The sequence below is a fragment of the Cibotium barometz genome, chromosome 59 (genome assembly GCF_041138505.1).
Source record: "Cibotium barometz isolate CiBa-2024 chromosome 59, ASM4113850v1, whole genome shotgun sequence".
Classification (NCBI taxonomy): domain Eukaryota; kingdom Viridiplantae; phylum Streptophyta; class Polypodiopsida; order Cyatheales; family Cibotiaceae; genus Cibotium; species Cibotium barometz.
Window position 1 is genome coordinate 22,606,598 of NC_141104.1, and position 52,718 is coordinate 22,659,315.

The following is a 52,718-nucleotide window of genomic DNA, read 5'->3' on the forward strand; positions in this document are numbered from 1 at the left end:
TCTCCAACCTACAGTTAACAAAAAGAAAAAGCAACATCTCTCCAAGAAGCACATAACAGCAACAAGCAGCGTCATCAACAAGGCATTAAGCAGCATCCAAGTCGATACACAGTAGTAGACGCCGGCAATGGACACTGTGGGTAGTGCTGTGAATGGAAGAGAGCAGAGGAGGCATTGATATGCATGGAGAGAGAAGGTCGAGAGACACTGCAGTAGAAGACGTCTACAACTCGAACTCATCAAGCTCGTATTCAAAGCAGTTGCACAGCGATGGTGAGCATCATTTAAAAAAAACGCCCACCCAACCATATTTCCATTTTCATTTTTTTAGAGATAAGGTTATCTTTTGGCTTAAAAGAGATAAGGTTATCTTTTGGCTTAAAAGAGCCCTTTTTAAGGGCTTGTTCACATGGGCATGCCATGTGTGGCTCATTGGCATCAAAGATCTCATTGACAAAGTCTTCACCAACACAAACATGATTAATCTCATTAAAAGCTTTAACAATCTTCATCAAAAGCGGTTATACAACCCAACTTGAATAAAAAATTTCTCTTGATAAAAATCTTTGTAAAAGCAGCCAAATGAGCATGCTAGTGTGTGTGAAAATGAAGAGGAAATCCCTTGTAAAAATGCCGCAACACCAAATGAGTATGCAAGTGTATGTGTGCATAAACAAAGAAAGAGTGCATTTACATCAAATGTAAACATGATCAAACATCAACATGTGCAACAAAAGAGCTACTAGTCACTACCCAAGCCAATATTATAAAAGCCACTAAATGAGTAGGCCAAAAATCATTTGAAATGTTGTAACACTCGACCACCTGAGAGTAGCCAAAGATGCACCCAGGGGGAGTGAAAGATAAACCACCTCAAAGTAACCTCTGAGCTAGAGAGTATCCAAGCCAAATAAGAGCCTCTGAGTCACCCAACCAAGTTACAATTAAGGGGGGGAAATGAAATTTGTAAACCTCACATCCAACCACCTTGAGTAGCCCAAAGATTTGGCACCAAGGGGGGGTGTTGAGATATGTGGTGCCAAAGAGCACAAGGAAGAGGTAGGGAGTGAGTCACATGAATAAGAGAAGAAGCATGCACATTAGAAAAAGGAATAGACTAAGGGTCTAATATCAAAGGTTGATTTGTATAGTCACTTGTAAAAGGTGAAGTCAATGGTCAAAAGGTGAAACATGGAAAGCACAAGGTTGCACATGTAATGTGAGCATTAATAAACATATGGTTGGCACTAGGGTGCACAAAAAGCATGGATTGGAGTCCTTCCCAAGACTATAAATATGGGTGTATGGAACTTGATTATTGCAATGAGATTATGTGACATTTTGTGAGCATACCATTTTGTTAACATCTTGTTTACTTTTTTAATCACCTTATTATTCTCCTTAATTATGTCTTTGATCACTTGCTTTGAGCCTCCTTAGATCCATGCTTTTTAACAACGTTTACGATTTTTATACTTCATGTACTTTTCTTAAAGCTTTTTAAATGTTTAATTTCACTAACTCATGAATTTGGTCAAAGTCTCAAAAGAATATGTAGCCTTAATAGAATGTGAAAGACAAGTCATGTGGGGATTAAAAAAGCCTTACCATAGACTATCTCACATGGTGCTTTCTCAATAGCAGTGTGAGGGCAGTTATTATACGTAAATTGTAAAATGTGTAAAAACTTATCCCACTGCTCAGATTGAGATGAAACATAAGATTTAAGTAAATCAAGAATTATACTATTTGTTACTTCAATTTTCCCATTTGATTCAGGATGAAAAGTAGTAGAGAAATCAAGTTTTGTTCCAAGATTATCAAACAAAGTAGTCAAAAAATCACTATAAAACTTTCTATCTCTATAAAAAACAATGATCTTTGGTAAACCATAATGCACAAACACTTGTTTGAAAACATGTGCAGCTTGATAAGCAATCAATGTCTTTTTATAAGCAATAAAATAAGCAAGTTTGCTAAATCTATCTATAATAGTCTAAATCATATCATTCTTGTTAAATAGTCAAAGGAAAATCAGTAATGAAATAAATCATATCATTCTTGTTAGCAGTCAAAGAAAAATCAATAATGAAATAGTTCATACTTATTTGTTCTCATGGTTCATTAGGAATATGTAATAGCATACAAAAACCAAATTTCTTCCCTTACGGCTCTTAATATTTTGCCAAGTAACATATTAAAACACAAATTTTACAACTTCTCAATGCATATTAGGCCAAGAGAAATATTTGGCAACAATTTGCAAAGTAGATGAAACTCCTCTATGACCAACAAAAGGTGCGGTAGATGAGAATCTTCAATAGTAGCTTGCTTAAATGGCCTAGTAATGCATAGCTTCTTTTGAAAGAAAAGAAAACCATCATCATAAGAATAATGCAAATGAGATAACCAATCATTGTCTTTCATCTTGTTATATGCGGAAGAGCTTGTATACTCAAAAACTCAAGAATCTCTTAAGCTTTATTCTTGGAGTTGTCTTTTTGAAAAGAAAGATTTAACACATATCAAGTCTTGGACCTACCAAAAGTAGAAATACTAATTGGTATGTACAAAAGTTTGAGGCCTTAGCCTTCCAAAAATATAAATGCCAAAATATGTAACCATAATAGATGTTCACATGTCTTCCAAGATATCTCATTATGGTTTAACAAATGTTCCACCCACTAACAAATAGTCTGCCACTCAATCATTACCTACATCCAAAATAATATTAGTCAATGCACAAAGTTGATTAAACACATTAATCTTAACTATATTATACCAACATACATAGCTAATTAAACACATTAATCTTGGAAAACAATAAATATAAAAGGTGCATCCCACATATAAAATATCCTCGAAACATACACCATGCATAAGTAATGATCGCATAGGCATGCCCACTTGACCATAGAGGTTATGTGACTAACAATCTTATGGCTCCGTTTCTTACAAATAAACATGATTTTGGCTCTGTCTTCTTGCAATGAACATGTTTTTGGCTACTTGATGTCAATGTTAATGAAGAGGCTTCATCATCTGTGTGCCAGATTTCAATCCTCCACTTGAACTCATCTTTGGCGAAAGATCCCTACCCCCTCCGCGCAACGAATTCGGGGTTGCTAGCAGCGGAAGTAGCACTTCTTGCGCAGGGCAGAGCCTCTTACTCGGGGCCTCGCCCACGGATATCCGGACAAGAGACTAATCCCTTGGTTCTTCCAAAACGGAACCCGGAAAAACTTCCCTCGCCTGAAACGCACGGGTGATTCCTGTAGGATGTTTTTATTCTAACATAGTCAAGAGCCTTAACTAACCGAACTGATCCGACCGAACCCGTAAGTCACATGGTCAGATCAAGGAAAAGACTTGCACTTGGATCATAGAGACCAACGCTTTTTTCCTCATCGAGAGGCATAGCCGTTGATTCATTTCCATAGAACAAGAACTGTCCGGGATTTACTTCATCTATCGTACCATAACAGAATTGAGTCTCATTTTAGGGATCCATCAGTCTAGCCTAATGCCATCTAGTCCCATGGGTTAGCCAACCACCCAACCACTGTAGTGATAGAATCCGTTTAGGAATTTGGTTATGTTTTGTCCCGGGTACCAGGGAAAAGAGTTCCCAGGCCCCCTAGCCGGTGCTTCATGCAAACTTCAAGATAGTCACACCACTTACACACCTAATATGAAATTGCCTGTTTCACAGATTCAGCTAGCTTTAAAAAAATCTTTTAATGAAATCATAGTATCACTGATCATAATCCTCCAACATATCCAGTTGAATTCTGATTCCCATTCATTCCTTCATCGGTGTACCTATGGCATCATTGGAAACTAGAACGCTCACTACCTGTCCACTCAGGGGTCTTTTCATAGCTCATAGTACCTGCAAATATATTCACTTATAAAAATCCAAATGGACTCTCCGTTGAAGATCAGCAAGATCAACCAACAGATCCATATAAAAGAGCCATGGACTCATCCATTGAGGACCAGCAAGGTCAATCAACCAGATCCATATAAAAGAGCCATGGACTCATCCATTGAGGACCAGCAAGGTCAATCAACCAGATCCATGCCCGAATTCAGAAAACAACTCTTACTCCTTGTTCCAATATCTTCCTCGACGCATGCGTGGGTATCTTCGGTGACCCAGAGCTTGAGCACCATATGGTCAGCACCATCTAGGATCCTTCGCAGGTCACCTAGCGCTTCACTCATAGGCCACTTCTTGGTCCCTCATCCATCGTACCGAAAGCTCACCATCATTTAAATCAAACCGAGATTGGTCAAGACCTCGGCCGACCGTGCTACTACGTGAGACATCCTCCGTTGACTCTCTGTCAGTTGTTGCAACTTTATCCCTTAGGTCTCTATGACCTCATTCACAAGACGATCAAAATGCTTCCCCAGCATTCTTGACATAAAACAGTCATTTAAAAACAGGTCATAAATACAGTTTCTATAACGAACTCTCGTCTTTCCACATTGTTCCACATCAATCCACATTACTTAATCCAAGTCCAATCATATGTATTCCCATCGTCCTTCATCCATTCTCATCTAATCACATCATTTTCCATCTCATCACATCTTTCCACATTTATACTCATCACATCTCATCCACTCGCATCTACCCATATCCACATCTCATCACATCACATCACATTCAATCACATCTCATCCATTTATATCTACTCCGATCCACATCACATCACATCCATTTCACCTCACATCTCATTCATTCACATCTATCCCGATTCACATCCCATTACATCTCATCACATCCATTTCACCTCACATCTCATTCATTCACATCTATCCCGATTCACATCCCATCACATCTTATCCATTCACATCACATTTCATTCATTCACATCTATCCCGATTCACATCACATCACATCACATCCATTCACATCACATATCATCCATTCACATCTATCCCAATTTACATCCATTTCACATCACATCTCATTCATTCACATCTATCCTGATTCACATCACATCACATCCATTCACATCACATATCATCCATTCACATCTATCCCAATTTACATCATATCACATCGCATCCATTTCACATCACATCTCACCCATTCACACTTATCCCGACTCACATCACATCACATCCATTCACATTCATCACATTTATTGTATCCCCATTCCATCACATACATTCTATCCACATTACATCACGTCCACATCTATCCACATCATATCTCATTCATTCCATCCACCACTTTACATCACATCCACATCATATCTCATTCATACACATCCCATCTCATTCATGCACATCCATCCAATCATTCACATGTATGACTATCCACATCTATCCATACATTCACATCTATCACTTCACATCCACATATATTCACATCACATCACATTTCATCCACATCTCTTTACATCACATCACATCTCATCCACATCCACATCACATCCACATCCACATCCACATCTCTTTACATTACATCACATCTTATCCACATCCACATCCACATCACATTCACATCCACATCCACATCTCTTTACATTACATCACATCTCATCCACATCCACACCCACATCCCCTTACAGCACATCACATCTCATCCACATCCACATCACTTTCACATCCATATCCCTTTACATTTCTTTCACATACACATCCACATCCATTTACATCCCATCTTACCCTTTCACATATCCTCTCATCTCATTCTCATCTCATCATTCACATCCATATCCATTTACTTCACATCTCATCCACATTCATTTTCATCACACCACATCCTATCACATCCCATTCACATCCTATCACATCCCATTTACATCTTATGACATCTACTACATCCTATCACATCCCATTTACATCTTATCACATCTACTACATCCTATCACATCCCATTTACATCTTATCAAATCTATTCACATCCTATCACATCCCATTTACACCTTATCACATCTATTCACATCCTATCACATCCCATTCACATCATATCGCATTTAATAGCTTCTCCTACTTCAATACAATTCATCTTTTTTCCATTTAATTTCTTGGATCTCAAATATCATGGGAATTCCTCTTTTTACATTTAATTGCTTGGATTCTAAATGTCATGGGAATTCCTCTTTTATCATTAAATAAATTTATTTAAAATTTCTCTTTTATCATTAAATAAATTTATCTAAAATTTCTCTTTTCTTTAATAAAAATATCCATTAATTCAATATGCCAATAATTTCACTTTTACTATTTAAATTATTGAATTCCAAATGTCATGGGAATTCCTCTTTTATCATTTAAATATTTCTCATAAAATAAATTTATCTAAAATAAAATATCCATTAATTCTAATATGCTAAGAATTTCACTTTTACTATTTAAATTATTGAATTCCAAATGTCATGGGAATTCCTCTTTTATCATTTAAATATTTCTCATGCATAAAATAAATTTATCTAAAATTTCTCTTTGAATTTAAATAAAATATCCATTAATTTTAATATTCTAAGAATTCCACTCTTCCTATTTAAATGATTGAGTTCCAAATATCATGGGAATTCCTCTTTTATCATTAAAATAAAATTACCATAATTTTCTCTCTTCTTAAGTATTTAATTATACATAAACCTTAAAAATTAGTTTTCCATTGAATGTGATGAAAATCATTCTTTTAGCCTAGGATATTCAATCCTAGAATATGGTAGGAAGTCCTCTTTTCATGTTATGCATAAGAATGAATTATGTATCAATTTCCTAAAAATTTTACCATAGTTCTGTTGCTATTATTGATAATTTTTAATATTTTTGAAAAGAATAAGACTTAGTAATGTAATTATGATAGTATAACTATCTTTTAACCTTAAATATAATTTATGGATTTAACTCATAAGATTATCATAATTTACTAGCATATAAGTATAAAAAACCATTTTCTTAACCTCTAGCTTCACAAGCCTAGAGTTTGATTTGTGAATTGAGAATTTCTCCATGAGAAGCATCAATTGAATAGAGAATTGGTCATAGGAATGACCATTCTTTGGGGGAGAGAGAGAGATAAACATAAAAAGCATCCTAATTAAGCATAAATGTAAACTTTTCTTAATTATTCATTACAACTCTTAAGAAAAGCTTGATTTGCATTATAAACACTTAATTTAGAAACTTCTCAAGCTTGAGAGGGGTTGAGAAGTGAAAACATTGAGAATAGTAGAGAAAAACCAAAAAATTACACTTTATCTCTTGTTTTTGCTTGCTTCTCTATCTTAGAAGAAGCCCCCAACCAATCAATTGGTTAGTGTGTTGAGAGGAAAGCTCCAAGGAAGGTTGAAGAGAGAGAGAAGCTCCAATCTCTTCAAAATGTAGAGGATTTTTAAAGGATAATAGAAAATATCATTATTTTAATGTAATACTGGTATGGTATAGTTCACATATTTTTTTACAAAAGACTAAGGATCTATTTATAGGTGAGGGAGGCCTCTAACCAAGTCCATTTAGGTTCTAGAATTTTCCAGGTTCAGTTTGGGTGAATTTGGACAAGATTTGGACCTAGTTTGGCTCCCTTTTGATTTGGTTTGATCCGAGAGAGGAGAGATAAGAATGTCACAATTTTTTTGAGTTAAAAACTCCACCACATGTGTGAAACAAGCGCCTCCTTAAAGTCTCTCTCCCCCCTCCTTACCAAGGTGTCAAAAATGTATCATTATACCAAAATATCTCATTTTTTTAGTAATATCTCATAGTTTTTAACTAATAAAACCTTGTACTCAGTCAACTCTTCATCTTATGTGGGCATTTACTCAATTTTGGGTATTTTCTTTTATTCATTGGATTTATCTCCTCCCCACACTTGGATTGATCCTATTGGTCCATAGGAACCTTAAATGGACCATAATCCAAATTTTTTTGAAAATCTAGACCCTTAGGCTAAGGTCCTTTATACACATTTTCAATTAATTCCAATTGCACATTGGAAAGTTCTTTTTGAAATTTTGTTTCAGGGGAAACCTTTTTAGACACTAGGAGGATTTTTATATCCAAAAAATATCTCAATTTTGGATTACCTCTCTCTAGACATTTTCGCTCTCTAGGCCAAAGCAGGGTAAAACATGATATTTCTTCTATTCCAGAGAGGGGAATAATTACAAGATCAAAAGGGAAGGTTCTTGCACCTGTACACCTCAAAAGCTACAGGGAGGAATCTTACATCTTACCCCACTTAAAAAACGCGAGATGTCCTCATCTCACAGTTCGAGGACAAACTCTTTCCCTTAAAATCCAACTGATTCTAGGGTTCCTTATAGTCTAGTCAACCCAACAGAATCCTGGGATAAAGATCCCTTCATATAGAACTCATTATCAGATAACAATTCATTCAGAACATATCATTTATATCCTTAACACGATAATGGTCCATTAGACCGAAAATTCCATCTGAGCATTCCTCCATGGGAATTTCAGTTATGCAAGTTTTTAATTTGTCATCCCTTAACTTGATCCACTTGGTCAAGTGTTAACAGTAGCAATCTATCAAGCACAATCCACTAATCTCATAGGGATTTGCTGAAGTCACAACAATCAGCATTCTAGTTATTATCATCATCACTGGGATTCGTCCCCTTCATCCTCATTGTGGCTTTGTTAAACTTATCTTCTTTCAACTAGAATTCAGGAATCATTATCTTTCAATCAGAATCCGAATCATTATCTTTCAATCATTATCTTTCATTCAGAGTCCGAATCAACTCATCAATTCTCAACCAAAATTCTAAAATCATATCAACCAACATTCGAATTCATCATCTGGATGGCATTTTTGCTTATAATTTCAAGGTCTTAGATTTACTCGTATATACTGCAAGTAAAGAGCTCTAGTTATACCCTCGGTATATATGGGTAGTCACGGTCCTTGGAATTATAAGGTAAATACTATCCTGTCTAGGCCTCAAGCAAGTCAGGGATTCCATACAATTGTGGTACTTCCATCTGAAGACCCAATTACCTATTTATGAATCTTCATTTTGAATATCAATTTGTATGAATTTCATCACACAATTACAATCTTTTACTGGTACTTCATAAAATTTTGACATTTCTGGCTTCTCGGTTGTTCCACTTTAGCCAATGCGCTCTGATACCAGCTAAAAGATCCCCGCCCCCTCCGCGCAACAAATTCTAGGTTGCTAGCAGCTGAAGTAGCACTTCTTGCGCAGGGCAGAGCCTCTCACTCGGGGCCTTGCCCACGGATATCCGGACAAGAGACTAATCCCTCGATTCTTCCAAAACCGAACCCAGAAAAACTTCCCTTGCCCGGAAAGCACGGGTGATTCCTCCAGGATATTTTTATTCTAACGTAGTCAAGAGCCTTAACTAACCAAACTGATCCAACCGAACTTGTAAGTCACATGGTCAGATCAAGGAAAAAACTTGCACTTGGATCATAATCCTCCAAAATATCCGGTTGAATTCCAATTTCCATATTCATTCCTTCATCGGTGTACCTATGGCATCATTGGCAACCAGAACGCTCACCACCTGTCCACTCAGGGGCCTTTTCAATAGTTCCTAGCTCATAGTACCTGGAAATATATTCACTTATAAAAATCTAGATGGACTCTCCGTTAAAGATCAGCAAGATCAACCAACAGGTCCATATAAAAGAGCCATGGACTCATCCGTTTGAGGACCAGCAAGGTCAATCAACCAGATCCATGCCCGAATTCAGAAAACAACTCTTACTCCTTGTTCCAATAGCTTCCTCGATGCACGCGGGGGTATCTTCAACGACCCAGAGCCCGAGCACCGTATGGTCAGCACCCTCTAGAATCCTTCGCAGGTCACCTAGCGCTTCACTCATAGGCCACTTCCTTGGTCCCTCATCCACCGTACCGGAAGCTCACCATTTAAATCAAACCGAGGCTGGTCAAGACCTCTGCCGACCGTGCTACGCGAGACGCCCTCTGTTGACTATCCGTCAGCTGTTGCAACTTTATCACTTAGGTCTCCACAACCTCATTCACAAGACGGTCAAAATGCTTCCCCAGCATTCTTGACATAAAAGAGTCATTTAAAAACAGGTCATAAATACAGTTTCTATAACGAACTCTTGTCTTTCCACATTGTTTCACATCAATCCACATTACTTAATCCAAGTCCAGTCATATGTATTCCCATCGTCCTTCATCCATTCTCATCCAATCACATCATTTTCCATCTCATCACATCTTTCCACACTTATACTCATCACATCTCATCCACTCGCATGTACCCATACCCACATCTCATCCACTCGCATGTACCCATACACACATCCACTCGCATGTATCCATATCCACATCTCATCCATTCATATCTACTCCGATCCACATCACATCACATCCATTTCACCTCACATCTCATTCATTCACATCTATCCCGATTCACATCTCATCACATCCATTTCACCTCACATCTCATTCATTCACATCTATCTCGATTCACATCTCATCCATTCACATCACATCTCATTCATTCACATCTATCCCGATTCACATCACATCCATTCACATCACATATCATCCATTCACATCTATCCCAATTTACATCATATCACATCACATCTCATTCATTCACATCTATCCCGATTCACATCACATCACATCCATTCACATCACATATCATCCATTCACATTTATCCCAATTTACATCATATCACATCACATCCATTTCACATCACATCTCACCCATTCACACTTATCTCAACTCACATCACATCACATCCATTCACATTCATCACATTCATTGTATCCCCATTCCATCACATACATTCTATCCACATTACATCACGTCCACATCTATCCACATCATATCTCATTCATTCCATCCACTTTACATTACATCCACATCATATCTTATTCATATACATCCCATCTCATTCATCCACATCCATCCAATCATTCACATGCATGACTATCCACATCTATACATTCACATCTATCACTTCACATCCACATATATTCACATCACATCACATTTCATCCACGTCTCTTTACATCACATCACATCCACATTCACATTCACATCTACATCTCTTTACATTACATCACATCTCATCCACATCCACATCTCTTTACATTACATCACATCTCATCCACATTCACATCCATATCTCTTTACATTACATCACATCTCACCCACATCCACATCACATTCACATCCACATCCCCTTACATCACATCACATCTCATCCACATCCACATCACTTTCACATCCACATCCTTTTACATTACATTCTTTCACATACACATCCACATCCTTTTACATTACATTCTTTCACATACACATCCACATTCATTTACATCACATTCTTTCACATACACGTCCACATCCATTTACATCCCATCTCACCCTTTCACATATCCTCTCATCTCATTATTCACATCCATATCCATTTACTTCACATCTCATCCATATTTATTTTCATCACACCACATCCTATCACATCCCATTCACATCTTATCACATCCATTCACATCCTATCACATCCCATTTATATCTTATCACATCTATTCAAATCCCATTTACATCTTATCACATCCCATTTACATCTTATCACATCTATTCACATCCTATCACATCCCATTTACATCTTATCACATCTATTCATATCCTATCACATCCCATTTACATCTTATCACATCTATTCACATCCTATCACATCCCATTCACATCTTATCGCATTTAGTAGCTTTTCTTACTTCGATACCAATAATGGGACTTTTTCTAAATTTTTGCCAATTGTTTGACTTAGATAAAGGTTCTTTTCTTGACGACTATTTCCATATTCTTTCTCAATTTCTCAAATGAATTATATTCAATATTCCTCTTTTAAATAAAAGAATTCAAGGGATTTTCAAAAATTAATTTCCATATTTTCACTTTTGATAAATATTCATAAATTGAATTATACTAAAAATTCCTCTTTTTTTCATTTAATTTCTTGGATCTCAAATATCATGAGAATTTCTCTTTTTACATTTAATTGTTTGAATTCTAAATGTCATGGGAATTCCTCTTTCATTATCAAATAAATTTATCTAAAATTTCTCTTTTTTAAAATAAAAATATCCATTAATTCAATATGCCAAGAATTTCACTTTTACTATTTAAATGATTGAATTCCAAATGTCATGGGAATTCCTCTTTTATCATTTAAATATCTCTCATAAAATAAATTTATCTAAAATAAAATATCCATTAATATGCTAAGAATTTTACTTTTATTATTTAAATGATTGAATTTCAAATATCATGAAAATTTCTCTTTTATCATTTGAATATTTCTCATGCATAAAATAAATTTATCTAAAATTCCTCTTTGAATTTAAATAAAATATCCATTAATTTCAATATCCTAAGAATTCCACTCTTCCTATTTAAATGATTGAATTCCAAATATCATGGGTATTCCTCTTTTATCATTTAAATAAAATTACCATAATTTTATCTTTTCTTAAGTATTTAATTATACATAAACCTTAAAAATTAGTTTTCCATTGAATGTGATGAAAATCATTCTTTTAGCCTAGGATATTCAATCCTAGAATATGGTAGGAAGTCCTCTTTTCACGTTATGCATAAGAATGAATTATGCATCAATTTTTTAAAAATTTTACCATAGTTCCGATGCTATTACTGACAATTCTCAATATTTTTGAAAAGAATAAGACTTAGTAATGTAATTATCTTAAAAATTTTACCATAGTTCCAATGCTATTACTGACAATTCTCAATATTTTTGAAAAGAATAAGACTTAGTAATGTAATTATGATAGTATAACTATCTTTTAACCTTAAATCTAATTTATGAATTTAACTCATAAGATTACCATAATTTACTAGCATATAAGTATAAAAAACCATTTTCTTAACCTCTAGCTTCACAAGCCTAGAGTTTGATTTGTGAATTGAGAATTTCTCCATGAGAAGCATCAATTAAATAGAGAATTGGTCATAGAAATGACCATTCTTTGGGGGAGAGAGAGATAAACATAAAAAAGCATCCTAAAATTAAGCATAAATGTAAACTTTTCTTAATTATTCATTACAACTCTTAAGAAAAGCTTGATTTGCATTATAAACACTTAATTTAGAAACTTCTCAAGCTTGAGAGGGGTTGAGAAGTGAAAACATTGAGAATAGTAGAGAAAAACCATAAAATTACACTTTACCTCTTGTTTTTGCTTGCTTCTCTATCTTAGAAGAAGCCCCCAACCAATCAATTGGTTAGTGTGTTGAGAGGAAAGCTCCAAGGAAGGTTGAAGAGAGAGAGAAGCTCCAATCTCTCTAAAATGTAAAGGATTTTTAAAGGATAATAGAAAATATCATTATTTTAATGTAATACTGGCATGGTATAGTTCACACATTTTTTTATAAAAGACTAAGAATCTATTGATAGGTGAGGGCTCTAACCAAGTCCAACTAGGTTCTAGAAATTTTTTGAATTTGGACAAGATTTGAACCTAGTTTGGCTTCCTTTTGATTTGGTTTGGTTTGATCCAAGAGAGAGGAGAGATAAAAATATCACAATTTTTTTGAGTTAAAAACTCCACCACATGTGTGAAATAGGCGCGCCTCCTTGAAGTCTCCCCCCTCCTTACCAAGGTGTCAAAAATGTATCATTATACCAAAATATCTAATTTTTTTAGTAATATCTCATAGTTTTTAACTAATAAACCTTATATTTAGTCAACTCTTCATCTTATGTGGGCATTTACTCATTTTTGGGTATTTTCTTTTATTCATTGGATTTATCTCCTCCCCACACTTGGATTGATTCTATTGGCCCCCCATAGGAACCTTAATTGGACCATAATCCAAATTTTTTTGAAAATCTAGACCCTTAGGCTAAGGTCCTTTATACACATTTTCAATTAATTCCAATTGCACATTGGAAAGTTCTTTTTGAATTTCTGTTTCAGGGGAAACCATTTTAGACACTAGGAGGATTTTTATATCAAAAAATATCTCAATTTTGGATTACCTCTCTCTAGTCGTTGGAATCAGGAAAGCCTTACCATAGACTATCTCAATGGTGCTTTCTAAGTAGTAGTGTGAGGACATTTATTATACACAAATTGCAAAATGCGTAAATACTTATCCCACTGCTTAGGCTAAGATAAAACATAAGATCTAAGCAAATCAAGAATTGTACTATTTGTTACTTCAGTTTTTCCATTTGATTTAGAATGAAGTAGTAGAAAAATCAAGTTTTTGTTCCAAGAATTTTACTATTTGTTACTTGAGTTTTTCCATTTAATTTAGAATGAAGTAGAAGAAAAATCAAGTTTTGTTCCAAGATTATCAAACAAAGTAGTCCAAAAATAACTATACAAAACTCTATATCTCTATCAGAAACATGATGCATGATAATCATTTATCTTTGGTATGATGCACAAACACTTGTTTGATGAAATCATGTGCATCTTAATAAGCAGTTAATGTCTTTTTATACAAGCAATAAAATAAGCATGTTTGCTAAATGTATCTATCTACAATAGTCCAAAGTAGTCAAAGGAAAACCGGTAATGAAATCCATACTTATTTGTTCCCATGGTTCATTACCGAGATAGGTAATGGCATAAGCAAACCAAATTTCATTCCCTTATGACTCTTAATCTTTTGACAAGTAACACATTCAGACATAAATTTTAAAACATCTCGATGTATATTAATCTTTCCTTTGATAAGTAACACATTCAGACACAAATTTGCAACATCTCGATGCATGTTAGGCTAAAAGAAATATTTGAAAACAATTTGAAAAGTAGATAAAACTCCTCTATGACCAACAAAAGGTGATTGATGAGATTCTTCAATAATAGCTCGCCTAAATGGTCTAGTAATACACAAATTCTTTTGAAAGAAAAGAAAACCATAATTATAAGAATAATCTAAATGATGTAACCAATCATTGTCTTTCATCTTGTTGTGTGCATTGAAAAAATCAAAATCACTTTCATAAGTTTCTTTCATGTTATGAAAAGAAATCTCCTCAATAACAAACATATTATTAATGTTAGGTCTCCTACTCAAAGCATCAACAACAACATAGGCTCACGACCAAGTGTATATTGAATAGCTCGATGAAAACTTTGATTAAAATATGCCCACTTAATATATCTATCCGATATTAAAGATTGTAAAAACAAATGTTTAATACTTTGTTGAGATTAGTTTTAATGTAATAAACTAAGGACCCCCTAAGATAATGCTAAACAATTTTTGTACAAGTTTGAAACTACCCCACGCATGTACTCCATTACCTCTTTTCCCCTCGCATCCATCACTACCCTGCCCCTATCCGTCACATCATAGTAAATCACTCCCTCCACCTCTCTCACCTCCTCCTCATCCTCATTGTCTCCTCTAACTCTTCTCCCTCTATCTCCTCTCTCACCGCGTGCCCTACTACCTCCCCCACCAAAGCACCCGCCGCATCCTCCACTCCCACTCTTCCTACTGCGGCGTTTGCTCTCCTCTGTACTGCGGGTGGAGTCATGACTGGGGGGATTGTGTACGTGACTGTGTACGTGATTGTGTACGTGACTGGGGGATTGTGTACGTGACTGTGGCTCTGAGGGAGTACGTGATGGTGGCTGTGAGCCTTGACGTGACGGTGCCTGGGAGGGTGTGTGTGAGTGTCTCTTGGACGGGGTATGTCTCCTCAGTGGGCGTGGTTGCATGCCGTCTCGCCGGACTCACAGGCATAGATGGCAGTGGAGTGACATGGATACTCGGGGGCGGGGGTGACCATACCAGGGAGTCTAGGAGGGGATGGGCATACATGTACTCTGTAATCTCCATCATCCAAGTATCGTACGCAAATGGATCGGATGAAGAACCTGGATCCATGAAGAATCTGCAAAAACAAAAGTATATACATGAAGGATCCATGAAGGGGATGGCGATAAGAGCTACTATGAGAGGTGATAAAGGGGATGGCGATGCCGGGAAACACTCTATGTATCAAAGCACAGTCGCCATAAAGGGAATCACTCTATGTATCAAAGCACAAAGATGAAGATTGAAAGCACAAACTTTATGCAGCATCTTGATCAAGGTTGTTCCTATACATGCTTGATGATTCCCCATGATAACAACATGCAAACTAGCACATATGATTTTGTGAAGGCAAGCCATATGTAGATGGGATCATCTCTCTCTTGAGCTGGATCGACAAGCAAGACACGCAAGCATGGGTGAACTTTAAGGACAAACACAGTCGCGTGTAAAAACCCATCCAAAAACGCGTGTATCTGCGCGCGTGAACAATCTGTGCAAACAGGGTACACGCAGACATACACGCGCTCGTACACGCGGCCTGCACAAAAACTTTTTCGAAACAGACCACCGACAAATCTTTCTTATAAAGAAAGCCCAGACTGTCACTATCGTTCACAAAAATACTAAAGCAGGCACGACCAGAGAAGGACGGAGACAATCGCATAAGGAAAAGAGACAATCGCATAAACAAATGGAAGGAAAGAGACAGGACAAAGGACAAACTGACTCACCTCTGGAAAAGTGAGTCTTCTTTTTGGCTGGTTTCCTTCACCCGTGTCTGCTCCTTGCACCCATGTCTGCTCCTTGCACTTGGCTTTAGTTCTCTGTTGGAAGAGGGAAGATCTGGCGGACGAAGGAGAGGAAAGATGGAGTTTGAAAATGGTTTTTGGAGAAGGCGGCAGGTTATGTGTTAGGTATAGACAGGTGGTCGCATGTAGGAGTGCGTGTATATTCGCATGTATAATAAACAACCGCGTTCATACACGCAATTTTACACATCTAGATGCGCTGTTACACGCGATTTAAAACAGTGAGACGTGCTATTACACGGATCAACATGAGATATAGAGACTTTTTATACTTTCATTAAAAACTGATTATGATTATGTGTTTGCTCTTTTGTACATAGGATGTCATCAACCTCCTCAAGCAGTTCTGGTGAGGATGAGACAATGCGTCATCGTAATCGCGATGTGTGGTTGGGACAAAGGATCAAGTGTATGTGTAATCGATGTAAAGGATGCATTGTACGAGCGTGTCGAATTACCTTGAATCACATCTCCATGTATGGAGAATGGAATCAAACAGGTTTAGAGGTGAGTAGATGTAAATTGATAGTATTCAAATGACTCATGGTGTCCAAATTAATGGAGTTGTAATATATATACTCTAATTGAAGCAGGATGCAGTACCACACCCTAACATGGTGCCCTACGCGTGGCGAGAGCACGCAAAGTGTCGACGAGATGATGCTGGAGCTTCGGGATCTATCGTCAGAGACGAGTGGGAAAGGGATGACAATAGCCCTGCACCCCACGAAGTTGTGGAAGAGGAAGTGTTTGATGATATGGTGCGCTATCTTTTTAGGGATGATCCCAAAGGTATGGACGATGATGATAGAGCATCTTTACAAGACTTCATCGACACCGGTTTTTGAAGGGTGCACATTCTCTATTTTACGTGCTTCACTTGAACTACTCAATATACAAACAGTTTATGGATGGAGCAATGCAAGTCTTGACGCATTATTGAAGTAAGCATTCTAACTTGCAAATTTGAATTAGTGGTTAAGGGTTTAGGGTTTAGGGCTAATTGATGATATTGGATGCAGGCTATTATCAAACATGCTTCCAAAGGGGAATAGACTACCCACCTCAAGAGACATAGTGAGACGCTATGTGACATCTCTTGGAGGATTGGATTATGATCGCATATATTCATGCGTCAATGATTGCAGTCTCTTTCGTGGGACGCATAAGGAGGCTCGACATTGTCCCACTTGTGGTGAAGCAAGGTATAGAACAGATGTGAAGAGTTTTGATGTACCTCGTAAAGTCTTGCGACACTTTCCTATAATTCCTTGCATCAAACACATGTTCAAGTGCAAATCCATAGCAGAGCTCATGTCATGGCATTCCTCACATCAATCGGATGATGGCATGTGGAGAATTCCCGCAGACACTCTTGCTTGGAAGCATATTGAAGATGAGTGGCTCGGCTTTAAAACAGAGCCCAGAAACTTGAGACTTATGGATGGAGTGAATCCATTTGGTTAAGCACCGCATACAGCGTGTGGCCAGTTGTGTTGGTGAATTACAACCTTCCACCATCAATGGCGATCAAGAAGGGACATCTTATGTTATCCCTTCTAATTCTAGGGAAACATAAAGTCAAGCATATGGATGTTTATCTCGAACCGTTGATTGATGAGTTGGAGGAACTATGGAGAGGTGTTGCGGTGGTGGACATTAGTAGGCCTCCCTCCTCTCGACACTTCGACTTAAAAGCAGTGTTGATGTGGACAATGCATGACTTTCCAGGATACAGCGATTGTTTTGGTAAGAATTCTAATTACCTCCCTACTCTAATACTATTGGCTATATTAATTATAACTATTGACTTTATTATTCTAACTTTTATTTATATTTTAACAGGTTTGAAAACATCGGGTAAACATGCATGTCCTGTTTGTGGCCCTTCGTTAGTACATGAGTATGCTGACGGTTTGTGTAAGACCATATTCGATAATCATCATCGATTTCTCCCATCAGATCATCCTAAATATGTTGCTAGTAAGAGTAACATTCCTCCACAAACACTTCGTGCAAAAGATTGGAAGCGTATTTGGGAGTCTACAAATGTTCTTCCTCCAGATGGCATGAACAGGTACAGTAATGTTTTTCAATCTTGTTTTGTGTAGTCTCTAATTGGATTAAAGATCACATAGAGCAATCCCTTGTGTAGGTACTCCATTTTTTTCCGGCTACCATATTGGACCCATCTTAAGATCAACCATCTTCTTGATCCCATGCACATCTTCAAGAATGTGGGATCTGGTATTTGGGAACATGTTATTGGTAAACGAGACAATGTTAGCGTATGGGAGGACTTGCGGGTCGCAGGACGTATGCATCAAGCTTGGCCACGAGAGGAGGGTGGGCACGTTCGTCTTCCGCCTGCACCATGGATTATATCAAAGAAAGAGGAGAAGCAGGTAAAGCAGGCCATCACCACTTTGCGTACTCCCACTGGATGCATGAGATCATTGAAGGGAGCCTTTACAACCACTAAGAAAAGAGGCGTTGAGCAACTATATGGGTTGAAGTCCCGCGATTGGCACAAGATGCTCCAAGTAAGTGTTTTCCAAGTCTTGTACGTTGAAATTAAATTTTGTAATGCCATAAACCATACATACATGTGCTCTTATGTGCGCAGTTCATACTACCTACTAGCATTGACCATTGTGCAAACAAGAGTTTGAAAAAATGTATTTATAAGATGGGCGAGCTTGTGAGGTATGTAAAACCCATGTAGATTACCCTTCATTATACCTTGCAAAATGAATGTGCATGAGGTATAACGTACTATTCATTTATTTTTCAGATATGTTAGTTCCAAAGCAATTGATCCAGCCACGTTGGATGATGCGCGTGTTATGGCAGTGGAGGTGGTTTGTTTGGTAGAGGAGACTTTTCCGCGAACCATTCTCACAAGTCTACATCTCATTGTGCATTTAGTGGATGAAATTGCTTTATGTGGCACTGTGCATGCACGTTGGATGTTCTTCCTAGAGCGCGTCATGAAGACCTTAAAAGACTTTGTGAGGCAAAGTGCAAGGCCTGAAGGAAGCATGGCCGAGGGTTCGTTGATACAAGAGTCTCTTGTATATATTTTAGAATTTCTTGGTCAGGTGGACAGCTCTTTGCCGCGACTACGGAGCAATGAAGAGGACTTGAGGATGACCTCTATTGTGCCCAAGGAAAAGGACAGAGTAAAGTAATTGACAGAACATTGATTGATGATCTCAATTTCACTTGCATCCTTAATAGTGATGTGATGAGCAGATGGGTTATAAGATATGAGGATGCAAAGATAAAAAGGCAAGCAGAAAGAGCTCTCTTTCGGAGGCAACATGGCTCTCGTAAGGCGTACCCTAAGCATCTAGCAACACTTCCGAATGATATCCATGTTGATTGGTTACATGAGAAAATGGAGAGAGCAGAGAGCGGCGAGGGGCTGCATATCACGGCGGAAGAATGGGAGTATGCACGAGGATGCATGTTAAAGGTACATAGAACTAATGTTTTACATTAGTTGTAAGTGATTTGCTTTTAATATTTATTCACATTGCTTACACAAATATTGCTTCTATTTTGGTCCAGTGCACTATGTTCAATGCTATATGGTGTGAAGGCAAGCATTTTCGAACACAAAGAATTGATGAAAAGAGGAATACACAAGATTGCGGTGTCATTAGTAGCTTTGAGGGAGCCAATGGAAAAATGGATGATTATTGTGGCACAATCCAAGACATATTTAGGCTTGACTTTCGTTGCTTCTTTGTGTATGTTTTGGATGTCAAATGGCAAATGAACGTGGTGGAAAAAGGGCCTAATGCAACGATACGCCATGAAAGTGGCTATGTAACTATTGACTCTACAAAGTTTTGGCAAACAAAGAAAGATAGGCTCGTATTGCCACAACAATGTGAGAAGGTATGCATTTTTTTACTAATGTATTTCATGTACATATATATCTAAGCTCGCGTACTCCTTGACTTTTGATATGCTAATTAATTATTGCAGTATGTGTATTTGAGTAGGTTATCTATCTGCCAATGGTGCATGACATTAAATGGTGGTACGTCATCCCTATTGCACCACGTTCCAAAGTGATGTATAATACATTCACTGATATGGAGCATATGGAGGATGTAGCAAGCCGCTGATGTCGAACATTCCAATGAAGATGTTGTGATCAATGATCAAGAAATAAGAGATGATCATGATAATGAGGATTGAGCGTGCCATTTCTCATGATCATGAGGATGACCCTACCATTGAGGATGATGGTGATGTTGATGAGGATGATCAGGGCATCGGTACCATTATCAATGGACACAATATCGATAGTGGAATAAATTTAATCGTAGCCTTACAAATTGATCAAATGGATATTGATGTTGATCGTTTGGCAAGGATGGATCTTATTGAAGATGAGATCGGACCCTAACCAATTCATCACTGTATCGTTCTAAATTGATGACATTTCTATTGTATATGTTGTCTTTTAATTATCATCTCATGATTTATTTTTGAATATATTACATTGTTGTAAATGCATGTAGTGGGATTGTGTAATAATATATACTGTAATGTACTATGAGATGGTTTAAAGAAAATGGTTTTTAATTTTGTAAAGAAATGGAGTTTTTCTTAATAAAGTTCTATGTTATCACGTGTAATAAAGCGTGTATAATTGCGCGTATATACACGCGCTGGTACACGCGTTTCTAAAACCAGTATACACACGAATGTAGATGCCAATATACATGCGTTGGTACACGCATTTCTGAAACCAGTATACGCGTGAATGTAGATGCCAATATACACGCGCCCAATACTACTCATATACACGCGCGACCATACACGCGCCCGTAACTTATCGCGTGTATCGAACGCGTGTATGGCAGCAGTGTCTTGTAGTGGTTGTCCATAATTCTGATTTCCTCGTCGGCCACCACCTTGGCCTCGACCACGGCCTTTACCTCTACCTCTACCTGAATTAGAGTAGAAGGATTGTTTCGATGTGTTCTTGCTTTGTGAAGAAGGATCCTCGCCTAAAGCCTTTTCGTCTATGATCAGCATAGATATCAAGTCCTGAAAGTGGGGAATATTCTCCCTAACTGCAATGGAGGTCTTGAATGGCTTGTACTCTCTTTGCCAAGCCCATTCAGACAGACACTCACCAAATCGTCATCCTCCACCACTAATACATTGATAGACCCAAGGGATTCAACAATGCCCTTGATCTTTAAGGCATATTCATTGATGGACATGCTTTTCTTTTCCACAGTATGCAACTCTTGCTTTAACTGCAACTTCCTTACCTTTGTGTTAATCTAGAACATCTGAACCAGATTCTGCCATGCAACTGTTGGAGTGTTTGCATCCTGCATGTGTCCTATCATAGTGTTTGTGACACTAATTGAAAGCCAGTACATGACTTTTCTTGCACCCTGATTCCAATCCTTGAATGCTTTTATATCTGCAGGAGTGGCCTTCTCCTCAGATAACTCTGCAGGTTCCTCATTGTCTCCTTCTACATAATCCCAAAATCCTTTACCCATTAGGAAATTGGTCATTCTGAACTTCTAAGCATGGAAGTTATTCTTATCCAGCTTCTCACTAACAATTTGATTAATTCTGTTAGACATGTTTTCCTGCACAATCAAATAACCTGCAAATATACAACTTCTATATGTAACCTGTAATACAGCAGTATCTCCTGTAACTATTGCAGAACGGTACTTCAACACAGCCTGTGTGTCACCAAATGTGACCAGAGTACATGTACTTACATCGAGTATCAACAATACATGTACAAACCCTATCTGCACTTCCAAAATGCACTGCTACACTGTAATAACCAGATTTCAAGCAAAAACAATTCTCTACCAGAACTTTCAGTGACGAAAATACCCTGTAGTGACGAAACGGGGCCCGTAACACGATCGAAACGCGAATCTGGTTGAAAAAAACCTATCCAATAGAATAATATACTTGCCCTGTAGCTCCTCTCCTGTGGAGACAGCTCCTCAATCGGAGATGTGTAGCTCCCAGAGCTACTGAGGGGGTGTTGTACCTAAACCAAGAAGGGGAAAGAGATGATGGTGCTCTTACCCGTGTAGTACCGCTTCCTTTCTTGGTTGTTCTTGCCTCTTGCTTGCCTCCTTAGCTCTCACACGAACTAGGCTCTGATACCATAAAGAGAATGTGGGGGAGAGGGAGAGCTTCAAACCCTAGCAAGCAAACACACACACAAAAGAGAGAGCAAGACACAAGAGAGAGATGGATAGCTGAATTTTCTTATATCTTCTTCTTCTCTACTCAACCAACATAACATAAAGATAAGAGTACACACTATATGGGTTAGTACTCAACTATTCTACAACATACAAGGGTCGGTCCATAATGTGAACCCGACTAAATGAGCTGGCGCTATAACTATGCCAGTCTAGTAATCCAAAATGCCTGTCACACAGCCTGTGATCCCACTGGCTGCATACTACCCATAATCTCACCAACCATGCCGGTGGTGTAGATGCGGAAGCTATCACCCAGGTGGGCCATCAATGTCCGCTGTAGCACAAGTTGAGTTTGATATCTCAACATCCAAGGGTAATGTCTATCCCCTATGGTCCTCTGATCTAGAATTAGGCAATCCAGGAGGTAACTCATTCATAAAACAATCTAAAATTTATAAAATGAATGGCTCATGCGATGTTATTGAAATATATGATGTACAAGTGGTAAAGGGTGAGAGAAAGAGGTCATGTAGGTGTGAAAACACTCCAAATAAAGTGGGCATATGGGTGGAAAAGGGATCTAGGGTTGGCCCAACCCTAGCTCTTGGTGGTGAACCCTATATAAAGGGCAGGAGGCCTCACTTTTTGTAACACAACACAACATAACCAGCACATGAAGGTAAAGGTTAAGCCAACTTTGGAGTGGCTAAAATAGAAGGTAATATAGAAGTTTTCTATACATCTTGTGTTCTTGCTCTCTCTCATATATGTTCCTCTATCTTGCCATCAACTATTGCTTTTGTTGTGTATACTCCCCATAATTTTGACATGGTATCAGAGCCTTGCAAAGGCTAAGTTTCCCTTCAATTCCCTTATTCACATCCTCATCAAGAAGGATGGTGGTAGAAGAAGGTGAGAAGCAAAAAGAAATTAAGAAGGAAGGCAACAAAAGAGCTTCAACAAGAGGAGATTTTGTCACATCAACAAGTTCTTGAAGCTTGGAAGAAGAAGAAGAAGACGATCCTCATCATCACTGAGACAAGAAGAAGAAGAAGAAGGAAAAACACATCATAGTTCTGTCCTAGTTTTATGTTGAAAACGTCCGTCAGTGTTTTTTCGTCCTCGATGCTTCTCTTTGAAGCTTTGGAGCCGTGTGAATAAGAAGAGGTAGGAGAGTTTCTATTTGAACTTCTGAAGTTGCTAAGTGCATTCTCTTAGCCCCATAACAAAGGTTGTAGCAGCACATCAATGCAGCATCCAAAAACGTAGATAGACTCTGGATGGAGTATGTATGAAGTGTAGAAGGGGGTGGATACTCACAAGCATTGGATACCTTAGCTCATGGTAACCATGTCCATATATAGTACTATAGGTGGTGTGGTAGACATGTATACAACAAGGGTGGTTACACTGCATAGACACGGTCACCGCCCATGTATCAAGAACACGGCCCACCAACCACCGCCCACTAATGATGGAACTAGTATCTGAGGGAATATTCTAAGGAATACTCCTCATACCATGGACCCCAGCTAACGCTTGTACCCCTGACCATCTCCTAACCATCATCAATGGTTACAATAATGACCCCATCGGCATCTAAGCCACGGTTCCCACTAAAGACATATGCACCCTGGCTAATCCTCATAATGGGGGCCTAACAAATGTGCATTATACATCAAAGTGAGATACATGCTGAGAGGCAGGCATTGAGTGTATACTAACAATCATACATTTTCTTTATCCTTGTAAATTAAATTTGTGCATTGCTTCTCCAATGCTAACTGATTCTCAAGGTTTTAAACCCTTGTCTAATTAGTGGTCTCGTACTAATTTCTTAGAACTAGCCAAGTTTATGCACCTATATTGGAGTCCTAATAGAATCATTTGACATTTGTAATGATAGGACACCAAGAATAAGCATCCCTTCTCCTCTATGCCAAAACAAGAGCAAGATTTGGTAGAATTGTTCGAGTTGCATCTATAAGATCCGATATAGCATCCAACATCCCATCCACCCAAGATTTGGATATAGCAACTGACATCCCATCCACCCAAGAATTTTCTCCCACAACACATCTAAAGGAAAAATTATCTTCATTCCAAAAGAACGTAATTGGTGTCATTTAAGTTTCCTTCTCATTGCCAAATAATGATGGTTGTGCTAAAGGGGCACTTCCTATAGGTTGATAATTTCTTTAAATCTGCTTTACAGAGGAAACTTTCCTTCTCATTGGCTAAACAATGATGGTTGTACTAAAGGGGCATTTCCTACAGGGCTGAGAGTTTTCTCCAAATCTGCTTTACACAAGAGGCAAGTTTCCTGCTTTACACAGGAAACTTACCACATAACCTTGTCACACAGACCTTAAGCTCTGATACCATGTAAGAAAATATAATTTGTGTGTTACCTCAAATATCAAGACCTTGATAGAATAAGAACTCAAAAAATAAAAATTATCTTCATTCCAAAGAACGTAACTAGCACCATCTAACTTTCCTTCTCATTGCCAAACAATGATGGTTGTGCTAAAGGGGTGTTTCCTACAGGCTGAGAATTTTCTCCAAATCTGCTTCACACGGCATTATCACAGAGCCTAAGCTTAGATACCATGTAAGAAAATATGATTTGCGTGTTACCTCAAATATCGAGACATTGATAGAATAAGAACTCAGCAAGAAGAGATAAATCTTACATTATTAATTCAAACTTATATTACATGGCAACTAGCTTTTCACCTATGGTGCTATGGTTCTCTACGAAGATACTAAGCATAGGACTCATATACGATGTGTAAAAGAAGGGCACACAAAGCAATGAAGGTAGATCTTAAAACTAAATAGATGGAAGCTACCAAACTTGTATATATATAGTACTAGGGGTAGCCATAAGCTATCGTACTAGGGACAATCATATGCTATCCTACTAGAGGAAGCTATATGCTACATTGGCCACCCTAATATGGGGCAATAATAGACTAAACATAGACATATAGCTGAGACACAGCTTCCATACCCATCCAAGGTCACCTAGGCACCCGTTTGGGCACTGTAACCAGAGGAGAGCAATGTGTCCCGAGAAGAATTTCTCCCATCCTTAGTGCGGTTTGATATGGGTATTATCATCCCCCACACCTACATGTAGCTTAGCATGATGCCAACATACCTAAGTTGCCTCTTAACCATCTAGACACATATGGCCTCACCCCAATGTTTGAACCAGGCCACATATAAGATCTATATTTTCATGAGATTGAATGTGTTTTTGTTTTTGTTAACCAAACCAATAAGATCAATAATATATGTTCAAGGCTAAAAAATAAAATATTTTATGACGTTTTTTTTATAGCAATTGTATGCATCCACAAATTCATGTACTAATTCAAGCTTGTGTCACTTGGGAAAAAAGTTGTATCCTCTAATAAATAATGAAGTTCAAAAATTTAAAGCATCATTGTCATGAAGTATTATTAAGTAAGTTTTTGGACTTTGTGCTTGTTTGATTACTTAGTGGGGTATATCAATGGATATTTGTGTGGAACTTTTGAGCTATGATTTATTCCTCACATCAAATCTTTTAATACAAAAGTGCTATCCTAGTTGTAATTTTGAACATGACATTTTACAATAAAAGGATAAATGTTTTACATTAGCCCTTATAAAAAGATAAGTGTTTACATTAGCCTTTATAAAACCAAGTGATCATTACTATTGTATTTGTAATATTGAAGATGGAATTTTAGAGTCTTGTTGAGGTGTTGGATGTTGAAAAATCGAATTTCTTCATGAGCCCTGATATGAAGGGGTTGCATAAATTTCTTTATTTGTCCATGTTCATCAAAAACATACTCAGAAATTAAACTCGTAAAAATTCTTATATGTTTTTTTTAAAGTATTACTCTTTTTTGTTTTGAAATTGGAAATGAGAACCTTGCGTGTCCGTTGTAGATAGATTCTGTGGACGCACGCTGCAACTAAGAAATGGAACGTGGGGCTGTATGATTGGCTGAGGGGATAGTTTTTTTTGAAGCGTTGGTTGTGGACAGCTGGCGGTTGTAAGCTTTTGAAAGTCTAGTGCGACAAGCAAAACAAGCTTTAGCAGGTAAGGCCGTATGGGACTCTGGCTCTGAAATGCGTGCGGAGACTTCAAAAAGATGATCATCATCGACACAGCTGCATGCTCTCAGCTTCTTTCAAGTTTCAACTGCTCTCCTTGCGCGCCTGCATTTTGAAATTCTGCCTAGAGCCCCAAGCCCACCAAGGTCCAAGGACCAACAGTCACCCCCCCACTGTCTCCTCTCTTGTCTCCAGTGCCCACCACGTTCTCGTCCCAAGTTTCAATTCAAAAACAGACCACAGGTACTCAGCCAAGACAAAGAAAGATGCCATGCTCAGATTCAAAGGGGCCACGGCCTTTTCTCTCTGTGTTAACTATGTGGGGACCATTAATTGTAGCCCAACAAAAAGAAAGCAAAAATGTACACTTCCCATAAGTCTCCAAAAATGCAGCCCAGTGCCCACCCCACCCACCCACCACTCTTCCCCATTTGGCCTTCTGTCGGCCGCCTCCCTCATTCTGCCCTAACTGTTGATCGCTGAACCAGTCTTTGTGTGTGTGTGTGAGAGAGAGAGAGAGAGATTGTGTGTGAAACCTAGAGTTTTTGATTCATAGTTTGCTTTTGCCAGGCTGCTTGCTGTTCACCTCTTTTCTCCCCTCTCATTTGACTGTTCGCTTCCAAGTTAACACTTGATCATTGCTGTTTCGCCATGCTGCTTCTAATAGCCCTCTTTTCTGCTCCTTGCCCCATGGCGCTATGTGCACTCCCTCCCCAACCTCTTCAATACCTCAGGACGAGTGATTAACAACTCTCGGGAGACGAGTTACAGTGGCCAAAATGGCTCCATCGAAGCAATTGTCTCCCCTCTCAGCACTCTGTGTGATTTGTGCACTAGGAGCTACAGCATCAGGGCAGAGCTTAAGCTCTGAAGTCTCTACCCTTCTCCAGATTAAGGCCATTTTGGGCAACTCCGACGGTGCTATCCTCTCCACATGGAGCAGCAGCAACGCCCTCTGCTCTTGGAGAAGCATCCAGTGGACCTTCACCAACGGAACCCTGCTAAATTGCTCCTCTTCTGCCCTGAGAAAAAACCTCTCCCTATCCGATGATTCTGCCGTAGCCGCCTACAGCATCTCTCTGTCAGCTGCCGGACTCAACGGTAGCGTCCCCACCGAACTCTCCAAGCTATCCTCCCTCCGTACGCTGTACCTCAACTCGAACACCCTCACGGGCGGTATCCCACTCGACCTCGGCAACAGTGCTTCCATTGAAATCCTCTCTCTCAGCGCTAATGAGCTCTCCGGTGCCATTCCGGCATCTCTTTGGAACCTCTGCGGCCAGCTTCAGGAGCTCCACCTAGACAACAACGCCCTCTCCGGCAATATCCCTTCTCCCGCATCTGCCGGAACTGACCAGTGCCCGTTCCTTCGCAAGCTCGATCTCAACGACAACCTGCTCTCCGGCTCTATTCCGTCGTTTCTGGGGAGCTTCAGCAACCTAACGGAGCTAAATCTGAGCAACAATAATCTGTCGGGGCAGATACCGGAAGCCCTAACTGAGCTGGGGAACCTGACGGAGTTTGATGTGGCGAATAACAATCTCAGCGGGAAGATTCCGACGGTGAAAGGGGCGGGGGCGAGCGCGTATGCGGGCAATCCGTCGCTATGCGGGGCGCCGCTGAAGACAGCGTGCAGCAGCAGTGCGGGGAGGAAAGGGCCAGATAAGAGGCTGGTGGCGGCGCTGGTGATAGGGGCGATGGCGTTGGCGGTGGTGGTGCTGGCGATTTCCGTGGCCGTGGGGCACAAGCACAACTGGGGTCGGGGAGGCGGGGCGGTGGGAGGTTCGATGAAGAGCGAGCTGATGCAAGCGGAGGACGACATAGGCGACGGAAAGCTGGTGAGGTTCGAGGGCGGGGAGCACCTGAACGTGGAGGAGGTCCTGAATGCGCCGGGAGAGGTGCTAGGCAAAACGAGCTACGGCACGGTGTACAAGGCGAAGCTGGGCGGAGCGAGCGGCGGCGCCATGATAGCGCTGCGCCTACTGCGGGAGGACACCGTAAAAGATAAGGAAGTGTTCACACCGGCGATTCAGCAGCTGGGCAATATACGCTATCCAAATGTCGTGTCACTGCTGGCTTACTATGCGGGACCGAAGGGGGAAAAGCTTCTAGTGTACAACTATCTGTCAAGGGGAAGTCTGGCGGACCTCCTATACAGTAAGGGCAAAAAGCCCCATTCTCGTAACATTTAATGAATGTTAGGTCTTAAAACGCAGCGTAGAAGACTAACGTGTAGCAATTTATGTTGCAGATAGATCGGTGTCTAGATCACCTCTGAGCTGGGCGCGCCGCCACAAGATTGCGCTCGGAGCGGCGCGGGGGCTGGCGCACCTCCACCATGGCCTCCGCACGCAGCTCATCCACGGCAACCTCAAGTCCAAGAACATCATGGTGGACGAGAGCTTCGAGGGCCATCTGGCCGACTACGGCCTACCCCTCCTCATGAACACGGGGGCTCAAAACGAGATGATCAATGCCGCAGCATCGCAAGGCTACAAGGCCCCCGAGCTCCTCAAAATGTCCAGAGCCAACACCAAGACCGACGTCTACAACCTCGGCATCGTCCTTCTCGAAATCCTCACCGGCAAAAAGCCCCGCGAGAGCGAGGGCCCGGACAAATCCATCGTGGACCTCCCCACCAGTGTGAAAGCAGCAGTGCTCGAGGAGCGCATCTCTGACCTCTTCGACTTGGAAATCATAACCGGGATGCGCAGCCCCGTTGAAGACGGTCTTGTTCAAACTCTTCAACTGGCCATGGGCTGCTGCGCCCCCTCCCCCGCTGTCCGGCCGGACATCAAAGAAGTCGTCCGGCAACTGGAAGAGATACGCCCCAAAATCCCGACTCCCCTTTACACACCTACCGGTATGAAGAGTCCTCGGGACTTCTCCTAGGGCCTTTCTCCCTAGGGTCTTCACACATGGGCAAGTAGGAATGAGATGGACCTTTATGAGCTACCTTTGCTCCTAAGGTGTCTTTCTTTTGCTATGTGTGTAAAGACCTATATGAGCTACCTCTGCTCGATGTTCAGATGTAGTAAGGGTAGCACTGAGTTGTACTAAGCTTGGCATGTAATCTAACTTCATCATTTTCTCAGGCTACCTTACACGAGTGTGCTATTCACATTTCATATTTTTTGTGTTCTTCTCAAATGTCCATTAGTGTGTTCTAGAAGGTGTGTTCTAGAAGCTCACATTTACTCAAGTTTTTAGGTCCATGAAACTTTCCAGCACCTCCCATAATGACTACTCCATTTAAATTGATTGTACTCCTATACTATATTTTTATATAATAATTGATCTGAAACAATTACAGAGTTTTTGACTGTTCTTGTGTTGAATCTATATGGCCTTCTTTAAAGATTATTGTTTGTTTCTTTGTCTCTTAAAAGTTTTTTGAATGTCTCTCTCAAAAGTAAACACTTATACATGTGATTAAAAGTTTTAGCCAGCAAATAGTGTACAAATTTCTCACTCACATCCTTACCTTTTATGTAATACAACATGAAAGAAGCTCAACCAAAAAAATAAGATGAAAGTGTGCATGTGTTGTGTTGTGTGTGTGTGTGTGTGTAAGAGAGAGAGAGAGAGAGAGAGAGAGAGGGGGGGGAGCATGACTAAAAAAACAATGTGGGAACGAGCAACATATAAGAAAGTATTGAAATTCTTAATAGAGCTGGATCAATTGATTGCATTGCCTTAAAGTTTGTAGGACAATTACAAAGTTTTTGACTTTTCTTGTGTTGAATCTATATGGCCTTCTTTGAAGATTATTGTTTGTTTCTTTCTCTTAAAAGTTTCTTGAATGTCAATCTTAAAAGTAAACACTTATTTATGTTGTGATTAAAAGTTTTAGCCAACAAATAGTGCACAAATTTCTCACTCGAATCCTTACCTTTTATGTAATACACCATGAAAGAAGCTTAGCCAAAAAAATAAGATAAAAGTGTGCATATGTGTGTGTGTGTGTGTGTGTGTGTGAGAGAGAGAGAGAGAGAGAGAGAGAGAGAGAGAGAGCATGACTTAAAAAACAATGTGGGAACGAGCAACATATAAGAAAGTATTGAAATTTTTAATAGAGCTAGATCAATTGATTACATTACCTTAAAGTTTGTAGGACCATTTTTTAACATGTGTATATCTCCCACTTATAATTGCCTCCCTAGGGTCTTCACACATGGGCGAGTAGGAATGGTAGATGGACCTTTATGAGCTACCTTTGCTCATATGTGTATCTTTCTTTTGCTATCTGGTGTAAAGACCTATATGAGCTACCTTTGCTCGATGTTCGAATGTAGTAAGGGTAGCACCGAGTTGTTCTAAGCCTAGCATGTAATCTAACTTCATCATTTATTCACATTTCATATTTTTTGTGTTCTTCTCAAATGTCCATCGGTGTGTTCTGAAGCTCACATCTACCCAAGTTTTTAGGTCCATGAAACTTCGCATCACCTCCCATAACGACTACTCCATTTAAACTGATTGCACTCCTATATTATATTTATATATAATAATTGATCTGAAACAATTACAAAGTTTTGACTTTTCTCGTATTGAATATCTAAAGATTCAATACAAGAAAAGTTTTGACTTTTCTTGTATTGAATCTCTATGGCCTTCTTTAAAGATTATTGTTTGTTTCTTTTGTCTCTTAAAAGTTTTCTGAATGTCTCTCTCAAAAGTAAACACTTATACATGTTGTTATTAAAAGTTTTAGCCAACAAATAGTGCACAAATTTCTCACTCAAATCCTTACTTTTTATGTAATACAACATGAAAGACACTCAACCAAAAAAAAAAGAAGAAGATGAAAGTGTGCATGTGTTGAGAGAGAGAGAGAGAGAGAGAGAGAGAGAGAGAGAGAGAGGGAGGGAGAGAGGGAGGAGCATGACTAAAAAAACAATGTGGGAACGAGCAACATATAAGAAAGTATTAAAATTCTTAATAGAGCTAGATCAATTCATTACATTGCTTGAAAGTTTGCAAGACAATTACAAAGTTTTTAACTTTTCTTGTATTGAATCTATACGGCCTTCTTTAAAGATTATTGTTTGTTTCTTTTCTCTTAAAAGTTTTCTGAATGTCTCTCTTAAAAGTAAACACTTATACATGTGATTAAAAGTTTTAGCCAACAATTAGTGCACAAGTTTCTCACTTGAATCCTTACCTTTTTGTAATACGACATGAAAGAAGCTTAGCCCAAAAAAAAAAGAGACAAAAGTGTGCATGTGTGCATGTGTGTGTGTGTGTGTGTGAGAGAGAGAGAGAGAGAGAGAGAAAGAGAGAGAGGAGCGTGACTAAAATGAGCAACATATAAGAAAGTATTGAAACTCTTAATAGAGCTAGATCAATTGATTGCATTACCTTAAAGTTTGCAGGACATTTTTTTAACATAAGTGTATATCTCCCACTTATAAGTAATTATGTTTGGAGTTCAAATTAAAATAAACTCACGTAAATCAATTACATTAGACAACTATTTCTTCAATCCTCTCTTGCATGTAATGACATGTAAGTCTGTTCAAGTTCAAGAGCTTATCTTAGCCTTGTTGAATCATGTGTCATTCAGTCTTATCTTAGAGCTCGAAATTTAAAAATTCCCTATGTGGGTACACTAGCTTTTTCATCATGTCCTCACTTTGTTGTCACATTGAAATGTTACTTTGCCAAAGGAGTGAAGATAGATCTCTATGCCTAGATGGAGGTTAAAAAAGAAAAGAAAATATTATGCAATACCCTTCCCTCCTCCCAAAAAATTTTCCAATAGAGGAAATGGATCATTTGAGTGTATTTTGGAAGAAAAGTTTATGTACATGGGAGAAGGTTCTAGCAGGTGATGTAGATCTGGTATATGTCAGCACCACACAGAGGATCAGGTGGTTGACATGTGGTTGACATCTTCACGAAGGCATTGGACACAAAGAAGCTCCACAGGTTTAGGAGCTTACTTGGAGTGCAGTGTGTGGAGTTGAGCTCGAGGGGGAGTGTTGAGATATCGAGCTCAACTAGTGCTATGAGATGGACATTGATGACCCGCCTAGGTGACAGCTTCCGCACTTATGCCACTAGCATGGTTGGTGAGATTATGGTTGTTATGCCAATAGTGGATGACAGGCTGTATGATAGCCACTTTGGAGCACTAGAGGTATGGCATAGTTATAGCGCCAGCTCATATAGTCAGGTTCACACTATAAACCAACAACTTTGTATGTTGTTGTTGTAGGAGAGTACTTTCCCTTTATGTATGTGCTCTTATCTTCTAGTTATATGGTTGGAGAGAAGAGAAGAAGATAGAAGAAAATTCAACCATCCATATCTCTCTTGTGTCTTGCACTCTTGTGTGTGTGTGTGTGTGTGTGTGTATGTTTTTCTTGCAACAAGGAACGCAAGCTCTCTCTCTCTCCCACATTCTATTTTTGGATCACACCAAAATGCTCCATGGCTATAAAGGTAAAGGAAGAGCTCTCTATCCCTAGATGGAGGTAAGAAGAGGCAACCTTCACATTGGTCCTAGGGAACAAGCTAATGGAAGCGAGATACCTACAATTAAACCTTCATGGTGGTCCTCTCACAAAGGGTGGGCTGGGGAAGAAGCTAATGGAAATGAGAAACCTATAATCAAACCTATCTAGCATGGCAAGTAAGATTTAATAGCATACAAGCAAGCGAGAGACGAGAAGAGAAGAGCTCACAAGTATTCGATTACATGGGAATGAATATGTATTGCTTATTGTCAAAATTGACTTATATGCAAGTGACTAGTGTTCACACTAGGCCGACCAAAACTTAAAAATTATCCAACCACTATTACCAGTCTTAAGCAAGTATGTCCAAGAAGTTCTTATACTTCCCCTATTTTACATTAACGTCATGGTAAGGCCACTTTCTATGTTCCAGCACCGTCTTATAAAAGAAAGGTGTACGTTCGAGTGGGTAAGAGTGTAAAGCCCCTTATGGTAGGACGTGCGAGCAAAACCATTAACCAATGAAGTGGTTAACTATGTGGAAAAAGAGACATACATACACACACATAAATATTGTATATACACACACAAAAATAACTGTCTATGGATGATAGGCACACACAAAAAATATTGTGACATGGGTGACCCCGTGGATAAGGCAGTTGTCATTTATTGTGACAACATGAGTAGCATACACTTGGTTTCGAAAGCTACTTAGTGATATGGGTGAGCACATGGATAGGGCAGTTGTTATTTATTGTGAGACAACATGAGTAGCATACAGTTCAGTAACCTAGTATACCATGCTAGAACGAAGCACATTGAGGTGCACTATCTTTGTCTACCAATCTTGCCTTATACCTGCTCACTAAACCATCAGCATTATGCTTGACTTAATACACCCACTTACATCTAATTTCCTTCTTTTCCTTAGGCAAAGGCACTAACTCCCATGTTGCATTTGTATCCAATGCTGCCATCTCCTCATTCATGGCATCTTCCCATTTCTTATTTCCAAGTTCCTTCTCAAAACAAGTGGGCTCCAATTCCTGTATTACTTTAACCATGTAAGCATAATGATGGGTTGTATATCCATCATATCTCAACCTGTCAATAGAGTACCTAACCCTCGTAAACCTGCGTACACCTGGATCACTACCAGGTGCCCTCAAAACAGTCCTCGTTCTCCTTACACTAGGAGTAACCACCACAGATGGAATGCCAAGCTCCTCACATTAAGGCTCTGCTCGGAGCCGCTAGACTCACCATCCACATATGAGTGACTTGCTGTTAATCCCATTTTGGATTAAAAAGCATGATCCCCCAATTGAGGACATTAATAAGTGTCATGAGATATTGGCCACCCAAAGCCTAGTTGCCCAAGTTTTGGATGCCCAAGTGTGAATAAGAGCCAAACGTATATAAGGCATTTTCTCATAATGAAAAGACACAATCCCCTTTGTTCTATAGAGAGCTCTTCCTTGTGTCTTGAGAGAGATTGAGAGAGAGAGAGCATTTTAGAATTGTTCCTCTTCTATGCTTGTATGATTCAGGCTTGTGTAAAAGAGAGTGAGAGAGAGAGCATTTTAGAATTGTTCCTCTTCTATGCTTGTATGATTCAGGCTTGTGTAAAAGAGTGTGAGAGAGTGATTGCCTTATGCGACGGTGCAAGCAACTGTACGGTGATAGCGTGGAGGTGGAGCTTGGAGTTGGAGCTAACAAGTGAGCTTGGAGGCCTCAAGGGACTCAAGTTCGAAGCATTGGTAAGTGCCCTACGACAGTTGTCATCTATTGCTCATCCTTTACGTGAATGCATTGAGTTCCCTCTTGGAGGTGTGGTAGCCCATAACATTTTTGGCGCCACTTCTAGGGAAACACCTTTGTTTCTTCCATCCTCTTGGAGTTTTAGCTCCCATTGCATAAGATTCATGATTGCCCTTACATTCTGGTAGTGCATTGTGTAGAAAATGAATGGATAAGATTTGTGTGGTAGTAAGAAATCGTGTGAAATTGGTTGTGATGTTATATATGTGTATGGTGTAGTGGTCTTAGAATAGAGCTTCACTATCTTTCCTTGTTAATTTTGATATTTGCATCAACGTGAATGAACAGGTTGGTGTTCTATTTTCTTATTTTTTAAAAATTCACAAGAATAAAAAACATAAGGAGCCATTGACTATGTCGTGAAATTGTATTCCACTCCTTAGGCGTGGCACAATCAATTTGGGATGCGTTGGATAAGTATTTTTCACCCAAAAACATAGCATTCGACGCAAAAAGTTTCCACATGAAACTGCAGAAAAACGTTCACGCCGTGAACTTTTTCTGCAACTTCACGCGCGAATCGCCCCCGACATCAACACCATAATTAACACCACAAATCACGGGATTGCCCTGCCAGAAATAGGTAACCTTATCCTGACACGTCTGACGCCACAAAGTCTGGCATAATTTGTGAACACGCGAAAGTTCAGAAAAATGTTCACGCTATGAACTCTTTCAGAACTCTTCATGCTGTGAACCCTTTTTGAAACTATTCACGGTATGAACCCTTTTTGAAAATCTTCATGGTGTGAACCCTTTTGTGTTCACGACGTGAACTTTTTCTACAAACTCACAGTTTAATCCAATCCAACGAACAGTCAAGCCAAGGCCACGAAGGTCAGTAAGGGAGGCATGCCTACAACAAAGAAGAGGGGATCTGACCCTAAAATCAAAAATCCTTGAACACGTGAAAGTGCAAAAAAACGTTCACGTCGTGAACCGTTTTCTGACACTTCACACCGTTAACTATTCTCTGCAGTTTCACGGCTTCAAAAATAGAGCGATAGAATCAGAGCAAAATCAAATTGGGTCAACAAAGTAGCTTATCAAATCATACATACATGCACTTAAGATCTAGAAAACTCATCGGAGACGATCTTACACTTGAGGATAGTGCATCAAATCACCCAAGATCTTGCCATCAAAAAAGTGTGGGTTCAGGTCATTCCGTAAGCACACACTTGAGTGTCTTAACCTCACCACCGTTAAAACTAATAGCGAAGAATCCATGGAAGAACGGCTGAGGTACGTTGCGTTTGGGGAAGAGGAGAAACCACCCTCCCCAACCAAGTCCAATGGTATCATTGAGCCAGTCATGAAGAAGCACAATATGCGAGCATGGGTCTGTCAACCAGTGCTGGACTGGGTCCATGACAAGAAGTGCCCATCCAAATGCCAAATTCTAGGTTGTCGAACACCGGCACCCCTCGAATGGCGTGAACGGTTTTGGATTTTGTTCACGACGTGAATGTTTTTCTGTAATTTCAAGTGGAATGCATAAGATCGAATACTTTTCATTTTTTCCTATATGCTCAAGCAGTCAAATATGCACATGATGAGTGAATGATACTTTGCTTACCTTGTACCCATTTGTGAGTTGATATTGCACGCTCTTACTACCCTCTTTTTGATGGTTCAAACTGTTTGTGGTATTGGCCCCTGAGTGGGGTTTGGGTACCCATATTGCCGTATTGCCTTGATAGTATCCTTCTGCTCGTAGTAAGTCCCTTTGAACCCATTGCTTACGGAATCCTTGAGGTCTCTTCGGATGCTTGGAGTCCTGCCAATCGGTTTGAGTCAGCAAGGTCTGACTTTTGAATTGTTTGCAGGTTCTTCTTGGGGTCTTTATATCATTCATGGTGTCCTTCTTGTATGGTTGATCTTTAAGTCGATTCTTGGACACCCACTTCTGTGTACCCTTAGATGTTGGGTATTGTGGGGGCAAGCTTCACGGAATGGATGCTGGTTCTGTTCTCTGAGGTGTTGCCATTGCACTCGTTGTTTGTTTATCAGTTATGATGTGCTTTCCTCTATTTGTCAAGTTCCATAAGGGTATGGACATGACCTTCTCACCTGTGCTTAGCAATGTTGTTCTTTCTTCCCATTGGATATTGCATTTATTGGCACAGATCGAGGATCGTCCTAGAATCATCTCTTCTTCCATGGAACCTGTAGGCATGAAAAACACCTTCCTGACCAAGGAATTATTTCTGATGGAAATGTTAACATTTAAATATCCCTCGGTTTTTGTGGTTATCAAGTGAGCATTACAAACTTGCGCATCAGTGGGGTTCAAGGTGTGGTTTATCTAATGCTACCCAAGTTTTTATATGAGATCAAGTTATGACTTGACCCCATATCTATTAATGTAATGCTTGTTGCATGGCCTTTAGCTATAGTAAGTTCCACCTTGAGTCGTGCTGGCTCAATGTTTAGTTCCCCTTCATCCAAAAGAGTCACAGAAGCCATGTTAACATGTATCAGTCTTTTGTGCAGTAATTGTTTGGATTTGGCCTCCCTAGCCTTAGCCTCTTCTTGTGCTTGTTGGATTTTTTCTTTTGCAAGCTGTTTCTGTTGTTTTAAGAGATGTTCTTGTTGCAAGAGCTTCTCTTGGGTTAGTGGTCCAATATATTTTTTAAATTTACTTCCATTGACATAACCCTCCATTTGGATGTTGTCAATTCTCTCAATTTGAACACACCTCTGAGGTGTGATTTCCGATACTTGGAATGGTCCCAAGCCTCGGTATTTGAGTTTCTTTTTCTTTGCATTTCCCACACCATACATGAGGACAAGGTCCCCATTTCCAGTTCTTTTTGCTTAAGGTTTTTGTCAAACCAATGTTTTCTACGTATTTTTTTGACCATGAGTCCATGTGATGCTATCAATCTGGTCTCATCCAGTTTCTCCAAGTCAATTAACCTTTCAGCTCTAATGCATTCTCTGTGAGACGCTCTTGTATAGCAATCCTTAAGCTTGGGACTAGATATTCCATAGGCATAACTGCTTCAACACCATAAGCTAGACGGAAGGGAGTATATCCGATCACTACCTTATATGATGTGCGATAGGCCCAAAGGGCTGCTATTAGCTTATGTTCCCAATCTATTCGATTTGCTTCCAAGGTTTTTGTCAAGATAAAATACAAAATCTTGTTTGTACTCTCCGCTTGACCGTTGGCTTGTGGATAATAAGGTGATAATTTTCGATGAATCACTAAGAATCCTGCAAGTAAATGATCAATCACCTCATTGATAAAATGTGAGCCGGCGATCACTAACCAATTCTAATGGGCAGCCCGCAAACCTTGAGATAATTTACTCATAAATTTTTTTTGCAGTTGTTCATGCATCAGCTCTCTTTGAGGCTCTGGCTTCTGCCCATTTGTGAAATAGTCCATGGCCACACAATCACGTATCGAGCTTGGGATGGATGTGTCGTTGGGCTAATAGGTCATACAAAATCTATCCCCCATTTCTTGAAGAACGGTTGTCTTACAACAATAGGGGTGAGTAGCATCTTGTCCTTTTGTTGTGGAATAGAGAAACGTTGACATTCTTCGCATCTTTTGATAAATTCTATGGTGTCTCTGAATAACGTAGGCCACCATAGTCCTGTTTGAAGCACTTTTCGAGCTGTGATTTCTCCAACAAAATGGCCGCCTACTAACCTTGAATGGGCTTCTTCCAATATGGGACTAAGGTACACGATGAGTTCTCCTAGGATTGGGGTAAGGAGTTGAGTAAGATATTGCGAAGGGAAGACACAAGGAGAAAGTCACCTTTCAAGAGCTAGAAACACCCAAGCTTACAAAAGCTGGGTGCCGAAAACACAATAAAGCCTTGGCAGAAGTAGAACATGAGGCTAGAAAGATCATCACTAAAACCAAAAGTGAAAATGAGGACAAACCAGACATGCTCTCAGTACCCGACCACTTCAAAACCTATATTGTTTTGAGACGAACGGAAAGTGGTCCGCCAACTGACGACAACAAGGGTTAAGGAGGATGGGCTATCCACATCATACGATGGCCCGATAGAAGTCAAGGAAGTGGATATTGTGGGACCAGGGGAGGAAGCTCGGCCCGTATACATTGCTAAGGACTTGACTTTGGCTGAAGAAGATGAGCTCGTCGCTCTCCTTAAGGAAATTAAGGACTGTTTTGCCTGGAATTACAAGGAGATGAAGGGGGTACCACCTAAGGTAGAACAGCATATGATTCCAATCATGGAAGGGTCGAGACCAACCAGGTAGAAACCATATCAGATGAATCCTAAGTATGCGGCAATTGTAAAGGAAGAAATAGACAAGCTCATTGTTGCTGCGGATTTCATCTATGAGATCAAACATAGGGATTAGTGCCAAAAAAGAATGGAAAACTTAGGGTATGTGTTGATCTTAAAAAGGTCAACGTAGCTACTAGGAAAGATCATTATCCACTTCCATATACGGAACATGTTTTGGAAAGAGTGGCTTTGGGAAAGAAGCTTATAGCTTCTTAGACGGATTCTCCAGTTACAATCAGGTGTCCATAACACCAGAGGACCAACATAAGACAGCTGTCAATACAATGTGGGGGACATTTGCATACAAGGTTATGCCCTTCGGCCTCACCAATGCCCTAGCAACATTTCAACAGTTGATGTGCACAACCTTCAAAGACTACTTACAGAAGTGGTTGGAGGTATTTCATTGACGATTTGTGTGTGCACTCTCGATGGGCTGACCATCTGGCCTGCTTAAGGAAAGTGTTCGAGCGATGTCGATTATATCGTATATCCCTGAACCCTTTAAAGTGTCAATTTTGGGTCAAACATGGTGTGATATTAGGACACATTATCTCAAAGAATGGTATATCCATGGATGATAGTAGCAAGGTCAAGCTAATACAAGGGTGTGCAAAGATTTATGGGCCATGTGGGGTATTATCGCCGCTTCATAATTTTCTATGCTGAAATAGCCAGACCATTGTACAAGCTCCTCATTGTCTTTGAATGGACTAAGGAATGCCAAGAAGCATATGATCGAATGAAGTAAGCATTGGCTAGCACGCCAATTCTACAACCCCCAATTGGGATCTCATATTTCACGTGCATATTGATACATCAAATTTTGCTATTGGTTGCGTACTAGGCCAGCCTTGTAAGATTCCTCCCCCAGCCCCTCAAGATGTCCAATTTCTCCCCCTGTAATCAATCCCCTTTTCAGAATAATAACAGATCTTGTTTCTATCTGTTTTGGCCTAGAGAGAGAAAATGTTCTAGAGAGAGGTAATTCAGTTTCTAGATATCTTTGGATGGAAAAATATCCCTTCTTGTTGAAATGATTTTCCCCGAAATGCAATTTGAAGTTGGTTTGATATCCTAACCATCCAGTACAAATCAATTACCCTTGGCTTTATGCAATTTTTGGTGTATTCATACTTGTAAATCTGTTGTAATCATGATTTAACACCAAAATGGAGTTGTAAAAGGGTAGACACTGCCCTTGAGTCTTGAATTAGATCAAGAGGTAAGACTCCCTTCACATCATCTTCTTCATGTCATACGGTAAATGCACATAACAAGAAAAAAGCATGGGTAATGGGAGCAAGAAATGTAAATTTGGTTTAATCTAAAGGCCAAAGATGTGTGGTCTAATGAAACTAGGCCAATGCCAAGGTCATCTCAGCATGGGCCACTGTGCAATTGTCAAATTCTCCTTGGTCCATATTGGCAATATTGAATCATCATTGAAATCTGTAAAATTCAAGAACATCCATTTCTTCAAATATTTGGGCAACAATCTTGTAAAATCAACAATTTTAGCAATGTTTTAATGGCATTAGCTTACATATAACTAAAGTGCATAAGGTATTCAAAGGAATAAATAATGCAATACTGGTTTTTATGCTTGTTGGTTATTTTGATAGGTTATTTTACGTGAAGTAGATTATTTTTCATCTCTATAACATGATTCATTACACTAAAAAATAACTTGAGTATAATGAATCATTTTGATAGATTATTTGATATCTTGATATGTGAAGTAGATCTACTCACTTTTAGATAATTTGCATCTCTATAACATGATTCATTACAATTAAATAGTTTTGATAAGGTTATTTGATATCTTGATATGCGAAGTAGATTACTCACTTTTAGATAATTTGCATCTCTATAACATGATTCATTACAATTAAATAGTTTTGATAGTTTATTTGATATCTTGATATGCGAAGTAGATTACTCACTTTTAGATAATTTGCATCTCTATAACATGATTCATTACACTAAAAGAATTTTGTTAGCATTATGCAAAATACAAAACAACAACCTTATTGTTATGGGCCAAGATACTTTATGAAACAACCTAAATAGCATGGATCACACTTACATGAGTGACATAATGTTAGGAGATGCCCTCTATGGCTAATTGGAGATGCATGAGTAGCCACTATGTCATGCTAGCTTATTGGTATCGTGAGTGATTTCACCAATAAAAATACTAATGTGTTAATGTTACTAACTTATGCTTAGCGGGGCCATGCTAGTGACTATGTATTGCGGGGTGATATTTTCCATGTTGATACTATGCTAGTATATTTTTATGTATTGTGTTTGTGCCTCACATGATATAATTGTTATTATGGATTTAGGTGATACATGAGAGGATACCGACTGAGGTGTCGCAGTGTGCAAGATTACCAACCAACTGAGGTGTCGCACGGGTTATGAATAGTGCGAGGATACTGATTTAGGTGTCGCACGGGTTATGAGTAGTGCGAGGATACTGATTTAGGTGTCGCACTCTATGAGGGTCACCGTTGATGTTGTATGGATTTTGTTGGTACGACGCGAACATTATTATTTTTGGTTGGCCTTGAGCCAAATGATTGTACATATTATTTATTTGTGTTTATGCGTGGCATTGTTATTTATTAGTATGCGGTAGTGGATTTCTTGTTTATTACACTTTGTGTGTGAACAAGCTCTTAGTGCGTATTATTTTTGTTAAAGTAGAAAAGCAAAGCCAATTTTATACAAATAACAAGCTCTTAGTGCTTGTTATTTTTGTTAAAGTGAAAAGGCAAAGCCCAATTTTGTACAAATCATCTATTATTAGCTTAGGGCTAATTTTGCAATACCATGTCATGAAGGGAGCTAAATGCAAGAGGGGAAAGATTTGACCTAGCTGGTGTCAACAGTGACGTTTCTCTTTCCTTTTTACAATTTGTTTATGTTATGCTTGTTTTGTTAATTGTTGAAAGTCCAAGATTTTGCTCAAATAATATAAGTGAGCTAATTGATTTATTCTCCTAAGTGTGCAAGAGATCCTGAGAGTGGTGGTATCAGAGCAAGGGTACATGTATTTGGAGAAAATGGAAAAGCTCACTATTACCCAAAGGTTAAAGAAGGCAAAGAGGTGAAGAATGTGAGACAAAGGACTTTGGTGAATTTTTTGCCATCGTTGGATCAAGGAACTAAATCAAGGGCAAAGAGAAGATATCCTCTTTTGAAGAAAACCACCTTTGCAAATCAAGAAACCAGACTCAAAAGTGGTTTTGGCTCCAAAATTTCTTCTTCCTTTTCTCAAATAAATCGGCAAATTGAACTTGCTCATATACTTTCAATGCTTTTATTCAAGCTAATTGTGGACACAAAATAGGAGCTTTAATTAATCTTTAATTAAGCTAATTATGGACACAAAATAGGAGCTTTAATTAAGCTAATTGTGGATTATGTGCAGAGGAGCTTGTAGCCAGCGGGAGCAAACTGTGGCCCTTTAAAGCATTACATTAGTCATTAAGTTTTATTAAGGCTAAGCTTGGGTTACACCTATGAAGTATTAATCTTCAACAAACAAAAAAAGCTCCACCATCATTAGTTTTCATAAAGCTTAAATCTGCTAATAGGGTTTTTTAAAAATAGAAAGCAAAAAAAAAATCTTATAAGGTTTATAAAGGCTTTTTAACCTTTAAAAGCTTCTTAACCCCAATAGTTTCTTTATCCTCAAAGCTTTACACATTTGATGCATGGTACCCAAGCTTCTAATACTACTCCACGGATTCTAATACTACTCCACAGATTGACACTCGAGGGATTATTTTTGTTGCCACACAACTAAACAAGTTTCTGGCTTTTTACAAATTATAGGAGAAACGATAAGTATTATTATTTTGTTCAACATATTCTTTCCGTCTATCTACAAATAAAATTTGTGCTCTTTATTTATCTAGATATCTTAATTTACCATGAATCCTCAACCCCTAACTATTGTGCTCTAAAAATAAATTTTGTGCTCTTTATTTATCTACATATCTTTCTTTACCATGAATCCTCAACCCCTAATTATTGTGCTCTGAAAATAAATTTTGTGCTCTTTATTTATCTATATATCTTTCTTCACCCCCATGAATCCTCAACCCCCAACTATTTAAGAGTAAATTTAAGCACTCCAACATCAGATCTTGGTTGAAAAAGGAGATGAAAAGGGAGTTAGAAGATAGGCTATCGTGTAAGAAGAGGCATAGAGGAGCCAATAGTAAAGATACCTCAGATTCCGAAGGAGATCATATTCAAAAAACTATGAAAGCAACCCTTAGAGCCTAGGAGACTAAAAAGGAGAGAAGAAGATTAGACAAAAAGCCTTTTCATTTCAAAATTATGATGTCAAAAAGGATGCTAAGGCGGTATTCTCATGGTTAAGTCATCTTGATGATTATTTTTTAGGGGAGAAATTCTGTGAAAGGGATAAAATCAAGTGTGCTACCAATCATCTAGTTGATAGTGTTGCATTGTGGTGGAACACTACTAAGACGAGACATCACAAACCCCATAGTTGGAAAGAGTTCCAAAAGGCAATAAAGAAATATTTATTGCCATTATAGTATAAAAGTAGAAGTCAATGGCAATGAGATACCATTAGACAGCTAAAGAAGGAGATTGTGCAGATGTATGTAGTGGGCAAACCCTTCTTTAGCTTAAAGCCATAGAGAAAGTGCATGAGAAAGATCAAAAAAGGAAATTTATAGTTGGATTGAGACCCCATATTAGAGCCAAAGTAAATATGCTTCATCCTCATTCTTGAGCTCTACTATTTCCCTAGCTCTTAATTGTGAAAGGAAGAATGGTGTATGAAAGGAAGCTAAAACTACCCAAGATAATCGATCCTCTAAATTTAAAACTCTTTATCTTTTAACAAGTATCAAGGGTTGAAACATACTTTCAAATGCTTCAACAATAAGAAGAGTAATGATCTAAATACCAAGAGTAAAGAGAATACTTTCAAGGTGAACAAAGACGACCAAAAGTGGCGAATCAAATGCTTCAAGTACAACAAGGAAGGCCACATTGCTTCCAATTATCCAGAGAAGAGATACACACTACAAGCTAAAGTCAACACGATCGATCAAGCAAATGAGACAGATGGTGACTATGCATCCGAGAAAGAGGGTAACTTAGACTAAGATAATCTTTCAGACCAATGAGGTAATTCTAAACCCTCACATACTCAGTCTACTCTACACATATTGAAAATGGAAAATAAGGTAAAAGATAAGTCAATCACAATCTTATACAATGATGGAAGCACCCATGACTTTATTTGTAGCTTGTGAATGCACTTAATCTAGAGGTCACACCATCCAAATACAAAATCAAATCTTCTTTTAATAATCAAAAGTATAATTGCACCAAAGAAGTAAGAAATCTAAAATTGATAATGTAACCTTATGAAGAGTATAGAACTTTTTTGGTTGCACCACTACAAGCTATTAATGTAATTCTTGGTGGTAAGCCACGGAGACACAAGTATAACCCACATATAGATTATCACATGCATACTTTGTGTTTTGTACATGAAGGAAAAGTTTGTGTCTTAATAGAATTAGGAAAGAGGAGAGTATTACATTCCTTAGCCAAGCGCAAGCTAAGAGAGCATTAAGGAAGAGGGAGAAAACATTCTTAATTTATGTGAATGAGCTCACAACTCATAAACAAGCTCCCAAGGATCCTTCATATGACTCTTTTCTTTCCCAGTTCTTTGATTGCTTCCTTTGATGACTTACTAATTCTAGACCTGAAGACCACATGATTAACATAATACAAGGTAGTATTCCTTCTTATAGAGCACCCTATAGAGTGAACCAACTAGAGCAAACAAAAATTCAATGTCAAATAGAATACCTATTAGAGCATAAATTGATCCACCCTAGTAGCTCTATGGTGCCCCAGACCTCTTCGTCAAAAAGAAGAATGGAACATATCAAATGTGCATTGACTATAGGTCTCTTAACAAAATCACCCTCAAGAATAAGTATCGTGTCCCTAGTGTGTAGATGACCTGTTGGACAAATTGAGAGGAGCAAAAGTATTTAGTAAGATTGAACTTAAATTAGGATATCATCAAGTAAGGATGTGTTAGGAAGATGTGTATAAAATTGATTTTAGAATGCAGTCAGGCCATTTGAGTTTTTAGTTATGCCATTTAGTCTTACTAATTCTCCGGCCACATTTAATCGTATGATAAATCACGTCTTTTTAAATGTCAAAACTTTGTGGTAGTGTTCTTTGACGATATTCTTGCATTCAGTGATATCAAAACTTTCTTAAATATTAAAACTTTGTGGTAGTGTTGTTTGTTGACGATATTCTTGTGTTCAGTGATGATATTGCAGAACGTAAGAAACATCAAGAGATAGTATTTAATCATTTAAATGAAAATGAACTTAATCTCAACTCCCAAAAAAGTTCCTTCTTTCAGACAGATTGAATACTTAGGCCATTCATTTTTTGTAGAGGGTATTCAGATCGTAATTCTTTTCATATTAGTTTATTACGACCATTTAGAGGACCAATTCCCACTTACCCATTTATGAAGAACCTCCACAATTAGTTGATGTGAACACTTCAAACCAGTCAAAATTGTAGATCGTGAACACACCACTACACATACAAGTACCCTACACACTAGATACCTTTTGACTTTTATCCACTCATATGAGCAAACATGCAGGTGAGGACAATTGCCAACTCGAGCAAGAGGGATGTTACTAGATTCCCTATTTGGCTAATTGGGGACGCTTGAGTAGCCATTGTGTCATGCTAACTTATTAGTATCGTGTGAGTGACTTCACCAATAAAAATACTAATGTGTTAGTGTTATTGACATATGCTTAGTGGGGCCATGCTAGTGACTATGTATTGCCTATGTATTACGGGTGATACCTTTTGACTTTTATCCACTCATATGAGCAAACATGCAGGTACCAACCCAAGCAAGAGGAATGTTAACAAATGCCCTCTATGACTAATTAGGGATGCTTGAGTAGCCATTGTGTCATGCTAACTTATTGGTATCGTGAGAGTGATTTCACTAATAAAAATACTAATGTGTTAGTGTTATTGACATATGCTTAGCAGGGCCATGATAGCGACTATGTATTGCCTATGCATTATGGGTGATATTTTTTGTGTTGATACTATGCTAATGTATTTTGATGTATTGTGTTTGTGTGTTATCACCTGACATGATTTGATTGTTATTATGGATTTAGGTCATACATATGAGGATACCAATTGAGGTATCACACGGTTATGAGTAGTGCGAGGATACTGACTAAGGTGTTGTATGGATTTTGTTGGTGCAAGTATTTCCCGCACGTGAACATTCTTAATTTTGGTTGGCCTTGAGCCAAATGATTATACATATTATTTATCTGTATTTGTGCACAACATTGCTATAGTTTTAAGACAGGTAGAAGTATCACTTTTATGTTTTATGACCAGACTAGTACAAGCACTTTTCCAACCATAGAGGTATCATTCTATGCTCATAGAACTTAAAGACTTCTATGCTCATAAAAGTCAATGATTTTTTTAAATTTAAAATTTTCTCTGGAGAGAAAAATTTGGCCAAAACTTATCTTTAAATCCTAACACATGCACCTTTGCTTAGGGTGGTTTATTTATTACAATCCATTCTATGAGGAACATGCAATAATAAACGATGGTGGCCACTAATCACAATAATCTACTCAAGACTCTATCCTATTATCCAGTACTCATCAAAGGAGTGTTGAAACCCTTCACCATTAAGAGTATAACAGTAGTGAGGATGTGTCAAATCATGAGCTAAAAAGAGAAAGCTAATGATTAAGGGGTTGAGGATGAATTCCCTATAGCATAAACCACTATATAGTCACAATTTTATGACATGTTTAGAACGACAGTACAGTAAAACTTCGATCAGGATGATAGTGATGCACTTAACCATTAGGCGTTAGAGGAAATTGGGAGGATGTAAGCATCATTATTTCAATCATGGTTTGCCATTATAGTTACCACCAAAGAAAATTTAGATTCTATATTTTACAACAATGAGTTTTTCTAGGAAATCTTAGAGCGCTCAAGCAATTGGTACCCACTGGTATAATTATTATCCCCAAAGAAATACATTTTTTTAAAGACGAAGACTTTTGAAAGTCTAGGCATTATGACTTTGTAATGATTTGGGGGAGTATGTATATATAACATAAGTTGTCCAAGGATGGTTCTCAAGAATGAAATCCTTTTCAATAAATATAAGGTTTTCTCTTTACTAAATATATATGTTTTTTAATTTTAGAGCATGGCTCAAGCTCAAGTCCTAGAGTAGCAAGCGACAATGGCATGTTTGAATCCCAACATCAGTGCATGGCCATAAACTTTCTTAGAATGTTTGGACCTCTTCTTCCTAGACATTCATGTACAAACCCTCATGTGGATCATGAGTAGGATATTGAAATATATTGTTCATGTCAACTTGGGTTTTCTATGACCTTGTCATGCCACCAACCTCAAATTAGCCATGATCTTGGAGAAGTTAGGTTTAGTCAAAGACTAGAGAATTTATGGGCAATGTTGTTATCCCCTGGGTGAATATCTTTCTAGACTTAATCATCTTAGTTTGTATCTACCTAGTGTAAAGTTTATATAATATTAGAATCCTTATCATTGCTTTAAATTATTTGGTTCTCAACAGTCAAACTTCAGTCTATGTAATAAAGTCCTTTAAAAAAATTTAATAAAGTATTTTCCTTGTATAAATTACTATGTGATATCTCTATCTAGAAAATCATGAGAGCCATGCCCATTTGCAATATGGGAACTATAGATGAACTCCTTGACAATGATGTTAAGGAAACACTCCATAGATTCCAACCTAATCTAGGTGTATCAGTGAAAGCCTAGATTGATTCAATGGATGAACACTTCAATGTGGCCAATTACGATCACAAGAGAAAAATGGCCCTTGCTCACCTTAAGGTTGTTGGATTCGCTTAAACTGGATCGAAAAATCAATGTGAATCTAATTGATTGGATCCTAGTCAGAGTTAGGGTGAGACGACATGAAGTAGTATCTTTGCCATGGATTTTGTGCCCCCCTTGGATTTCACAAAGATAAGATGAATGTGTTCTTAGAGCTAACTCAAGAGGCAAAACAATTGAGGAGTACCACCAAGCTTTGGCTAATTTACTACATTTTTCCCCACCAATGGATGAAGTAGCTCATCTAAACAGATTTTTCTGCAAGCTTGATGAACCCCTAGATAATTTGGTAAAGAAAATGTAAGGCCATCTGCCCACTCTTTTTCAAGCAAACAGAAACCCTAGTCAACTCCTTTCAAGCCAAAGAGATCATTTTCAGATGCTTCTAAGCCTCCTCTACCAAAGCAGAATAGGGATCCACATTTCAGTTAGACCCTGAGACTTGGAAGACCTAGGTCCAATTCAAGGCCTAAAGATCAGGATCAAGGGAACTATATTAAGTAATATCCTTCCATAGGCTTGAATTTAATAAAAACATCGTGCATATTCCTAACTAATTTGAAAGTTGGCAACAAGTGAAGTTATCAGAAGGCGTGAATTTAATAAAAACATCGTGCATATTCCTAACTAATTTGAAAGTTGGCAACAAGTGAAGTTATCAGAAGGCGTCCCAACGTCAGAGCTATGTGGATTCTTATCGTAAGCATCGGAGTAACCAGGTTCATCTTTGTAACAAGCCATCGCTTAGTCATTCTTTACTTTTAATCAATAATAAAATTTGATAAAGTTATCTTGAGAAATATCCTTGATAAAAGTCTAGGGCAATTAAATAACTAGGTTGTGAAACATCCCTCAATGGTTTATGGAAATTTAGTTAAGGAAACTATCAATGAAATCCTAAAATAAGAGTTTTTATAGTAAGATTGTGATGAGGAGTATGTTAGACCCTTGATCCATCGAAGGAAAATTGGTTAATTGAAAAAAATCCAATAAGTGAAACTCCAATGAATATTTCCTATTAATGAGCATACTCCTTGAGAGAAGGACCTAAGTTATGGTTGGACGACCAAATAAATCCTAGATGGATGAATCTCACTGATAATTTTTAAGTATCAACAAGAATTCTACTTTTTACATATAATTCTATTAAACACTCTGTAGGTTAAATATGGTTTGGGCATGCCCGACCTACAGTAAGGCACTAAAACATCTTACCCACGCTAATGGGCACTTAACTTTTGTAAGACGATGCAAGAACATATAAAGTAGCCTTACCATGAGCTTAATGTCAAATAGAGAAAGTGTATGGACTTAGTGTACATAGTTGCTTAAGACTAGTAACAGAGGTTAGACCATTTTTTAAGTTTGGTCGGCCTGGTGTGAAATCTAGGCACTTGTATATAAGTCATTTTTTATAATAAGAAAGACACAATCATTCCCTTGCGATAGTTTTCTTGTGTGAACTCTCCTTGTTTCCTCTTCTTGCTTGCTTGTATGCTTTTGAATTCATGCTTAGTAGTGGTGAATGCTTTTTAAGTTTGGTCGGCCTAGTGTGAAAGCTCAGCACTTGTATATAAGTCATTTTTTATAATAAGCAAGACACAATCATTCCCTTGAGATAGTTTTCTTGTGTGAACTCTCCTTGTTCCCTCTTCTTGCTTGCTTATATGCTTTTGAATTCATGCTTTTACTAGATGGATGCATGCTTAAATAGGTTTGATTATAGGTTTCCCTCTTCGATTAGATTTTTCCTCCCCTAGTTTTTATGAGAGAGAATCATCGCGAAGGACCCTCTCTTTTTGTCTCCATCTAGGCATTGAGAGCTCCCCCTTCACACCTTTGGCAAGGAGCATTTTGATGTCATAACAGAGTGACATCATGACAAACGAGTGAGCGTATGGGAAGTTGCATTTTGTGATTTGAAAACAAGACCCAACAACACATGCCTTGGCAAGGCTAAGGTAAGCTTTTGACTTGAACATATTTGGTGCCATTGTCGAGGACTAGTTAGCTCCATTTTTCCATCCATTCTAAGCTATTGGGGTCACCCAATATTTCTTACTGTTGATTAGGAGGTCACATTCCAAAAAACATATAGCTTTAGAGCATTAGATGTGTTTGTTTGTATGTTTGATTTCCATTTGAAGTTTATTTTGCATTAGGGAAATGTATGTTCATCTATTGGTAAAATCTCATTTTTTGGGGATTTGCATGAGCCCATGTGGCTTAAATTTCATTATTTCGATCCAAGAATTAGCTTAGCAATTACGACTAGTGGAATTCAATCCAAAACATAAGCATTGATCTCCACTAGGTTGAATTCGAGTTAAATTGTCAATTTATGTTAATGTATTTCATAAAAATTTCATAATTTGTTCATGCATTATTAAATTGCTAGTGTAGAAGTGTGCAAGATCATCTAAAAACACTTAATTAGTTATATCATAACCATTAAACAGGATTAAAAATATTAATCACACCCTATCAAGTCCAAGAAATCATAAAATTACCAAAAACTAGGCCAAACCAGCTCTCGGGTAAGGGACGTGAGCCCAGAGTCCCACATAAAAAGACATAAATCTGAACATGTGAGCTTGCAGTAGCAGATGTGAATCTAGACATGTGAGCCTGTAGACATAAGCCTAGATATGTGAGCTATGACCTTGGACACGTGAACCTACGAACGTGAGCCTACAGACATACGAACCTATGGACGTGAGCCTACAGACATAAGTATACATAATACAGTACGTACCAATTATTAATTGGAGTAAGATGGTGATGATTTCATTGAAAAAGTGAGAGCCCCTGTGACTACTAATTTCCAAGGGACATCTGAACCTGATGAGAATGTGCTTGTATGAGAACTGATCAATTGTGTTAGCCGTGCAATCCTTGGTAGCTATGGCTTTAGCCCATTTAGTGGCACAATTAGTACATGCCACCAAGATATATTTGCATCAACTAGGTTGGGCTATTGGATCCATGGGTCCCACAAAGTCAATACCCCACCACTCAAATGGCTAGGCGAGGGAGATGTGGAGAGGGCAGTTTGATTACGAGTGGGTTTAGGACCGCACCGTTTATAGGTGTCACAAGACTTAGCAAACTAAATGGAATCCTTGAGCATGTTTAGCCACCATAGGCCGTCGTGCACTAGAACAAGAGGGTGCCTAAGATGTGTCCTGGATAGTGCTCACACCACTTGGTCCTTTGTGAGCATCCTCCACCAGGTGGGGCACTTCTTGGGGGACTGACACACCATCAAAGAACAACACCATCATGGCTAGCCTTGTAAATTTGGCTTTGGCTGAGCTAGAATGGTCATCTCTCACCAGAAGCCTTCGTTTGTCCTTGGGACTTGCACTAGGTGGAAATTGGCATGTAGAAAAAGCAAGGTAAGAACATCTCCATACTAGTCTAAGGTAGCATCCACTTTAAAAAAGCACTATCATCAAGGATATCATCATCAATACTTGTGGTGGTTGCATCACTAGAGTCAATGTGATAGAGATGATTTGTTGTGACGTGATGTTTACCTAGCTGGAGTAGAATGTTAAAATCAAACTCTTAGAACACGAGAAACCACCTCCAAACATGACAGCCACATGTGATTTGTTGAGAAGGTACTTGAGGGCATGGTGATCGGAGATGATGATAAGATCAGTGCCCAAAAGATAATATTGAAACTTCTAGAAGGCATAAAAAATGGCTAGGCCTTTCCTTCTTAGTGTACTATATTTTTGTTTAGTTAGGGTGAGAAGACGACTAGCATAGTAGATACGATGAGGCATTTTATACTCATGAGACTGGGTTGGGTGAGGACTACACCAACAGCAGTAAGACTGGCATTTATGGAAGATCACTGTCCAATCTAGTGTAATGAGGATGGAGGCTTCTGTGAGACGCTTTTTGAGAAAAGAAAATGTAGTAGACTCTAGGGAGGACCAACGGAATAGAACATATGGTTTGACTATGTCGGTAAGAGGGAGAGCCACATCTACATACATATCTATAAAGCAATGGTGGTAGCCAGTATGACCTATAAAGACTTGGGTTCCTTTGGAATTCATGGGAGGGGGCAACATAAGGATGTCGATAATCTTGTCAGGGTCAAGAGCTAGGCCTTTAGTAGAGATGATGTGACCTAGGAGCGTACCAAAAATGACACTTGAAAGGATTGAG

The 52,718-nt window shown here is 38.6% G+C and overlaps 1 protein-coding gene across 1 annotated transcript; it reads left to right on the forward strand.

Annotated features, from left to right (window-relative positions):
* Positions 1 to 27,024: 27,024 nt before the first annotated feature.
* Positions 27,025 to 30,283, forward strand: TMKL1 (transmembrane kinase-like 1). The gene is made up of 2 exons (XM_086793690.1): positions 27,025 to 29,116; positions 29,211 to 30,283. The coding sequence occupies exons 1-2, from the start codon at positions 27,739 to 27,741 to the stop codon at positions 29,849 to 29,851; spliced, it is 2,019 nt and encodes a 672-aa protein (XP_086649816.1). The 5' UTR covers positions 27,025 to 27,738; the 3' UTR covers positions 29,852 to 30,283.
* The last annotated feature ends 22,435 nt before the right edge of the window (positions 30,284 to 52,718 follow it).

What these genes read in the sequence shown, in the direction of transcription:
- TMKL1 (XM_086793690.1), top strand. Translation starts at nt 27,739, where the DNA reads ATGGCTCCATCGAAGCAATTGTCTCCCCTCTCAGCACTCTGTGTGATT. An exon ending in TCTGGCGGACCTCCTATACA is followed by an intron (nt 29,117 to 29,210) that starts GTAAGGGCAAAA and finishes TTTATGTTGCAG; the next exon opens with ATAGATCGGTGTCTAGATCA.